We start from the raw sequence: 72,089 nt of genomic DNA, 5'->3' as shown, positions 1-72,089 counted from the left end.
ATCCTGCTTCCAAATGGCCCCGCATTCTATAGCGCAGTGTGGTCGCCGTCTTCGATCTCCTTGATGCCCTCTTTGAAGATTTAGGTGTTGTGCATGCTGGGGTTAAAAGAAGCACAAGCGAGAGTGGTCGCCATATAACCTTGGATGGGGATGAATTGTGTGCTCGGGGGAGTGTGTGTGTGTGTGTGTGTGATGACCCACAAGTGTAGGGGATCTATCGTAGTTCTTTCGATAAGTAAGAGTGTCGAACCCAACGAGGAGAAGAAGGAAATGACAAGCGGTTTTCAGTAAGGTATTCTCTGCAAGCACTGAAATTATCGGTAAAAAATAGTTTTGTGATAAGGTAATTCGTAACGGGTAACAAGTAACAAAAGTAAATAAGGTGCAGCAAGGTGGCCCAATCCTTTTTGTAGCAAAGGACAAGCCTGGACAATTTATAATAATAATAAAGGATCTCTCGAGGACACATTGGGAATTATCGTCAAGCTAGTTTTCATCATGTTCATATGATTTCCCCCTCCCGGAGGGAAGTATCCCCGGCAGAACAGCTCCGCCAGAGCCCTAGATTGATTCCGCCAAGGTACCGCTTCGTGGCGGCGGAGTTTCATCCCGTAAGCTTGCCCATGATTTTTTGAGGGTAAAAGTGATGATATAGCAGAAGATGGACGCTGGAGGCCCACCAGGGGGCACAGGAGATAGGGGCGCGCCCCCTGTCTCCTGGACAGGGTGTGGGCCCCCTGTCCTATTTCTTTCGCTCAGAAATTCTTAATAATTCCAAAAAGTTGTTTCGTGGAGTTTCAAGACTTTTGGAGCTGTGCAGAATAGGTTCCCAATGTTTGCTCCTTTTCCAGCCAGAATTCCAGCTGCCGCCATTCCCCCTCTTCATGGTAAACCTTGTAAAATAAGAGAGAATAGCCATAAGTAATGAGATATAATGTGTAATAACAGCCCATAATGCAATAAATATTGATATAAAAGCATGATGCAAAATGGACGCATCAGTGTGTGTGTGTGTGTGTGTGTGTGTGTGTCATATATTGTTAGAAAACGAACCTATGGAGAGAAATGTGTGTATGTGACGGAAAGCTACATGCTAAATAGGGTATTCACGATGAGATTGTGTGTGCGAGATAGAGAGCAATGTGCGGGCCTTGAGGTGGGCAGGGGCCGGGTGAGGGTGTCAAAATGTGTGCGTTGCTACATGTGTTACATGCGATCGTGCGAGGGACGGATGAATCGAGAGAGATGGTTGTTGTGTTACGGATGCTCCTCTCTCTCTCACACACACACACAAGTAAAATAGAAGACCGTTCTCTCATGTATACACAACGTATCGGCATCTGTCTATGTCTCACTCATGCATGATCATTTGCACATTCACACCTCTCTATGTCTCTATAACACGCACATGGTCTCCACACCGCCCTTCCGCCACAACACACATATGGACACATACACACGTTCTCTCTTAGTCACACACACAAAATCAATATTCAAAAAAACTAGGGCGCACCTAAAATATCCAAATCCAAATAAATACGAACTGGAGCTAAATTCAAATATATGGAAATATTGTAGCGTCAAGAACTTTTTCAGGAAAAAAAGTTGAGTAATATCCGTTGTTTTCACACACACAAAAAGGTTCGGTGGATGTCCTTCGAGCGCGACACGGTGACACACCATTCGATCGACCGTGCGGCCACGGTTCATGTGCTTGCACATGATTCCGTATCGTGGCTGTGGTAACTAATATAAGCGCTGCCTCAGTCTAATGTTTACGTGTACTAGTACGGTTTTCTTTTAAGTTTGACCAACCTTATATAAAACCAAACTAAGCTCCCATACGCGCACTCATCAATATGCCGCCGCGCCGTTGCGCATGCCGGCGCCTGCCTGCTCCGGCCAACAATTTCTCGCCCATCACCGCTGTCGGTGTCAAAACCGGCGGATCTCGGGTAGGGGGTCCCGATCTGTGCGTCTTAGGCTGATGGTAATAGGAAGCAAGGGACACAATGTTTACCCAGGTTCGGGCCCTCTCGATGGAGGTAAAACCCTACTTCCTGCTTGATTAATATTGAAGATATGAGTAGTACAAGAGTAGATCTACCACGAGATCGTGGGGGCTAAACCCTAAGAGCTAGCCTATGATGGTATGATTGTAATTGTGATCGGCCTTCTAAGGGCCATCCTCTCCGGTTTATATAGACACGGAGAGGGATAGGGTTTACATGGAGTCGGTTACAAGGAAGGGAATATAATATCCGAATCGCCAAGCTTGTCTTCCACGCAAAGGAGAGTCCCATCCTGACACGTGCCGGAGTCTTGTGTCTTGTATCTTCACGCTTCAATAGTCCGGACGGTGTATATAGTCCGGCTCTCCGGATACCCTCTAATCCAAGACTCCCTCAGTAGCCCCTTAACCAGGCTTCAATGACGATGAGTCCGGCGTGCAGTCTTGTCTTCGACATTGCAAGGCGGGTTCCTTCTCCGAATACTCCAATATACCCATCACGACGAACAGTGTTCGACATGTCAACAATGTTGTACTCCTCGACTTCAGTGCCTCAATAATGACCATTTCCACGTGTCGAGCGAATGCGAGGAGTCGAGGCATTTTAGCATTTGCCACCCTCGGTCCTTCGGGCTAACCATCTATTAGAAGATACGGGGATTCCCAGATCCAAACCTCACTCTCCCTCCTCGAGTAAGCATCCAACAGAGCGCCCCGAAAAAACCATTCCAACATGGCCGGTCATTGCAGCTCTTCTGCTCGCTCCCCTTGCCCTGAGTCGGGGGACTGGGGAGAGTGTTTAGTTTCTCATAGCCGTTTGATAAAGTTACAAACCCAAGGGCTTCTCCCGCCGGCGTTCATGGTCCCTGTCCGAGCCGGAGTGGCCACCTATAATGGCGGAGAACAAGCGGAGAGATCCCCTAATCCATCTCCAGAGGAGTGAATATGCCTCATTCCGCATCTGTTAAGGGGTGTCGGGTTTCCTATTCATCCATTCCTTCGTGGGCTCCTGGAGTTCTACGGCCTCCAGTTGCACAACTTTACCCCAGCCTCCGTACTACATATAGCAGGGTATGTCGCCCTTTGTGAGCTATTTCTAGGCTGCGAGGCTCATTTCGGTTTGTGGAAGAAGTTGTTCTGCCTTGTCCCCCGCAACCAGGGAGAGTCCCTCTGTCAAGTGGGCGGGGCCAAAGTATGGCGTATCGCTGAGACCGGATACCTATCCGGCACAACCAAGAAGGCACCAGATAACTAGGCTTCAGAGTGGTTTTATATTGACGACGCTCCCCTTCCGGATCCTGTTCAGACAGGACTCCCCAAGTTCAGTAACACCCCGCCGAGGGCACGTCTAAGATGGTGCCCCCGAGGCCCCCAAGAAGAGGATACCAGGGAAATACATTTCCTGATGAGTAGGATAAAGTTGCTGGCCAAATCTGGACTGACGATAGTCGAGGTCATGGCAATATGCATAATGCGGGGAGTGCAGCCGCTTCAATATCGGGGCAATCCCATGTGGCATTTCAATGGAGCAGACGATGCCACCCGTTGTGGCCGTAATGGTCCGGACTCCGCCACTGCTCTGGCAAGGATACTGTCCGATCTATACAAAGGAGAAGAGGAAGACTTCCGTCATATCAAACCGCGGGACAGATTCTCCATGTACAATCCCCCAAACTGGGTAAGTCGTCATTTATTTTCTCGCTTCACTTATTATGGCGTTCTTTGCTAAAGTTACGTGCCTCAATATTTCCGAGCAGGAACTGAGGAGGGCCGTAGAAGGGATCTCCAGCCCTTCCCCGCAGCCAGAGGAGCCCGAAAGGGCCCTGGATCCAGGACTCAAAGAAGACCTGGATGCGGCCGTGGAGCTTGTCGACGAGATATTTTATCGGGCGAGCCGTGACAGCGCCTCAGTAGCTATTACTGCTGATTATCCTGGACTGCTACCTTCGTCGCGTGTAAGCCAAGCCGGAGACTCAATCCTCCAAAGAGGACTCTTCCCTGATGTCACGCCTTATCCCTGAAGCGTCGTGTTTTTGCAGAAGCGACGTTCGGAGCGCAGGGCCGAGCCCCTAGGGACCCGTCAGCCATAGGCGCCCGGATTGGGTAGGCTCAAGAGGAAGGCGGTTAGGGCCGACACGCCTCTACAGAGGTAAGGAAACAACCTGTCATGTAATTATTGTTATTTGAAGTATAACAACACCCTTTACATCCTGACAGGAAGAGGAGTATCCAGACTGTATCCGAGGATCTGCCAACCACGCCTCCACCAGTCGGGCTCCAGAACCAACTTTGAGGGAGGAGGCGGACGTAGGGCCGATGCTGCATAGTCCTCCGACAGAGGATGCCGATATGCTCTCTGCCACGAATTCCGAAGTAGAGAGCGCCATGAATCACCGGCGTCGACGGGCCGTACTTCGCAACAACATCTTCTCCGAAGAGGCATTTAATGCTTTCAATTCAGGAGACACATACATCCGAGCTGCTCAAAGCGGGCTCGCCTAGGCGACGGTCTAGTATACCAAAGATATACGGGTAAGAAAGTTTGATGAGCATGTATAGCAGTAGCCCCTGAGAGTTGAAACAGTTGGCACAAAAGTTTTAAGTATCAATTTATGCACAGGTTCTTGTAGATAAGAACGAGCAATTGTCTCGGGAGCTAGAGGAGTGCAAGACCCAACTGAGGGCCACAGTTGCCAAGCTAGAGGAATCCCAGAAGGCCTCATATGGTAACATTTATCTCGATTGTACGAAAATGTACCAGTTAGCAACTGGCTGGTATGACAAATTTAACAGAAAATTCTGCAGATAACCCCGGAGTAAATCCGGAGGGCGGGAGGGATGACGAGTCGCATCTCCAGAGGCAACTAAAGGCCGGCAAGCGCATTCTTACGCAAGTTAAGCAGGAGAAGAATACTCTCCAAGATTCCAATGTTCGGCTGGACGTGGAATTGAAAGACGTCCGTGCGAACAAAAGGCTTCCGTGAAGGAGAACAAAAGGCTTCGCCGCGGCATTTATGGTAAGTGCCCATACGAACTGTAGCATAGTTCGGCGGGGAAGTATATTGAAAGAGTTTTGCTTGTGGGAATGCTGACGGGTCGCCATGAGGAGGAGATGCCTGCATCTGCAGGAAATTTACTGCAAGACCTCTCACAGCTGCACGAGCGAGCTCGGCAGGCGATGCAGGGCATAGTGTAGGCCTTGTGGCCGTCAAGCCTCCTGCCGAATGGCATGGCAGAGCTTGTGGACATGCTTCAAGGAGCACGGCGGCGCTTCCGACTGTGGAAGATGTCAGCCTGCCGGCAGGGTGCAAGGGAGGCATGGGCTATGGTGAAGACGCGCTACACCAAGCTGGACCCGAACCATATGGCCAAAGTCGGACCGGCAGGGCCAGATGGGAAAGAAATTCCCGTGAGTCTGGTATATGACCAGGTGGCGTTAGACGTGAAGTATTCTCAATAGGATTGTAAGCTAGATAGCCTGTTGGATGGTATAGAGGAGGAATATAGTCAGTCCAAGTGACTGTGTAAGTTAATGGACATAAGTAGCCCCTAGCCGGATTAAAATCATTTGTCATGGCGGACCTTTTCGCTTCAGCCCCCGGATCCTACAGTCCGGGGTGTGTCCGAATACCCGCTCGGTTATACAAAACCAGAGTATGCGTGGAAACCAGGCGTAGGGGTCATAAGTGCTTGAACAGACAAGTACCCAACTAGTTATGTTATATTACATGGATAGTAAGAAACATCTTCCAGGGAGAATAGTTCTGTTAAGGGTTCCTTTCCCTGGGTAAGCATGCGTCAAGGCACATGTCCGGACTGCCAACCATAGCGCAGGATACAAAACTTCTGGGGATTAATGTTATGATAAGCAAAGACATCTTTTGTTCACCGACCGAATATTCTCCCAGTCTGAGGTACACATCGGAGGTACACATCCGGCTGAACCAGCAGTAACAATCGCAGAGGTGCTCCCCTTATGCCCTAGCCGAATTAATGGGAACATAGGGCATAAACACAGGAGCCAGGCAACCCAGCTTGGCCACATCTTAAGTCATATCGGTGCATATAATGGTGAAGAAAAGGCACACATGGAAAGCACATGTGTGATGGGCAAAAAGCCTTTTAGAGTAAGTTATGATTAGCTTCCGTATAGGAAGCCCCCAGGTATTTCTTACACACGTAGTGCGGCCGGAATAATCCGGGAGTCCGCATTGTCTTAAATACTTTGTGTGAAGAGAAAAAGATCGAGAAAGGAAATGGGAGGGAGCATAATTAAAAAAGGAGGAGGTAAGGAGATGAACACTGAGTTCGGCGCTAGGCGTAGAATCTCCGGAGTCTGGCCGCGTTCCATGGGTTTGGCTCGAGTCTGTTATCGGACGCATTACGTAGGCGGTATGCTCCTTCCGTGAGAACTTTGTCGATGATTAAGGGACCCTCCCACTTGGGTTTGAGCTTGTCCTTCTTCTTCTCCGGTAAGCATAGAACGAGCTCGCCAATATTATAAGTTTTGGCCCGCACTTCTCTGCTTTGGTATCGTCGAGCCTGTTGTTGATAGAATGCGAAACAGGCCTTCGCGACATCGCGCTCCTCCTCCAAGGCGTCCAAGTTATCCTGCCGATCTAACTCGGCTTCCTTCTCTTCGTACATGCGTACGCGTGGCGAATCATGTATTATGTCGCAGGGTAGTACTGCTTCCGCACCATACACCATAAAAAATGGTGTATATCCGGTGGTGCGATTCGGCGTGGTCCGCAGCCCCCAGAGCACGGAGTCGAGCTCCTCGACCCAATGAGTGTCCGACTCTGTCAAGGATCGCACTAGTCTGGGTTTAATGCCGCTCATGATGAGACCGTTTGCCCGTTCGACCTGGCCATTTGTTTGAGGATGGTAGACGGAAGCATAGTCGAGCTTAATGCCCATTTTGCCGCACCAAGCTTTCACTTCATCGGCTATGAAATTTGAGCCATTATCGGTGATGATGCTGTGGGGGACACCGTATCGGTGTATGACCCCGGATATAAAGTCTATTACTGGTCCGAATTCGGCCGTTTTCACTGGTTTGGCTTCTATCCATTTGGTGAACTTGTCTACCATGACCAATAAGTATTTTTTCTTATGGCTTCCCCCTTTAAGGGGTCCAACCATATCCAGCCCCCAGACCGTGAAGGGCCAAGTTATGGGGATTGTTTGGAGGGCGGTAGGGGGCATATGACTCTGATTGGCAAAGAGCTGGCAACCGACGCAGTGTTGGACAAGGTCCTGTGCGTCTGCTCGGGCTGTCGGCCAATAGAAACCTGGACGGAAGGCCTTGCTGACTAGTGCTCGAGCCGCGGTGTGGTGCCTGCCCAGTCCGGCATGGATTTCAGCCAAGAGCTGCCGCCCTTCCTCTTCGGAGATGCACCTTTGGAGCACTTCGGTCGCACTTTTCTTATAGAGTTCCCCTTCATGGACTTTGTAAGCTTTAGAACGCCGGACGATGCAGTGTGCTTCGGGAGCTCCTACCTATTTAGGTAGGCTAAGAAAGGCTCAGTCCACAGGGCGATGACAACCATTATTTCGTGGGCTGACGATGTTATTTCGGTGGTAGAGCCTCCGATTATATCTGATAGTTCGGAATCTGGGGATGTATTCGGATCCGTGCTGGTATTGCTAGACTCCCCTTCCCATACCACGGATGGCTTAAAGAGCCTTTCCAGGAATATGTTAGGCGGGATAGGGTCGCGTTTAGCGCCGATGCGGGCAAGGACATCTGCCACTTGATTGTTTTCTCGAGCCACATGGTGAAATTCGAGCCCCTCGAACCGAGCTGACATTTTAGGGATGACATTACGATAGGCCGCCATTTTCGATCCTTGGCATCAAAGTCTCCGTTTATTTGTGATATTGCGAGGTTTGAATCCCCACGCACCTCTAGGTGTTGAATGCCCATAGAGACTACCATCCGGAGACCGTGCAACAGAGCCTCATATTTGGCTGCATTGTTGGAGTCTGTGTATAATATTTGGAGGACGTATTGGACCGTGTCTCCGGTGGGAGACGTCAGGACTACACCTGCACCCAATCCGGCCAGCATTTTAGAGCCGTCGAAGTGCATGATCCAGTTAGAGTACGCGTCGTACTCTTTAGGGAGTTCACCTTCCATCCATTCGGCGACAAAGTCAGCTAATACTTGCGAGTTGATAGCCCGCCGAGGCTTGTATATTATGTCGAACGGAAGGAGCTTGATGGCCCATTTAGCGATCCGACCCATGGCATCGCGGTTATTTATTATATCGTTTAGTGGTACTTCGGAGGCCACCGTAATCGAACACTCTTGAAAGTAGTGTCGTAGCTTTCGGGATACCATGAAGACTGCGTATGCTATTTTTTGATAGTGTGGGTATCGGGATTTGCATGGGGTGAGGACCATGTATACGTAATAAACCGGCTTCTGTAGCGGGAATTTGTATCCGTCAACCTCTCGTTCGACGATGAGTACTGCGCTTACAACTTGATGTGTTGCAGCTATGTACAGTAGCATAGGTTCGCCAATATTTGGCGCTGTTAGGACTGGATTATTGGCCAATAAGGTCTTTATTTCAGTGAGTCCGGCCGCGGCTGCATCTGTCCACACGAAGTGTTCAGTGCGCCGAAGAAGGCGGTAAAGAGGCAATGCCTTTTCTCCTAACCTGGAGATAAAGCGGCTCAAAGCAGCCACGCATCCAGCTAGTTTCTGGATGTGTTTGAGGTCTGTTGGTATAGCCAACTGCGACAAACTCGGATTTTTGCCGGATTAGCTTCAATTCCTCTATTGGAAACGACGAAGCCCAGCAGTTTTCCAGAGGGGACGCCGAAAACGCATTTCTCTGGGTTCAGCTTGATGTCGTACGTTCGGAGGTTGTCGAACGTAAGCCTCAAGTCATCTATTAGGGTTTCGATGTGTCTTGTTTTTATGACTACGTCATCCACTTATGCCTCCACTGTTTTGTCAATTTGCTTTTCCAGGCATGTTTGAATCACGCGTTGGTAGGTTGCGCCGACATTCTTAAGCCCGAACGGCATAGTGTTGAAGCAGAAAGGGTCGTATGGCATTATGAAAGCTGTTGCAGCTTGGTCGGACTCTGCCATCTTTATTTGATGGTATCCAGAGTATGCTTCGAGGAAACACAGCGAGTCGTGTCCTGTTGTGGCGTCGATGATTTGATCGATGCGAGGGAGGGGAAAGGGATCCTTGGGGCAAGCCTTGTTAAGGTCTTTGAAGTCGACGCACAAGCGCCAGGATTTGTCCTTCTTTGGTACCATTACCAAGTTCGCCAGCCAATCCGGATGTTTGATATCTCTGATGAATCCGGCCTCAAGTAGCTTGGCTAGCTCCTCCCCCATGGCTTGCCGTTTGGGCTCTAAAAATCGCCTTAGGGTTTGTTTGACAGGTTTGTATCCCTTTAGTATGTTAAGGCTGTGTTCGGCCAATTCGCGCGGGATGCCCGGCATGTCCGATGGGTGTCAGGCGAAAATGTCCTAATTCTCGCGTAATAAGTCTCACAGTGCGGCGTCCATAGCGGGGCTCAACTATGTCCCGATGAAAGCTGTCTTCGTGGGGTCCGTTGGGTGGACTTGGAATTTGACTATCTCATCTGCGGGTTTAAATGAGGTGGACTTGGGTCGTTTGTCGAGTATCACGTTGTCCCTGTCCATGGTGGCGCGCATCATTGTTAATTCTTCTACTGCTAGGGCTTCGGACAGTGCTTCCAAGGCTAGTGCTGCGGTTTTGTTTTCGGCGCGGAGTGCGACATCCGGATCACTAGCTAGAGTGATGATTCCATTTGGTCCGGGCATTTTAAGCTTCATGTACCCGTAATGGGGTATAGCTTGAAAGCTTGCAAACGCGTCCCGCCCAGGAAGGGCGTGGTATCCGCTGCTGAAAGGAGCCACTTGGAATGTGATTTCTTCGGACCTGTAATTCTCCGGGGTGCTGAATACCACATCGAGTGTGATTTTTCCCGCACACCATGCCTGCCGACTGGGGATAATTCCCCTGAAGGTTGTGCCGCTTTGTTCAATGTGGCTTTTATCAATTTCCATCTTCTCGAGTGTTTCTTCGTAGATCAGGTTTAATCCGCTTCCGCCGTCCATGAGTACTTTAGTGAGCCGAAGGCCGTCCACTATTAGGCTAAGGACCAAAGCAGCCGGTGCCCGGATGGTCTAGAATTGGGGTTCATCACTAGCATTGAAAGTTATAGCAGTGTCATTCCACGGATTTATTTTTGCCACATGGCAGATTTCAGTAGAGCTCCGATGAGCTCGCTTGCACCTATTGTTTGAGGCGAAGGTCTGTTAGTACCGTATTGTGTTCCTTGGCGGGATGTTGTTCTGCTTTATGGCTCTCGAGGAGATCCTCGCCACTCTTAGCTACCTGTCGGAGTATCCATCATGCCCTAAGGCTATGGGTTGGTGTTGCATCCAGTGTACTGTGGAGCTTACATGGCCCATTGAGCCATTCTTCCAATACGGTTCCACGCCCTGGAGCGGGCTTTAGTTTCTTGGGAATTGAATTGGTCGACTTACGAGAGTTCGACCGTTTAGTTCGGACAAAGGTTCTAGTGAGGGCCGTACTATCCCAAAATTCTGTTTGGGTCTTCCAGGCGCTTTCCATCGCACAGTACTTCTGTACTATGGTTGCTAAGTCCGCAAAGTGCACTATGTCATGGCGACTTATATCATTAAGGAGTCCTTTGTTCGTGCAGTTTTTGCAAAAAAGCGGCACTGCGTCCTCCTTGTGGCAGCCCTCGACCTTGTTAAGCACAAGGAGGAATCTGGCCCAGTAACGGTGTACCGTCTCTAGGGGCTCTTGCCTGATGCGGGAGAGACGGTTTAAGTCCGAGCGAGTGTCATTGGCTGAATCCGGATTTTGATCCGATCTAACACTCGGGGGCACGGAAGGTTCCAAGCCCGACAGTTCGGGATCCGAAGTATCACCCGATCTCTTCGGCCCGATGCCCGATTCTAAGTCCGGGACCCGGGTCATGCCTTCCTTTGAGTAGGTGTTCGGCTTACTGAGTTCGGTGATCCAGACATAATTCGTCCGCAAAGTTGAGGGGCGACCCGTGTGTGGTTCCTCCACTACCGCTATCCGACGGGGATCTAATGTCCCTTTGATCGGGTTTAAGCCCAATTCGGTCATAGTCCGTAGTGACTCCCAAAGAGGCGATGCGTTCCAAGAGCTCATTAAGGGAGGAGAGCTCGATCGGATCCATCTTTTTGGCAAGCTCCGAATTGATGCGGAGTTTATGCGTGACGACCCGAGAGGCCATCGTTGGCGCGACAGCCTATGGGGCGGCCATAATGAAGCCGCCAAGTCAGAGAGTTTGGCGTACATCCAGCGCTCCCCCAGAGGTGATGTCGTCCTTGACAACAAGACAATCCATCGAGCCTTTACAACAACGACACAGAGGAACTCTCAATGAAAGCACCAATGTCGGTGTCTGTCGGATTTCGGGTTCCGGCAGACCCTTGAGGTTCGAACACTGGGGTGCGCGCGGAAGTTTTGCCTTCTACCTACTTGTTCCTCGCCGAATCGCTAGGATCTAAACTGCGAGAAGAACAACACAAGAGACACAGGATTTATACTGGTTCAGGCCACTATTGTGGTGTAATACCCTACTCCAGTGTGTGGTGGATTGCCTCTTGGGCTGGTGATGAACAATACAAGGAAGAACAGGCTCGCGAGGGGCTGTTCTTGTGGTCTCTCTCTTCTTGCCGGCCAGATGGATCGATCCTCCTCCCTTATCTTGTGGGTGGCTAGTCCTATTTATAGGCGAAGGCCCTGGGCCTCTTCCCAAATATTGAGCGGGAAGGGCGCCAACAATTGGCCAATTTGAAGGGGAACATCTAGTACACTCATCCTGACTAAAGTTGGTCCTCGCTTGTCAAAGGCTCTGGTGGTGACGCCGACTTGGGCTCCACGGTGACCTCCATCCTGCCGTTGGACTGGTCTTGGTCTTGTTGCACCGAAATGGATGCCTTTGCTTGATGCTCTCGCCTGCGCTTGCTCCCCTTGCACCAAAGACGAAAGAAGGATATTGCGCGGGCTGGCGCCCGGCTGGCGCCCTTGGTTGTCATTGCGTCATGAACTCTCCGCCTCCTCGTGAGCCAGCCTGACGAGGTCGTGCTTGAGGAAGCTCCTTGTCGTCCGCCCCGCGAGGCTTGGCCCCTCGCGAGGGTCTTGAGCTTGTGCTGGTGAAGATGGGCCGTGCTGTCCCCCCCTTTGAGCCACGCCGCAGGCCGCAGGCAGGCAAGTCTGGGGACCCCTGTTCCCAGAACACCGACAGTAGCCCCCGGGCGCAAGGCGCGCCCGGACTTGGCCGAGCAGAGAGACGAAAGGGCAAGTGCGAAGCGTCGCGGGCCCTAACAGCCTGTGGCCTAGGGCGCCGCGTGGCAGTTGATTGGACGTGGGCGTCTCTGCTCCCCCATGATGCCTCGGCAACCGCGTGAACTGACAAGTCCCTACATGCAAAAATCGGTCATGATTACCTGTGATCATGGAGGCCGACGGTTGGCCTCCTCATATTATAAGTACTGGATGGCGCGAGCCATTCCAGTCCATCTTCCTCTGCTACTCCTCCTCCTCTTTATCTTCGCCATTGCCCCGCCTTGCCGGAATGGCTCCGATCCGCCGGTTCTCCGTAGAGGAGAAGGGAAAGGCCCCCCGAGAGGGTCCTGACCCGCTCCCGCCGAAGAAGCGGTTGGTCCTCTGCCGCCGAGATGAGGATGTGTGGCAGGATGTGTCGAGGCCTTGGTGCGAGCGACCGCCGCCAGGGTTCCCGCTGCCCCTGTACGCCCACCTTGAAGGCCCTGCAGGAGCTGACGCCGAGCGCCATGGACGACGCCGCCGTCAGCGCCGGCGGGTCACAGCGGTGCGCGTTGTCCCTCCTCCTGGAATCCACGCCGAGGGCTCCTCCCGAGAGTTTGTGCTCCACGCCGTCATGCCTCCTCGATCTTGGATTCGCCTTCCTCCTTCCTTCGCCTTCGAGATCCCGTCGAGGGGGCCTTTCAGGCTCTGGCTGCAGCACGCCGACTGCCAGGCCCCGCGACCGATGCGGATGTCGAGGTTGTCACTCCAGGTAAGGTCGTCATGACCCATGGCTGGGGCGAGATCGCCCGGGTTTGTGGGACGAGGGGCGCCCTCGTGATCCACTTGGAGTTCGATGGCACTTCCATGATGCTCTTCAAGGTCTTCGACAAAGATGGGCGCCGGCTGGAGTGCTGCCCCAGAGGCAGCGGCCGGAGCTCCGGAGCGACGAGGACCAGGCCTGCCGCTCGCCCTTCCAGAAGCTCCTCCGGTGGCTGCGCGACTCCAGAGACGAGCGACGACAGCTACGAGCCCCCGAGCCTGCGCCGCTCTCGGAGCAGGACGGGCTCGCTAGGCTGCCGCCGCCTCTGATCTGGATGAGGCTGGCGCCGGGCCTCACGCGGCCCACTGTTGATGATGGCATTTGTCGTTGGTTCCTGTAGTTAGGACTCCTTAGGATATGCGTCTTTTGTCCCTGCGAGGAGCCAAGAACACACCCCGTGGGGGCTTGTAAGGTGCATGTAGTTCCTTTTGTTCATATGATCATTATCGTGAAGCAGTGCGAGATGTCGATTCCATCTTAGCTTAGTTTCTTCCTTTCGGACTTCACGAGGGCTTGGTGCTCTGCGCCGACAGGTCCCGATCCCAAGGCGGCTTCAGCCGTCGCTGGTATGCCAGGTCACGATGCCGTGGTAAAGGCCAGGAGGTGAGCGGCCCGGGGTCCAGTAAGAGCCCATGAGTCGTGATGCTCAGGAGGTCCCCTTTAGCGCTCAAGCAGCCATCGTTCGGTAAGAAAGGAACGCGATGTTGCTAGCACGAGATCGCATTGGATGTGGTGACGGCGCAGTGATAGCTAGTGTTTCCGGAGGGTGACTTATCTCGGGAGTCAGGAACTGCTTCCTGGTGCGGCGATGGGTCCGTGCATTGTCCGGCGAGGGATTGCCTGGTGAGGGCCCTGCGCGCCTCTTCCTTGGAGGGATCCTGCAGGTCCACCACAAAAAGAGCGAGGGTCCGCTATGACAAGTGGTGGTCTGCCGTTAGTTGCTTTGGAGGGGCGACGAGGCGCTAAAGGCCTAATGAGGTGTGTGAGGGCGCCCGCGAGCCAGCGTGGGACTCGCGGGGCCCTACCCCAAGGAGGGTTGCGCCTGGCTCTGGGCCTTATCTTGGAGTGTGTTCCTGCAAATTTGGCTAGATGCCGATGCTCTACGTCCTCGGGTCCCGGCTCTAGGGCTGGTCTCAGCCGTCGCTGGTATGCCGGGGTGCGATGCCGTGGGCAGACCAGAGGGTGAGGGCCGAAGAGCCGGTAGGAGCCCTGAGTCGCGATGCTCAGGCACCCCCCCCCTTTAACGCGCAAGCTGGGTTAGATGTCGAAACTCTACGTCCTCGGGTCCCGGCTCTCGGGCTGGTCTCAGCCGTCGCTGGTATGCCGGGGCGCGATGCCGTGGGCAGACTAAAGGGTGAGGGCCGGAGAGCTGGTAGGATCCCTGAGTAGCGATGCTCAGGCACCCCCCCTTTAACGTGCAAGCTTGCGACATCCAGGAACAAAAAAGGCACCATGAACAGGCACCAAACAACAAGCATGACGGGTCGAAAACATGGCCCTAAGATAAATGCAAGAGGGGTACATGCCACTGGGTCTGACCCGAACGGCTTGGTGATAATGCAGCCCGAGGGGCGCCCCCAGCAGAGCGAGCTAAGAACATGAAATAAAAGAGATACATGCCATAGGGACGGACCCACGTGGCCTGGGAATAATGTAGCCCTGAGGGCGCTCCCAGCTGGAAATGAAACTAGAAAGATGTCACCTGATGATGCTGAAGACGAAGGGGTGTTGATGCAGCAGACTCAGTGGGCTGCGGAGGCAGATCCTCACGAGCCCCCAGGCCCTGGGGCCTCGGGAGGCTCCGGAGGCGCTGGTGGATCCTCGCGGACCGTCTCCATCTCCACCAGGGCTGCGGACCTCCTGACCTCTTCAGCCTCCAAGATGGCCCTCATGATGTGCTGGTACGCTGCAGCCGCCCTCGGCAAGCCGTAAGGCATGCGAACGTAGCTGTGGGGCGGGCCCCCACAGCGTCCCACTCGCAAAGGCCAGAGGCGCTGCTGAGACGCGGCTTGGTTGAGCCCTGGTATGTCGATGCAGACGCGCAGCCCACCATCCTCGCCTGGATGGGGGGCCACAGTGGGTAAGCGGCGGCTGCCTCTCATGACCCTTGACCCCCGTAGTTCCTGAATAGCCTTGCTGACGAACTCTTGAGGGTTTGTCCCTCCTTGCCTTGCTCCTTCTTGATGGAAACGTGCTTCGAAGCACGCCTCCACATGGTGCCCAAGCGCCTCCCTTGTGACCTTGGTGAGGTTGACGGCCCTCCAGGGGAGAGCCCCCGAGCCCTGCCTGAGGAGGGCACTGGGCGCGCTTCCCTATGCAATGGAAGGAGGTTCCCCCTGAGCAGGCGCGGGCCCAGAGGGACCTGCCTCCTGAGGGGCCGGCCCGGTCGATGTCTTCTTCTTGGGGGCGGCCTCGGGAAGCCTCCTGCTTCCGCGATCCGGATCTTCCAGTGATGCGGCCTGAAAGGCTCTCTCCAGGGAGCAGACAACGTCTCTCTCTTCACAGGGCACCGTGATGACTCCGCCACTTCCTGGCATCTTGAGGATGTTGTAGCCGTGGTGGGTTACGACCATGAACTTGGCCAGCGCTGGGTATCCGAGGATGGCGTTGTACGGCAGGCGAATGTGGGCGACGTCGAAGTCGATGAGCTCGGTGCGGTAGTTGTCGCGTGCCTCGAAGGTGACAGGGAGGTGGACCTGCCCAATCGGGACCGTGGAGCCGTCGGTGACTTCGGAGAAAGGCTTGGTGGGCTGAAGCTGACTGTAGGGTACTTGGAGATTGTTGAATGTTTCCACGGACAGTACGTTGAGTCCTGCCCCACCATCGATGAGGGTCTTGGTGATAAGCACGTTGCTGATGATTGGGGAACAAAGCATCGGGAGGACTCCGGCTGTGGCCGCGCACTTGAGCTGATCCGCTGAACTGAACGTGATGGTGCACGCCGACCACCTAAGGGGGCGCGTGGCCTCGAGCTTGGGGAGGACTGCAGTTACTTCGCGGGCGAACTACTTGAAGATGCACTGAGAGGCTGGGGCTTGAGCTCCGCCTAGGATGCAGGCGATCGCACGTGGTTCCTAGAAGCCCCCAGCCCCTTCGTCCTGATGACGGTCCTCATTTCTCCTTGGCTGCAGCGATAGCGGAGGGAGTCCTGCGTTACCTTGTGGGCGATCCTCGCGAGGCTGATCGCTCCAGCCTCCCTCGCGAGGCGGGTCCTGCCAGCGATCGTCGCGAGGTTGGTCGCGCCACCCTTGACGTGTGCTGCGGTCTTCCCAGCGTCCTGCGTTCCTTCCTCCACCTCGTCCTTAGCCCCGGTTGTTGCGGTCGGGGTGTTGGCCAGTCCGTCCTTCACGCACGGCCCTGAGCTCTTGGCATTCATTGGTGTTATGGGTGTGGAGGTCATGGTACACGCAGTACCGACTGCCCTTGGAGGATTCGGGCTGATCTCTGCCCCGCTTGGTGTCTGGTTCTGCCGCGAGTACGGCAGCCCCCTTGCGCTTCACATCTTTGGTCTTGGGCTTGTTCTCTTCAGGGTCAGCGGCAGGCAATTCGAGGAGGGAGAGACGCCCTTCCTCAGCCCTAGCGCACTTGGTCGCTAGGTTGAACAACTCCAAGGAAGTGCACAGATCTTCATGCATTGCAAGCTCCTCCTTCATTTTGACATCACGCACGCCGTCAGAGAAGGCTGAGATGATGGCCTCCTCGGTCACCTTGGGAATCTTGAGGCACGCGTTGTTGAAGTGCTGGATGTACTTCTGCAGGGTTTCCCCTAGTTGCTGCTTGATGCGGCGCATGTCGCTCACGGCGGGTGGCTGGTCGCGAGTACCCTCGAAGTTGGCGATGAAGCGGGTGCGCATCTCGTCCCAGGAGGAGATCGTGCCTGGGGCCAGGTTCAGAAGCCAGGTGCGGGCCCCGTCCTTGAGAGCCATGGGGAACCAGTTCGCCATGACCTTCTCGTCTCCGTTGGCGGCCTCGATGCCCAGCTCGTAGAGCTGGAGGAACTCTGCAGGGTCTGCCGTGCCGTCGTAGCAAGGAGGCAGGTCTAGCTTGAACTTGCCAGGCCACACGATGGTGCGTAGCTCGGTGGTGAAGGCGCGGCAGCCCGCCGTGGCCACAGGAGGCCTTGGAGGACGAAGGGCTCGGTCTTGAGGGTCCCCGTGCGCCGCAGCTAGGTGCAGCGCGGGGTCTTGACGTGCTGGAGCAGGAGCGTGGTCGGGACGAGCCGGAGCAGGGAGCGCACGGGCAGCATCTCGAGGGCGAGGGACCTCTTGGCAGCTCTGCTCCTGCCGCGCTGGTTCCTGACGGGGAGGGTTCCGCCCAGGTGCCGCGCGCCTTGGAGCCAGGGCGCCTTCTTGAGGGAGAGGCGACTGAGGTGCCCCAGGAGCTTCATTGACCGCGCATGGCGGGGCGTGGTGCAGCAAGAAAGATGGCGCGGGCGAGCCCCCAGCGGCGCGGACGAGTTCGGCGACTCGGTCGAGCCACTCTTCGTAGACGTCGTCGACTGGGCGATAGCGCAGGAGCTCGTTTGCCGTGATGAGCGCAGCTCGAGCCTCCATGGCCACGCGGGGTGCGCAGGATGAAGGACCAGCGGGGGTGATCGAGGGCGTAGCGGTGCGGCCGTCTCGCCTCATGGACGGGTGCTGGGACGATGCTTGCTGCTCGTTCCCCGCCATGCCGGTGGTGGCGTTGACGGCAGGCGACGGGGAACGACGATGGCGCCCGCTGACGGGAGCCGTCTGGGCGATGTGGGAAGCGAGGGTGGCTCGGCGCTCGGCGCGATCCCGGCATGCGTCAGACATGGTCGCGACGGTCGGAGAAGAACAGGGCGACGGAAGACGAAGTCCGGGGCACCCCTACCTGGCGCGCCAAATGTCGGATTTTGGGTTCCGGCAGACCCTTGAGGTTCGAACACTGGGGTGCGTGCGGAAGTTTCGCCTTCTACCTACCTGTTCCTCACTGAATCGCTAGGATCTAAACTGCGAGAAGAACAACACAAGAGACACAGGATTTATACTGGTTCAGGCCACCATTGTGGTGTAATACCCTACTCCAGTGTGTGGTGGATTGCCTCTTGGGCTGGTGATGAACAATACAAGGAAGAACAGGCTCGCGAGGGGCTGTTCTTGTGGTCTCTCTCTTCTTGCCAGCCAGATGGATCGATCCTCCTCCCTTATCTTGTGGGTGGCTAGTCCTATTTATAGGCGAAGGCCCTGGGCCTCTTCCCAAATATTGAATGAGAAGGGCGCCAACAATTGGCCAATTTGAAGGGGAACATCTAGTACACTCATCCTGACTAATGTTGGTCCTCGCCTGTCAAAGGCTCTGGTGGTGACGCCGACTTGGGCACCATGGTGACCTCCATCCTGCCGTTGGACTGGTCTTGGTCTTGTTGCACCGAAATGGATGCCTTCGCTTGATGCTCTCGCCTGCGCTTGCTTCCCTTGCATCAAAGAGGAAAGAAGGACACTGCGCGGGCTGGCGCCCTTGGTCGTCATGGCTTGCGTCATGGGCACCTCCCGAGGTACCCCGCCTTGAACTCTCCGCCTCCTCGTGAGCCAGCCTGAGGAGGCCGTGCCTGAGGAAGCTCCTTGTGTCCGCCCCGCGAGGCTTGGCCCCTCGCGAGGGTCTTGAGCTTGTGCTAGTGAAGATGGGCCGTGCTGGCCCCCCCCCTTAGGGCCACGCCGCAGGCCGCAGGCAGGCAAGTCTGGGGACCCCCATTCCCAGAATGCCGACAGTGTCAAAACCGGCGGATCTCGGGTAGGGGGTCCCGATCTGTGCGTCTTAGGTTGATGGTAACATGAAGCAAGGGACACAATGTTTACCCAGGTTCGGGCCCTCTCGATGGAGGTAAAACCCTACTTCCTGCTTGATTAATATTGAAGATATGAGTAGTACAAGAGTAGATCAACCACGAGATCGTAGAGGCTAAACCCTAAGAGCTAGCCTATGATGGTATGATTGTAATTGTGATCGGCCTTCTAAGGGCCATCCTCTCCGGTTTATATAGACACCGGAGAGGCCTAGGGTTTACAAGGAGTCAGTTACAAGGAAGGGAATATAATATCCGAATCCCCAAGCTTGTCTTCCACGCAAAGGAGAGTCCCATCCGGACACGGGCCGGAGTCTTGTGTCTTGTATCTTCACGCTTCAATAGTCCGGATGATGTATATAGTCCGGCTCTCCGGATACCCCCTAATCCAGGACTCCCTCAACCGCCATGTCACTGCCATCCCTGTGCCATGAAGCCGAAGGCTCGCCCGCTCACGTCATCTACAGTCCCTCCTCATGATGCCGCCGCGCTACCAAGCACACGCGAGCAGCTGGTGGAGCCGCATACACATGCAATGTACGAAGAGGAGGACGAGCACGTGCTCCAGCATGCCAGCGAGGAGGAACTAGTGTGTCATTGCCGTCTCCACCCGCGCGGAGGAGGCGCACATGGTGGTTGTCGCGGCGGAAGCCGGCCGCGCCCGCACTGAGCCCGCAAACCGGGTGCGAACGCAGAATCTACCTTCGAGACCTTGAATGCCATGTGGATCCTACAATCTGAAGGAGCAATTTGGGTCAGTCGACTTGTGTGAGCCGTTGGATGCAACATGGATGGCTAGTAGGGCTTCTTCAACCTCCGAAATTGATGCACGTTTCATCTTCTCAGCCCGGCACATGCCTAACCGCCTGCCGCCACCGCCTCGCCCTCCCCTGAACTGCCTGCCACTGCCATGGTCCCCCACCCCCGCCATCCGTTTAACCCTAGGCACGATCCATTTTTCGGCGTGCTGCATTCCACACCCAACACTCATAAGATAGATCATGGGCACCTTGCCACCCTAATATAGCTACTGGGGTAGCTTCTCTGCCGTCTTCTTCCTTCGCTCTGTCGAACTTCTTTCACAAATCGACTGACCCAAATTATACTACTAGTACGAACGTATTAAGTACAGTAGGAACACAAAGATACAAGCAATAGTACCAACTATAAGAAGAACAGTAGTAAGACATAGTACTAGTACTACTGTAAGTACTAAAGAGTTCAAATAACGAGAAAGAACATAAAGTTCAAATAGCGAGAAATAACATAAACGTAGTTCTGCTCGGGGTTCAGCACAACACACCCCTAAAAATAAACTAAGCAACTAGTCCGCTTGACACTGCAGTAAAACCAGCATGAGCGACGACACTGCCACCTTACGGAGTCCGAGTCCACGTCCTCGACTTTGTCCTCGTCCCTCTTCCTCTTCCTCTTCGCCGACACTTCTTTGCTTGATCCGAATACTGGGCTCTGCTTCTTCATCCAACCCTTGTAGATATTTAAACAAAGGTAGGCATCCATTGCTGCGTACAGGATGTGATCTTCATCTAATGTCTTCGACTTCCATGCATGATGAAACTCGTGGTGAGGTTTCTTCAGTTTAGCGTACGAAGGATGAATCATGGCTGCTGCCAGGGTCAGCATTGAAGGCTGAGAGGAGGACACCAGGCTTGCCTTCTAGAGATCAAAGGGCTGGCCTACAACGAGGCCTATCCGACCCAGGAGATCCTTGTCGTTCCTAAAGTCTATAGTAACGAATTTCGCTCTTTCATCCTTGAGGAAGTCCTTAAAATTCTGGCTCTCAATGTCGGCATGGCATATGTGGTAGACCAAGCACACGTTATGTATGCAAACCTGGATCACGGTGGGCTTCTTCTTCTCTGCCTCCTTTAGAATCTTCTCTCTTTCCAGGACTGTGGTGTACTCAACATCTAGCCCAGCAACCCACTCATCCTTTGAACTGTTGAACATGCGTAGGAAGAGAGCAAGGCATGCTTTCACCATCACGGATCCATGTGTCTAGATGACGATGAACTCATCACCGATGATGGCTCTAACCTGGTACTCATCTGCAACCATAGATATTTGGGAGGCCATGAATTTTGGAGGAGGGTTAGGAGAAGTTGAACTGATGTAATGTGAAAGGACGGTATGACTGGGAGCGAACTGTTATAAGGTACTGTACTTGTAGAATATGGGGACGAGTAGGGCATGCAAACAGCGTGGGGTTGTTGGCTTGCCCGATGGATAAATGGCTGCAAGCCCCCAAAGAGTTCTCGAGTACTATGTGGGACCCACTAGATGTCATGTCTACTAGACCCATATCGTAGGCCTGACGGTATAACTTCTGCCTGTTCGCATGTCATGCCGACGCGTGGATGTAACTTCACTTAATTCCGTCAACCATCATGCCTCCCACGACCTCTGCCTCCCTCGCACGGTCGCACCCTTTGAGACTTCAACCGGCTATAAATGAGCAATTTTTTTGCCTACTCCGCATGCATAATACTCCCTTTGGTCCTTTTTACTCCCGTCAACCGTTTGCAAAGTGTTTGACCAAATTTATACTAGAAATATCAATATCTACAATACTGATTATAATGAGTATAAGAACTTCATTTTATAATGATTATAAAAATATTGATTTGACATTGTGAATGTTGATACATTTTTCTATAAGTTTGGTCAAAGTAGAGGTACATTGACTTCACACAAAACTTAAATGCACAATGCAGACTAGTTCCTCTGTCCAGGTGCGTGCCATGTCCTATCTTGTCATCACAACAAGGTTAGCTATTAGAGTACTACTACCTCCCTTCTAGTTTAAAGGGCTGGATTCAAAAATTTCACCTACTCTTAGCAAGATAAAGGCGGTGGAATAGTTTTTGTAGTCTGCAAAATTACTCAACTAATGTTGTCGTTCTTCACAAAAAATGTGTTTACCAATGCATTATCGCATTGCATGCATGCATGAACACTAGTTACCATAACCCCCTTCTCTTCTTTAATTCTTTGCCACATCAGCATGTTTGCTATTCCCGTGTGCATGATAACAGCTAAGATACCACCATTATGGCCAGCCTTAATCATCGCATGCAATAATTTAGTGCACCTTGAAATATGAACATGTGTGGGGCGTGTATGTTTTTAATGACTTGAGACTATACCTAGCCCGGCATGCAAGATGAGTTATTATGCACCATTCCACATTCCTGCAGGAAGCCCATTCGTCTCCAAATCTTTTCCTCTCCATGTGTGGAAACAATATGCCTGCCAGACTCTCCTTCTCCCTCCGGTGGTCCCACCACTCCACCCCGTGCCGAAAAACATCTGCATGCATGACTCTCCTCCCCCCGCGCTCGTCCAATCCGTTGTGGCTAGCAATATTTCCACCCCTTCCCTCCCCCGTAATTTACTCCAACAAATATGTCCACGTAGTTGTTATGTTAATCATGCAACATATCTTACAGGACGATGCTTCAGTTACTTAACTGCAGGTGCATTGGGTCACTGACATATGGGCCCAACAGGGGTCTGGCCCACAAGTCAGTGACGCAACTGGACCTGCAGTTAAGTCAGTGCAGCTCAGTCCATATCTTACGTAGGTGTGCCATTGCTCGCTATAAATACTGCGCCTCCCACGGCATTCGCAAGAACGCTCACGTTCATTGCTATCTCCTCCCCCTCCCTCTCACGTCGACCACCATGGCATCTCCCCTCCCAAGCCCTAGGCGCCCCTCATTGCACCGCGCGGACGGTCACGCGTCGTTGTTCCGTTCCTCGCGCCACTAGTAGAGGAGGATGCGTCGGTGTTCCACTCCTCGCCGCGACGTGTCGAGGTGGACACGTCGGTGTTTCCAATCTCGCCAGCATGCACGTCGGAGGACGCGTCGGCTCCCCTCTATGAGGAGAACGCCGCGCCGCCCATCGAGCCCTCCCAGCCTTAAGGAGCTTTGGAAAGAAATGGATGTCACCTTATGGGAGGCTTTTCCTCCGGCAGAGCACGCCAAAATAGAGGCGAAGAAGAAAGCCGAGGAAGAGAAGTGCGCCGCGGGGCAAGCTGCCTGGCAGGTCTATGTCGCGTCCGAGAGAGTCAGGCAATTGGCTCTTTGGCCGAAGGCTCGTGCAAGGGTCGTGAGGGTGGCGGAGGACGCCCATGCCAAAGCCTTGAGTGTAGTCGGGCCCAAGCGCCTCATCTACGCTTGGCGGTACGTGGACCGGGTACACGCTTCCAACGAGGAGGAGTACCTGTTGGCGCTAGATCACCACACCAGTGAGACCGCGCTCGCCCGCCGGCAAGCCGCCAATCAGCACCTCACAAGTTGCGAGGCTGAGGAAGAGGCGTTGTGTCGGAGCGCTAGGAAACGGCCGTGCAGCAGGGCGCTGTGGCTTTTAGTAGGAGTATAATTTAGTTTTATAAGGTGATCTCATTAGTTTTGGGACGCAAATGATAAATCCCTAACGTTCGGGAATTATTAGTGTCCTTAATTAAGTATGTAAGAGGGAAAGTTTGGAAACCTTGTGTATCCGTACGCATTTTGTAAGTACGTGCATATATCACAAACTTTACTGTATACTATCGCACTACACGTCTTTCTCTATATATGCTTGCAGACTGTGCTACTCCCTCCGTCCAGGTGAATAAGTCATCTTTGGTTGTGCATCATGACCAAGAAGGAGGGAAGACTTTATACACCTAGATGGAGGGAGTACTACTATTACTTATATATGTGCAAATGCACGTTTTAACATTACAATGCGGTTTTTGTAAAAGTAGAAAAACATGACTAGTCAAGCTTGTGAAGCGATTCAATGCAAAATGCAAAAATGCTCGTTTGATTGTTTAACTTTAGCTTCCTTCTCTGTGGTTATTTCTCTATCGTACTTTGTACGGAGTATCTCACTGGGCGGAAAGGCATGCAAATTCCCAAACCGCTTCCTACACCCTGTATCAATTTTTTTGCCTAACAAGTTGTGTCGTGCAATTGGATTCCAACTTGAGTACTACTACTAGTAGGAGTACCAGGGGCCAATTCATTTAGGCTTCTAGATTAGTAATCCCATTACTACTAGCTTTGTCCTGGTTTGTTGGTCCCCATTGTAACCTGTGTCAAATTTTGATCATAAATTTAACTAATGAAATGTTTGTGCATGTCACATGCACAAACATTTTATCAGTTAAAACTTTGGTCAAAATTTACCACAAATTACAATGGTGACGAATAAACCAAGACAAAGGTACTAGTAGTAGTTTAGAAGCCCAAATAAATGAGTGAGGCACCTTAATGTTACTCTCCACTATGACTAGTCTTATGGGAAAGCTGGGGAAGAGATGGCTTATTTTTTTAAACCGCCAAAAGAACTGGCCCTAGGAGTAGTAGCTAGGGATACTAGGAGTAGTAGCTAGGGATCGAGTGAGCGAGATGAACCAGAGAAAGTAAATGCAGAGAGATGAAATGCAAAAAAGACGGAGGGATGTGATGGTTGCTTGTCCGTTTATTTTACCAGGCCACTTATTACTGGCAGTGGTTGGGTTTTGTAATATGACGGCTTTACTGCTGCGCCACGAGCGGGGTGAGACTCCGGTGCAGCGCCTCCCTCTACACTTGTACTACATCGGTCGTGGTTTATTAGTCACCATTGAATTTGACTGAAGATTTAACATACAAAATGTTAGTGCATGTCAACAAAAACTATATCGTTGGATTTGTATTTGAACATAGTTTTCAATGATATAATATTATGTGACATGCATCAGCATTTATCGTACTCTATATAATGTTAGTTCAATTTTTGGTCGTACTAATCTATTGTAAGGTGCTCGTGCGTTGCATGGAAGAGTGAAATGCATTATCGGGGAGTTGTTTATTTTCACAAAGGATGTGGGGGTCATCTCATGTGTAACTGGTATCGATAGGTTTCTTCGAATATTATTTCATCTCTAGAGCTCACAAACATCCGGGTGAAATAGATAAAAAGGTATCTTTTGCAAACAAAAGCGTTCAACCTGCATCCAAAACTTGTGAAGAAATAACACTTATTTTGCTTTGCAAGAAATGATCTTTAAAAATTAGTTTTTGAGTATCGGTTGTTATACATGTTGGCTACAGATGACATGTCACTTTCTTATAGTCAATAGTTGGCTATACTATTAAGTATTAACCATGCCCTTATCAACCTAGATGGAGGGATTAAATCAGGATGACTTGGAAGGGGGCAAAGGAGATGTAAGAAATGGTTCATCGTAAATCTTTCACCAGTACTGTAGTAAAAATTCATACATGGAAGATTCTAGACTAAACCATAAATGGATCACTTTTATTCATGCGCGATACTCCAATAGAGCAAGATCATGCATGGAAGTCTCCACATGCTTAGACAGCGGATTACATTGAGCGAAGACTAATGATCAACATTTAACTTGGTCATGCATATGTCCAGGTGAACCTCCTTGGAGTCCCCGTGCACCGCGTTGGGGGGTAAATCATACCATGCGTCTTCCATGTCCACATCGGCGGGAAGGTCCCAGCTCTGCAGAGTCGTAGTAAGTTTGATGTAGCCGGTGTCGCTGCCCATGTACCTCTGAGGGGTAGTAGCAGTGAGCATGCACCTGTACATCGGCCTCAAGTCAGTGTCAGCATCAGCGGCGTCGCCCTTGACGCACACTACAGAGACGGGGCGACGGCTTGCGCGGGCCTTGCCGGTGCCCACGATCAAGAGGATGACGCTGCCGCCCTCTTTCGAGACTAGCAGGCGGCGGTGATGCTCCAGCGACTCTGGCACGATGAACGGGTAGCATGTCTCGTACTTGATGTTCTTCGCCAAGGGCCTGTAGTGACCGCCGCACGCATCCGTGAGGTGATGCACGATGTCCGCCGGCGAGCCTCAAACGACATTGGGCACTCATAGCTATAGACGAAGGCCTCCTTGGAGGCATCGACCAGGCCGTCCATGAAACGAGAGTGGTTGTAGGGGATGTTGCGCCAGTTGAATATATGAGCAAGTTACTATGAGATTTAATCCAAATAAGCACAAAATAAATCATGATGGCTATAACAGAGATTAAACTAATCATGTGGACTAGCATAGTAGATGAACGGATAGAATCTAGGAGACAGAGTAGAAACATGAATTCTACCATGATTTGAACAGGAAGGACAGAAATGCATATGGTGCAACGGGAGCAGCGTTGTTGGCGTTGAGGTTGTCGCCCATGTCGTTGACGAAGAGGTTGTCGAGGTCAGGGAAGAAGTCGTCGTCGGTGAAGTCGTGGATCCCAGCAGTCACGAGAGTGTGCTCCCCAAATTTCAACAGCGCCCGCCGAATGGAGCGCATGAGGGAATGGCTGTAGGGGACGTTGCGGCCGCCTAATGGAGCGCACGAGTAGCACATGAAGCAGTAGATGGTGCTCCTTCCTAAGTCTCTATCTCTACGCTTATCTCTATCTCTACTACTCTTCTTTGTTATTTATAACAAATCGAATAGTACTGTGTCGTCCGCTGCACGCTCGGCTGAGCACGCCTCCTCGTCTCCATCATCACCAACTGAGTCTTTTATAGGAGTAGGAGTAGAGAAAAAACCGAGTTGGTGACGATGGTGTTCCATGCAATGCACGAGCATCTTGCTAATTTTTTTGCATATAATTCCAAACACCACGTAGACACGGTCTTTGACCATTTTACAACTATGTTGGTATCATTGTTAGTGGTCAGCCGGTGCAAGTTATAGCCCCGGGTGTTTTAACCTTTTTTAGTAATGATATCTGGCGATTGTTCGCCATGAGCTCAATCCTGGCAAATCCCACGTAACCGTCTGATTTCCATCTGACGGTGGCCTATTTTTAAGCCATAGTATTTGACAAAACCGCCACCCTTACACACATACTGTAACTGTGTCGCGGGCGTTTGCAACTGCCATGTCTCCCAGTGAATGTTTGCTCGGGACTGGAGTTAGCACCGATGGTGGTTCGTAGTCGTTCCATGCTCGGGCATTGAAGTTTGTAACTATTTTAGATTATTATATACTACTCCTCTGGTGCTAGTAGTAGAGCAGAGTCCTACTCCACTACTACTCTACTCAAGCAAGTTAGGCATAGTAGTAGGTACTTTGGGAGTATTAGTATTGTGATCACTAAAGCAAGTTGTCTGGCATCGATATGACCCTACGCTGCTGGTATGTGTCTCGTAAGTAAAGCGGTGTGCTGTAGTCATCATCACCTATCCACTTCCCGAAGCACATATTCTCTTCTCCATCTTTGTCCGCACATAATCTCGTCCAATCTTCCATGCCCGCTAAGGCGCCTCCCCCCTTGTCCGAAACCCAAGCACTAACAATGGCAGAATGGAGCAGCGTCCGCCGAAAGAGTGGCTGGAATTTGCTCCCCACAGAGGTAATCAAGCTCATTGTTTCGCGTGTGGACAAACTCAATATCGTGTCGCTCACTGCGTGCTCGTCGGGGTTGTACTGTTTACTCAAATCCCTCAAGCCGGAGCTTTTTAAGCCAGCTCCTTGCTTGCTGATGCCGCTTGATCTTCAGAAACGGTGTATCACACAGCATAATGATCGTAGGGTGGCGAGCATCAACCCCCTTGACTGCGATCCGATCCCCATCACCCTCAACTACATTAATGGTATGTACTGGGTCGGCATGAACACGTCTTGGATGGTGCTCGTCAATGATCGCAGCAGCTGGATTCTTTTGGAGGTCTACACCCGGCGATTGATCCCCCTTCCTTCAATTAACACTTCACTGCTTTGGCACCGCAGCCCAGAATACTCGGAATCTTACCGTAGCTAACACGATACCAAGTTTGATTTGCTCAAGGTTGTAATCTGCCAAGTGCCCACAAGATCTGCGAATTATAAAGACTTCAGGCTAATTGCGTTCTTCAACCACAGTCTCGCCTATCTGACTGGTCACTGCGGTAAGTGGATAAATCTGCACGTCCATCGCATGATCATACACCTCCATGGTTCTCTAATGCCATAACACAAGGGCTTCATCTACGCTGTCGACTCCTTCTATTGCTGGACGTATTGCTGGCCTACTCCAGTCATCGCTACAAACGGCTGTTACAGCAGTATGTTACTTTCCTATGATATCATGATGGCTTATATTACTGTCAACATTTACTTAAAAAATATTCATTAAGAGCCCTTTTTTATTGGACTCCAACTTGATATGATGTTGTAGGCCGCCTGGTGTCCCTACCCTTCCTAATCCCAGAACCTTGCAAAGAAAAGCGGCATGGCAGTTGCAGGTGCTTCCTGGCTCGATCAGACGACAGCGAACGATTGATGATCGTTCGCATGTATCGGACGTGTTGTTTCGCGGAATACAATCATAGTCACTGCAAGGTCTTTGAGCAGGATCCCAGCTTCTCTGGGCCTTCAGGAATTTTTGACTAGAGGCTGGTAAGTAGCCTTGGTACATGCTCTCTATTTGTCGGACTGAATTATCTGATTAACCACGAGATAACCGATGGCAAGGATCCTGATGGCAGCACTGTTTCGTTCATCAGGCAAAAATGTGTGTACACAACGTACCATGCGTCTCTGCATGCACCATACCCTGATATGTGCCGCCACGCTCTGCAGCCCGAAGTAGGAGAGAGGGTCACAAGTATCAGACTTCGATCTGCTAGCTGGAGTTTCCCCCATCAGTCACCCATCTAGTTCAAGCCGTCAGCCCATCTCCACAGCTTAATAAATAGTAACGTCTAACTGATCCAGTTAGTTAGATGTGTACACTTGGTGTAGTAGGATCTTCATTTAGTTTGATGCACACACTTGTTCTTTTTGGTAGCCCTTTTGTAATGATGGCTGATGTTTGGTTTGGAAGAGAGAGTTGCGTCTTTACTCTTCTGGCCTGCTTACTGCTTCTGTTGCACCCCCAGCCCTGGTTGCTGCTGCTGGTGTTTTCAATGTATAATCAGTAGTATGTTTCGTTTGTTGGTTGAATAAATGTGTTATTAGAATGACAAACACAATGTTTTGGAAGTCGTTGCACGGTCCGATCCTTTAGTGCCCCATACTGTACGTAGTGCATACTATTTTTCGTGTGGAACACATTTTCCACTTGTTGATAACATGCAGTCCATTAATGAAGACCCAATAGAGGAGCCCATAATTAACTGGAAGGGAGGCTCTCACATGAATCCGACCCAGGTACATGCTCATGGTCCCCTAAACAAAAATAAGTAAATAAATAAATAGTTCATTAATGAAGGCCCAATAGAGGACCCCATAATTAACTGGAAGGGAGGCTCTCACATGATAACATGCACCAATTCTTTAAATTCACGATTTAACAGGAGGATATTATTTCCTACAATAGTGTCGTTACATTCAGTCGATATTATTCTTAGGCAAAGATAGCGACCAGTCTTATTTCTCCCAGCATTTTCCTCCTGCAACCAGCAGACCCATGCAAATCGTAGTCAATGTCGTAAATAGTTCCGGTCCATTTTTATTTTTCAATAAGAATTTCCAACCGAGCCCAGCACATTGTGGCAACACTTTATCCTCCGCCTTGGTGAGCTCGCCGCGGCGCCGCCGTCCGGCCCTGTCAACATAGTTTTTTTTTCGAAATGGTCCCTGTCAACATAGTGAATTGGGAGAGGACTGTAGTTGTGAGTTTGATAGTACGGACCCACCAGGTCCACTCCCGAACACAAGCAAGTGCCTCTTTTACTACTCAGATGCACCCCTCATTTTTTTACTCTAATCCATCGTGGTGATATCTAGGACCCACATCATTTTCAACTTATAGTCAATTAACGACAAAATTGCACAACTTTTTTTAGTAGTAATTCAGAGGAGCAGGCTATAAACTGGGTTGTGCGGCCTTTGTGGCCCATCTAACAACATGGCCAGCCCAGCAGTTTTTTCTTTGGGAAAATAGGTTGCCTAGTATTTCTTTTTGAAGAATACCCAAGCTAGGCCTATTTGTTTTCTCCGACTTACTAGGCTTTAAATCTTTCAAGACGAGGAGGGATGCATTCCGGCCTAGCCAAAGAGTGTGGTCAGTGTCTGTTAAAAGTAATATCAAAGGGGTTGAAAATCCAAAAACAAATTATAGCAAATGGGATATTAGTTTCTTTTTTTGTTTTTTTCTTCACTGATATTTTATACTCCCTCCGTCCCAAAATTCTTGTCTTAGATTAGTCTAGATACGGATGTATCTAATACCAAAACTGACTCGATACATCCGTATTTAGACAAATCTAAGACAAGAATTTTGGGACGAAGGGAGTATTTCATTGGATTTAACATGACATAGTACTAACTTATTTTTAAATTTGTTTTAGTATGGCTACTAATTTTTGGATTAAGAATATTTTATTCCCTAGCAAAAATTTGCGATTCAAAATTTCGCACATATTTAGTTAAAATTTTTAACCCTGGTACTGACCAGAAAATTGGCAGCAATTCTAAAAATGGAAAATGGGTTGCAATAAATTCCATATGAATTAGAAATGAGTAAAAAATATAAAAATAGTAGCAAATGGATGTACACGCCACATATTTCGAGGCTGACTTGTTTACGCAAGGCTTTGTCAGTCAACACACGATTCTAGCAGTAGTGACTATTGGATGTCCATCCAACGGCCGACGTGCTTCTTCAATCTCTGATTTTCCTGCTCCAGCCGCCTAAACTAGTGCCAGTGGGACTGCCCGCTCCCTCCTCTTGTGGCCCGCTGTGATGCCGCGCATGCTTCATCGGCCCACCCTACTCCCTTCGCTGGCCTGGCCGCACGCAATCAACTGCCTCCTTATTACGCAAAAAAAATGATTCCTCGCACTGACATCTGGGGCGCACCGGTTGGGAGGCTGGCCTGTGGGCCTACTAAGTTGACGCGTACACAGGGCTTGTCAACTTAGTCAACAAACGATTCCAGCAGCAGTAACCGTTGGATTTGAATTGAATGGTCCTGCTGCTGATTCTTGCACCAGCCGCCCAAACCAGCATCGGCGAGACTGCCTGCTCCTGGCTCCAGTGGCCGGCTGTGCTGCCATTGAGGCCTCACCGCCCCCTACTAGTCCCACCGCTAGCCAGGCCCTGCAGCGACGGCAACCTCACACCACAGCCGAACCAGTGAACCCTCAAACTCCTCTCCGCGTGGGCATCCACTGTCGCGTCTTCCCTCGCTCCGCGTCGTCCCCTTCCTAGGCCTCACCGTCGTCCACCGCCCTGGTGCTCTTGGCGCGGCATGGTCAACATGGTCAAGGTATGACTTCCATCGAACATGGACTATACGTGGAGAGGCTGACAGCTGGGTCCACGACCGCACACAAGGAAATGCCTCCTTATTACGCGCAAAATAATGATTCCTCCAGCTGACATCTGGGACCCACCGGAAGGGCCTCTGTATTTCGCGAAAAAACGTTCCCCCGCTGACAGGTCAGACCCACTAGCTATATCTTCGCACGTAGGGAAGTGCCTCCTTATTACGCACAAAAAAATGAATACTCCCCCTGCTAGCTGGGACCCAGCATAGTGGGATGCTGACTTGTGGGCCTACTAAGTTGACAGGGACGGAGGGCTTTGTCAACTTAGTCAATATGAACGATTCTAGATCCAGTGACCGTATGATGTCCATCCAACGGCTGTAGTGCTTCTTCAACCTCTGGTCTTCTTGCTCCAGCCGCCCAAAGCAGCATCGATCGTGCCGCCTGCTCCTGCCTCCCGTGGCCGGCTGTGTTGCCGCGGAGGCCTCACCACCCCCTACTACTCCCACCGTTGGCCAGGCCATCCCTCCACTCACCCACATCCCCTGTTATTCTGCGGTAATGAAAGCCTCACACTGAAGTCGAACCAGTGAACCATTGTACTCCTCTCTGCGTGGGCATCCACTGTCGCGTCTTCCCCCGCTCTGCATTGTCCCCTTCCTAGGCCTCGCCGTCGTCCACCGCCCTCGTGCTCTCGGCGCGGCGTGGTCAACATGGTCAACAAACGACTTCCATCGGAAGAGCACTGTACGTGGAGAGGCTGAGAGCTGGGTCCACGACCGTAGCAAGGACGTGCCTCCTTATTACGCGGAAAATAATGATTCCTCCATCTGACAGGCCACCATATTTCGCAAAAGAAACATTTCCCTCTGACTGTTGGGACCTACCAGCTACATATTTGCATGCAAGGAAGTGCGTCCATATTACAGGTAAAAAAATGATTCGCCCCATGACTGCTGGGACCCACCAGCTACATCTTCGCACACAAGGAGGTGCCTGACAGTTGGGACCCACCCGGTCGAAGCATACATAGTGTTGTCATTCTGGTCGCGAATGTGTACGTACATACTGGTCGATGTAGACGCGCACATGTCATAGTAGAGGCGCGCATGTAGCATGTACACGTACGTACAACGGCCAGGGTACAAGAAAGTAAATACGACCACGTACGTACATACGGGCAGGGTCTCGAATGCCTACTCAAGCATACGTACGGCCAGGGCTCGTGTACATGGCTTGGTCAGAACGGAGAAACTGCATCATTGTCGTGTTCATGGGGAGGCAACGGAATGCGTTGTGTTCATCGGGAGGCAACGGAACACGTGGGAGCCAACCGGCTTGGACGGAACAACCGATGGAAACGAGGCCTGGCATACCGCAGAATGGAGGAAACGGCCTTGTGCGACCGGCCACGTTTGAAACAGGATCCTGTTCATTGGGACGGGTTTGGCGTACCACAAAATGGAGGAAACATACTTTTGTTGGACCTCCTACCGTCGAAACGGGGTCCTGTTGACCGGGAGGGGTGTGGCATACTGCAAAACGGAGGAAACGGACTTGTGTTGGAGCGCTACGGTCGAAACGGGGGTCCTGTTCATCAGGAGGGGTGTGGCGTACCGCAAAACGGGACTCCACGGGATACTGTTCATCTCCACCGTCGACCTCCTCCAGCCTCCACGGGCTACTGTCCATCCACCGTTGACCTCCTCCAGCCTCCACCTGCGACTGTTCATCCACGGGCTCCTGTTCATACAGCCTTCACCGCGCGCTACTCCACCGGCTACTGTTCAACCAACCCTCTCCACGGGGTCCTGTTCAACCACCCTTCCACGGGCTACTATTCATCCAGCCCTCCACCGACTACTGGTCAACCAGCCCTCCACAGGGTCGTCCTGTTCATCCAGCCCTCCACGGGGTCCTGTTCATCCAGCCCCAACCGGCTCGATCTGGGTCTTGTTCATCCAGAGGCAACACCACGGGGTCCTGTTCATCCACCCCCACCATGAACTATTCATCCAAACCCCCCCAACAACGCTCACTGTTCATCAACGGAAGGAGGCAGCAGGGTTCGATCGGCTTCAGTTAGCAGCAGTAGCGAAGGAATCGCTCGATCGCTCGGGTTCAGTAACACGTAGCCCGTAGTGCAATCGCATGGGTTCAGTTAGGCGACGCCTCGCTCGGGTTCAGTTAGAGCCCAACGTCGTGCACCAACGCACATATGTGTACGAGAGAAACGTGCATCACTCGGCCCCCGACCACCCACCGTAACAGGGAACTCCCTAAAATTTTCCTCGCCCTCGCTTCTACCACCGTTTTTTCCATCATGGACGGCCCAAAGAATGTCATGCAGCTGCGTCTTCGGCCTGCCCAGGACGAAAGCTAAGTTTCTGTCATGATTTTTGTTATAGAAGTAGGAGCCCACCACATCTATGATGATACCGGGTTTTGTCACAATTATCGTCACAGAAGTGTCATAAGTATGATAGAAAAAAATCGTTCGACCCAAAATGTCACGGATGAGTCTTTTTTTGTAGTGTTACATCTTGTAACACATGCAAAAACCCTTTCTTTGACTAATCCATTTTGAACTTCTTCAAAACTTTATCAAGGTATGTGCTTTGTGAAAGTCCTATTAAGCGTCTTGGTCTATATCTATAGATCTTGATGCTCAATATGTAAGCAGCTTCACCGCGGTCTTTCATTAAAAAATTCTTATTCAAGTATCCTTTTATGCTATCTAGAAGTTCTATATCATCTCGAGTTAGTAATATGTCATCCACATATAATATCAGAAATGCTACAGAGCTCCCAATCACTTTCTTGTAAATACAGGCTTCATCGTAAGTCTGTATAAAACCATATGCTTTGATCACCTTATCAAAGCATATATTCCAACTCCAAGATGCTTGCACTAGTCCATAGATGGTTTGCTGGAGCTTGCACACCTTGTTAGCACCTTTAGGATCGACAAAACCTTCTGGTAGCATCATATACGACTCTTCTTAGAGATATCCATTTAAGGAATGCAGTTTTGACATCCATTTGGTATATTTCATAAAATGTGGCAATTGCTAACACGATTCGGACGGATTTAAGCATCGCTGCGTTTGAGAAAGTCTCATCATAGTCAACCCCTTGAACTTGCCAAAAACCTTTTGCCACAAGTAGAGCTTTGTAGACAGTAACATTACCATCAATGTCAGTCTTCTTCTTGAACATCCATTTATTCTCTATGGCTTACCGATCATCGGGAAAGTCCACCAAAGTCCACACTTTTTTCTCATATATGGATGCTATCTCAGATTTCATGGCCTCAAGCCATCTGTCGGAATCTGGGCTCATCATAGCTTCTTCATAGTTTGTAGGTTTGCCTTGGCCTAGTAACATGACTTCCAGGACAGGATTACCTTACCACTCTGGTGCAGATCATGCTCTGGTTGACCTACAAAATTCAGTAGTAACTTGATATGAAGTTTCATGATCATCATCTCTAGCTTCCTCTCTAGTTGATGTAGGCATCACGGGAACAATTTTATCTGATGTACTATATTCCAATTCGAGAGAAGGTTCATTTACCTCATCAAGTTCTAATTTCCTCCCACTCACTACTTTCATGAGAAACTCCTTCTCCTGAAAGGACCCATTCCCAGCAACAAAGATCTTGCCTTTGGGTCTATGATGGAAGGTGTACCCAATTGTTTTCTTAGGGTATCCTATGAAGACACACTTCTCCGATTTGGGTTCGAGCTTATCAGGCTGAAGCCTTTTGACATAAGCATCGCATCCCCAAACTTTAAGAAACAACATCTTAGGTTTATTGTCAAACCATAGTTCATACGGTGTCATCTCAACGGATTTAGATGGTGCCCTGTTTAACGTGAATGCAGATGTCTCTAATGCATAACCCCAAAATGATAGTGGTAAATCAGTAAGAGACATCATAGTTCGCACCATATATTATAAAGTGCGGTTACGATGTTCGGACACACCATTACACTGTGTGTTGCAGGTGGGGTGAGTTGCGAAACTATTCCACATTGTTTTAAATGAAGGCCAAATTCGTAACTCAAATATTCGCCTCCGTGATCAGATCGTAGAAACTTTATTTTCTTGTTATGATGATTCTCCACTTCGTTCTGAAATTCTTTGAACTTTTCAAATGTTTCAGACTTGTGTTTCATTAAGTAGATATACCCATATCTGCTCAAATCATCTGTGAAGGTCAGAAAATAACGATACCCGCCGCGTGCCTCAACACTCATTGAACTGCCTACATCAGTATGTATTATTTCCAATAAGTCATTGGCTTTGTCCCGAAGAACGTAGTTTTAGTCATCTTACCCATGAGGCATGGCTCACAAGTATCAAATGATTCATAATCAAGTGATTCCAAAAGCCCATCAGCATGGAGTTTCTTCATGTGCTTTACACCAATATGACCTAAATGGAGTTCCACAAGTATGTTGCACTCTCATTATCAACTTTGTATCTTTTGGCATCAATATTCTGAATATGTGTATCACTAAAATCGAGATTTTATAAACCATTTACATTGGGTGTATGACCACAGAAGGTTTTATTCATGTAAACAGACCAACAATTATTCTCTGACTTAAATGAATAGCTGTATCACAATAATCATGATCCAATCATATTCATGCTCAACGCAAACACCAAATAACATTTATCTAGGTCCAACATTAATCCCGAAGGTAGAGGGAGTGTGTGATGGTGACCTTATCAACCTTGGAATCACTTCCAACACACATCGTCACCTCTCCCTTAACTAGTCTCTGTTCATTTTGCAATTCCTGTTTCGAGTTACTACTCTTTAGTCACTGAACCGGTATCAAATACCCAGGGGTTACTATGAACACTAGTAAAATATGCAATAATAACATGTATATCAAATATACCTTTGTCCACTTTGCCATCCTTCTTATCTACCAAATATTTGGGGCAGTTTCGCTTCTAGTGACCATTCCCTTTGCAGTAGAAGCACTCAGTTTCAGGATTAGGTCTAGCTTTGGGTTTCTTCCTGGGAGTGACAACTTGCTTGCCATTCTTCTTGCTGGGAGCTCGGGAATCATTTTTGTAATCCCTTGCATATTATAGTTCATCATGAAGTTCTAGTAGCTTGGTGATAGTGAATAGAGAACTCTATCAATCACTCTCTTACATGGAAGATTAACTCCACTTAATTGAAGCAATTGTAGTACCCAGACATTCTGAGCACATGCTCACTAGCTGAGCTATTCTCCTCCATCTTTTAGGCAAAGTACTTGTCAGAGGTATCATACCTCTCGACATGGGCATGAGCCTGAAATACAAATTTCAGCTCTTGGAACATCTCACATGCTCCATGGCGTTCAAAACGTTTTTGAAGTCCCGGTTCTAAGACATAAAGCATGGTGCACTAAACTATCAAGTAATCATCATATCGAGCTTGCCAAACGTTCATAACGTCTGCATCTGCTTCTCCAATAGGTTTGTCACCTAGTGATGCATGAAGGACGTAATTCTTCTGTGCAGTAGTGATGATAATCCTCAGATCATGGACCTAGTCTGCATCATTGCTACTATCATCTTCAAACTTTAGTTTTCTCTGGGAACATATCAAAAAACATAGGGGAGCTACAACACGAGCTATTGATCTACAACATAATTTGCAAATACTATGAGGACTAAGTTCATGATAAATTAAGTTCAATTAATCAAATTACTTAAGAATTCCCACTTAGATAGATATCCCTCAAGTCATATAAATGATACGTGATCGAAATGAACTAACCCATGTCCGATCATCACGTGAGATGGGGTAGTCATCAATGGTGAACATCTCTATGTTGATCATATCTACTATATGATTCACGTCCGACCTTTCGGTCTCCAGTGTTCCGAGGCCATGTCTATACATGCTAGGCTCGTCAAGTTTAACCCGACTATTCTTCATGTGCAAAACTGTCTTGCACCCGTTGTTATGTGAACATAGAGACTATCACACCCAATCATCATGTGGTGTCTCAACATGATGAACTGTCACAATGGTGCATAATTAGGGAGAACATTTATACCTTGAAATTTTAGTTAAGGAATCATCTTATAATGCTACCCTTGTACTAAGCAAAATAAGATGCATAAAAGATAAACATCACATGAAATCAAAATATGTGACATGATATGGCCATCATCATCTTGTGCTTTTGATCTCTATCTCCAAAGCATCATCATGATCTCCATCATCACCGGCTCGACACCTTGATCTCCATCGTTGCGACGTGGTCGTCTCACCAACTATTGCTTCTACAACTATCGCTAACACATAGTGATAACGTAATTACATGGCCTTTGCATTTCATACAATAAAGAGACAACCATAAGGCTCCTACCGGTTGTTGATAACTTTTACAAAACATGATCATCTCATACAATAACGTATATCACATCATGTCTTGACCATATCACATCACAACATGCCCTGCAAAAGCAAGTTAGACGTCCTCTACTTTGTTGTTGCAAGTTTTACATGGCTGCTACGGGCTTCTAGCAAGAATCGTTCTTAGCTACGCATCAAAACAATAACGGTGATTTATCAAGTTTGTTGTTTTAACCTTCAACAAGGACCGACCGCAGTCAAATTCAATTTAACTAAAGTAGGAGAAACAGACACCCGCCAGCCAACTTTATGCAAAACTAGTTGCTTGTCTATCGGTGGAACCAGTCTCATGAACAAGGTTGGTCCGGGCCGCTTCATCCAACAATACCGCCGAATAAAAATAGGACATTGGTGGTAAGCAGTATGACGATCACCGCCTATCGGTGTCAAAACCAGCGGATCTCGGGTAGGGGGTCTCGAACTATGCGTCTAGGGCTAATGGTAACAGGAGACTGGGGACACGATGTTTTACCCAGGTTCGGGCCCTCTCGATGGAGGTAATACCCTACTACCTACTTGATTGATCTTGATGATGAGTATTACACGAGTTGATCTACCATGAGATCGTAGAGGCTAAACCGTAGAAGCTAGCCTATGGTGTGATTGTTGTTCTTGTCCTACGTACTAAACCCTCCAGTTTATATAGACACCGGAGGGGGCTAGGGTTACACAGAGTCGGTTACAGAGAAGGAGATCTATCATCCGAATCGCCAAGCTTGCCTTCCTCGCAAAGGAGAGTCCCATCCGGACATGGGACGAAGTCTTCAATCCTGTATCTTCATAGTCCAACAGTCCGGCCAAAGTACATAGTCCGGCTGTCCGGATACCCCCTTATCCAGGACTCCCTCAGTAGCCCCCGAACCAGGCTTCCATGATGATGAGTCCGGTGCATAGATTGTCTTCAGCATTGCAAGGCGGGTTCCATCTCCGAATACTCCAAGATAAATTCCGAACACAAGGACCGTGTCCGGCTCTGCAAGACAAATTTCACATACCACTGTAGAGAGAACAATAATCCACGTATCTAATATGTTGACAACTCTTTGTAGCATGACATCACCCCACGGTCCGGCCTTTATTCGAACCGTTTTTTATAACCAGCTACTGCACACATTGCGAGGCAGTTTCTTTGGCACGTCTTGTCAAAACAGAGATCGTGTCCCCTTATTACGGGATCTTCATCAATATGGGTATGGGTAACCCAACCGAGCCATCAATCGTGGCGCTTGGAAAATTAGCAATTTCAACGGGTAAGTGGGGAGGCGCACATTTTTCACCGCCTTTATAAAGGGATAAGGATCTCCCGTTTTCACGCACGCCTTCTTCCTCCTTTGCTCATCCATTCTTGCACTCTCGAGCCCTAGCGCCCAAGTTCTCACCTTCTCCGTAGGGCCATTCGCAGCATGTCCGGAGCGGGAGGCAAGTGGATGGCCTCCTCCGTCTCAGAGGAGGATATCACCAAGCTTCGGGCAGCCGGATACCTGGCCGAAAACATTGCGCACAGGCTTCCGGCGGACGGACAAATCACCCCCACCCCAAAGTCTCGGGAGAGAGTAGTATTCCTCCCTCAATTCATCCGTGGACTAGGATTTCCAATCCACCCATTCGTCCGCGGGCTCATGTATTACTATGGGCTAGATTTCCATGATCTAGTCCCAAATTTCTTCCTCAACATCTCGGCCTTCATCGTCGTGTGCGAGGCCTTCCTCCGCATCAGGCCCCACTTCGGCCTGTGGCTGAAAATCTTATGCGTGAAGCCGAAGATCTTTAGCGGCCAGCAGGCGGAGTGCGGAGGCGCCATGGTGGGCAGAATGCCCAACGTTACATGGCTTGACGGCTCCTTTGTGGAGACTGTGTAAGGGTGGCAATCAGGGTGGTTCTATATCACCGAGCCATGCAACGCTAATTGGGTGGCGGCCCCCAAATTCCGATCCGGAATCCCCACGCGGCTCACCTCTTGGGAAAATAAGGGCCTGGCCTGGGGCGAACCCGTGGAGCTAACCGGACTCGAGACTTGCATGCAAAGTATGAGGGACAAGAAGATCAAGCTTGTCAACGTGGTCCAGGTCATGCTCGTCCGCCGGATCCTCCTGTGTCAAAGACGGGCATTCTATATATGGGAATTCGATCTGGCCGAACACCAGATGCTGCATGAGCTCTTCGACACGACGCATAAGGACGTCTGGAAGGTGCTATTCAAGACCGGCGAAGTTCCTCCTTCCACTTCCGAGGACCGCGGACTCAGCGCAAAGCGCCTTGCCAATCCGGTAAGTCCTCTGAGTATCACAAGATGTATCTTCGCCAATGTGTTCGTGGGAGGACTTTAAGTCATTATACTGTCAAAATAGGATTACGTGGAGACAACGGAGCAGATCGACTGTCCGGCTCCGCTACCCGAAGATGCAGTGACCGCACTCCTGACGGAGATGCTGACTCCGGCGCCTTACAAGGTGCCGGAGAACAAGGCCGAAAAGAAGGCCACGGGGACAAGGAAGGGTCTCCGGCGCGAGGTTGCACCGGACGCCTCGCCCGAAGACGATGGGGTGCACTCCTCCCGCGAAGGGGAGGAGAAGAAGAGGAAGAAGGCCGCGCCGTCCGGGGAGGCCGAAGGATCCAAGAAGGCGGCCGCGGGGAGCAGGAAGGGTCTCCAGCGCAAGGCCGTAATAGACTCGTCGTTCAAGGACGGCGAGGCGGATTCCTCCCATGGAGATGGGGGGAAATACAAAGAAATACCTCCCCCCGTACTGGGAAGGAGAAGAAAAGGAAAGTCGCCCCACAGGGGGGGGGCTAGGACGCCGAAGAAGGGAAAGGCATCCCTTCCGGACCACTCCACCACAGCCGCCTACAGCGAGGAGGAGTGGATGACCAGGGGCAAGCCCCGGGCGAGGTCGTAAGTATCCACACTCTGTAATACCTTTCGTGCGACTTTAACTTCATAGTTTGTAATAACATCGAGTACGTGTATGCAGCCCAGTCGGGTCTAATCTCGTGGTATCCTCTTCGGATGGGTCCTTGAGTGAGTCGGAGATGGATTCACTCCCGACGGCCACCTCCCCACGACCTGCGGATGACACCGAGGTGTTGTCCCAAAGGATACCAGAGCAGGGGGCGACGATTCTGGAGACGCCCCAAGGCAAAATCCCATGGGGGGTAAGATCCTCATGGATTATGCGGATGGGAGACACAACAAGTCTGGCTCCCGCCGGTTACTGTACCAGAGCCTTCACAGGTTCCGGATTCAAGTGGGCAGCCCCTCTCTAAGGAGGGCGAGCCGGCCGTGATGATGACCTCCGCCCAGCCGGAGGCATCGGATAATTTGCTGGAAGTGCTTCGCAGCACTTCCATTGATGAAGAGCACCGTACTCTTATGAGTATGGTGATTGAGAAGGTCCGGTCCGCCAAAAGCAGATTGACCAAAGCCTGCACCAGCCTCCTAACAGGCTTTGAGGTAAGTAATGAAAAGTGTGAGAAAATATCACCCAATAGCCAGTAGCCCCTGATACTCTGTTTGGTCTTCGGAAAGAAAAGCCAAACGGAGAGTCAATTTTTAGTCCGCGGGAGTCTGATAGTACTTGCCTATGTTAATGAGCAGGCGTTGCTGCTGACCACCGCTGCACACACAGCTGAGGTCACCGGACTCAGGCAGGACCTGGGGCAGGCCAAAGAAGAGCTCGGCCTCGTGAAGAGGCGGCTCGAGGAGAACAAAGGTAAGTGATACCCCGTCCATGTGTCATGTAAGGGAGAAAAATTGATGATGCTAACAAAAAAGCATCATTATTTTTAATAGGGGCTACGACCGAAGTGGTGGCCCTGAAGAAAGTGTTGTTCGAGGCCGAAGCCAAGGCGGCCACAGAGCGCACCGAGCGTGAGAAACAAGATGCTCGGGTGGGGGAGGTACAGCAAGAGCTCCAGGAGTTCGGCAAGAAGTTCGAGTCCTTGGAGCATGATTTCAAGACGCAAGCGTCCGAGCTTGCCAAAGCCCTCGAGAGCGTGAAAGGTGCCAAGGCCGAAGCCCAAAAGGCCCTCCAAGAAATCCAGGTGGCCAAGAAGATAGCGGCGGGTAAGGCATTCATTATGCAAAGCAAGCATGTGGAGGAGACATTTCTTTTACTCACCCGCATTCGGAGCTCTCCAGGGGCATTCGCAGATCTGCCACGCAGCATATCGGATGCCGCCGAGTTCTACCGTGCCGAAGAGGGGAGCTTGACGGAGAAGCTGTTCTGGTCCCAGTATACTGGAGCCGAACACCCAATGTCTCTAAGTCACCACCTGAAGCAATTGGTCGAACTCCACAGGGCGGCCGAACTGGCCATGAAGGACCTCATAGTCCGGATGTGGCCTGGTGAGCCCCTGCCCGACAGTTACTTCAGCCTTATAAAGCGGATGGTAAGTGCCTGTCCGTGATTTGAAGTTATCAAGCAGTCCGTCTGTATTGAGGGTGCCCGCCGGGCTTTTGCCCGTGCGAAGATGCATTGGACCAAACTGGATGCTGAGAAGCTGGTGAAGGATGGGCCCCTGGAGGGTAAGGAGCATCGGTACCCCGAGAAATATTATAATGTCGTTATGAAAGGCGCCTGCCTTGTGGCCGATGAATGCACCAAGAACTTAATCTTTGAGTGAATGTACTCATGTCTTTTTTGTAATATGAGAACGAGTTTGTTTGCGCCATATAACGCTTTGTTGATTTAAAATATTACCTTCTGTGTGGCCGTTTATAAAATTCTGAAAGTAGGCCAGTCGTCGGCTTCCGCCCCCATGTAGCTAGTACTGGGGTGTTCGTGGAAAACCCAAATACTCTTTATCCAAGGTTTTGGTTCTTTAAGGAGGTGTTTGGCGCAGCGAACAAGGCAATCGGACTATGCGGCTTTAAACTCTCACTTGGCCATACAAGTCTATAATTTTAAATTTCGGCGAAGCCCCTAGTATTCGGAAGGCCGAACTGGGGCGCTATACATGCCTAAATCGAACAAGGCCGATTCCTCGCTCTAAGCGAAAAAAATCTTTAAGGATTTAGTACCTCTCGAACAGCGACCAGCTCTCGCCGCATCATGACAGTCAGTTTTCGGCTTTCTCTACTGAGGTGCTCGTCCGGAAGAACCGGAACACAATCACAATAGTTCTCCCTGCGCTACCTTAGCCGATATAATGGAACTTAAGGTACCAAAACAAGGGAGCCGGGCTAACCCAACTATCGACCCAAGACATGATTCAGAGCTAATGCATATAATGCTATAAGTTCGGGGTGTCGCACTGTTGAAAGTGTTCGGACTTCTATTGCCATGTTATGGGGCTCAATAAAAAGCCCCTGGCGAAATGATCATACCAAAGTGTACGGATGCAACATTAAATAAATATTCAAGGGAAAATATGAAGATAGTAATAAGAAGCTGACGCTGTATACTATTTCCCGTTGTTATTTGGATAATACGACAAGGCATATGTGTAGAATTAAATGCGTTAAGCAGAAACAAATAGGACTATTTGACATGTCCTATCCGAGGGCAGGCTGCATGCGGGGTATAACGATCATTGACAAAGACCACCTGGGTATTCCCTTGTGTGCAAAGCCTCTTGCCTCCTTGGTGTTCCCTCCTATGATGAGTCCGATAGTCCGATCCTTTGAAGGGGCTGCCCGAAAGTAGGGTCCTGAAAGAAAGAAAGAAGAAGGGTGTGCGGGCCTCGTGGCGGCTGAACCGCATTGTGGGTTGCATCGTCAACTCGCCTCCACCTATGCCCATGGTATTTTGAGTGCGTATTTGTGTACGTGTGGCACAAATGCCTCCTCAATGGGGCTGGGGTGGAGGCCGGATTGCTAATCGAGCTCTTGGCGTGCATGACCATCCTGTTGCGGGGTGCTCCGGACTGGCTTGACGGTGTTCGGGGTTGTCATTGCTGAATGGGTTGTCTGTCGAAGAAGGCTGCTCTGTACTTCTGCCGCAAGGGCCACAGTGTGCTCTTCCGTACGGAGGGAGCGGTCTGTGTTTCCATTGACTGTTATAACCCTGCGAGGTCCTCGCATCTTGAGCTTAAGGTATGCATAGTGCGGTACCGCATTGAATCGAGCGAACGCGGTTCATCCTAGTAGTGCATGATAGCCACTACGGAAAGGGACAATATTGAAGATTAATTCCTCGCTTCGGAAGTTATCCGGAGAATCGAAGACCACTTCCAGTGTTATTGAGCCCATACAGCGGGCCTCTACCCCTGGAATTACACCTTTAAAGGTGGTTTCGGTTGGTTTGATCCGTGAGGGATCGATGCCCATTTTGCGCACTGAGTCCTGATAAAGCAGGTTCAGGCTATTGCCACCGTCCATAAGGACTTGCGTGAGATGGAATCCATCAATGATTGGATCAAGGACCAATGCGGCTGAGCCGCCGTGACGGATGCTGGTAGGATGGTCCCTACGATCGAAGGTGATCGGACAGGATGACCATGGGTTGAACTTCGGGGCGACTGGCTCCATCGCATAGACGTCCCTAAGTGCACACTTTCATTCCCGTTTGGGAATGTGGGTGGCATAGATCATGTTTACCGTTTTCACCTGGGGGGAATCTCTTCTGCCCCCTAGTGTTCAGACGCAGGGGCTCCTCGTCATCATCGCTGTGCAGCCCCTTGTCCTTGTTTTCGGCATTCAACTTGCCGGCCTGTTTGAATACCCAGCAATCTCTGTTAGTGTGATTGGCTGGTTTGTCGGGGGTGCCGTGAATCTGGCACGGGTGGCCAAGTATGCGGTCCAGACTGGAAGATCCTAGATTGTTTCTTTTGAACGGCTTTTTCCGCTGACCGGATTTTGAGTTGATGAATCCGGCATTGACTGTCGTATCTTCGGCATTGTCGCCATTGTTCCGACGCTTATGTTTATTGCGCCATGGCTTTCCATTACTGTGGCGGACATCTGAGGTGCTGGAGTTTCTTGGCGTGGTGCTACTGCGAGCCAGCCAGCTATCCTCGCCCGCGCAAAAGCGGGTCATGAGTGTCGTGAGGGCCGCCATGGATTTCGGTTTTTCTTGGCCGAGGTGTCGGGCGAGCCACTCGTCGCGGATATTTTGCTTAAAGGCCCCCAGGGCCTCGGCGTCCAGACAGTCGACAATTTGGTTCTTTTTAGTTAGGAACCGAGTGCAGAATTTTCTGGCTGACTCTCCTGGCTGTTGGGTAATGTGACTTAAGTCATCAGCATCCGGTGGTCGCACGTAAGTGCCTTGGAAGTTGTCGAGGAATGTGTCCTCAAGATTTTCCCAACTGCCGATGGAGTTCGCCGGCAGGCTATTCAGCCAATGTCTGTCTGGCCCTTTAAGCTTAAGGGGGAGATACTTGATGGCATGTAGATCATCACCGCGAGCCATGTGAATGTGGAGAAGGAAATCTTCAATCCATACCGCGGGGTCTGTTGTGCCATCGTATGACTTGATGTTGACGGGTTTAAACCCTTCTGGGAATTCATGATCCATTACTTCATCAATGAAGCAGAGGGGGTGTGTGGCGCCTTTGTGCCGGGCTATGTCACGACGCAGTCCGACTAAGTCTGGTCGGTTATATTCGGCCCGGCCGGACCTATTATTAGTCTATCCAGCATGACAGTCATTGTTATGTGCTGTGGCGCGCCCCCGTGATCTGTAGATCGATCTTGGTGGTCCTGCGTTGTTTTCCAATATGTCTCGCAGGTCCTGCGTATTGCCCCAGGCCATAGTTAACTGGCGTGGGGGTGCGGGTTGGTGTTCGGTCTGATACGTCATTTTATCCCGGCCACGAGGTGGCCGGTCAGCCTCGTCTTGTGCTGGTAGTGCAGGCTCTACGGCCTCTTCATCTAGCTGAGGTAGCAACTTGTGCTTTGGGTAACCCTTGGTGGGGGGCTCGAGTCTGTATTCCTCGGCCGCCAGGACCTCGGTCCATCTGTCTGCGAGCAGATCTTGATCAGCTTGGAGCTGCTGCTGCTTCTTTTTCAGGCTTCTTGCAGTGGCTATAAGCCGGCGCTTAAAGTGCTCCTGCTCTATTGGATCTTCGGGTACACCGAATTCATCGTCGCTGAGGCTCACCTCGTCTTCGGAGGGAGGAATATAGTTGTCATCCTCCACGTATCCGTCCATCGCCTGTTCCTCGGGGCTGACCTGCCCGTGTTCCTGTTTGGCCTGTTCAAAGGTAGGCCAATCAGGATTGTATTCCTCTTCGGCACTGTCTGGGTTTTATTTTCCTGTGCCGGTATTGCTATGGCAGGGCTTATAGCGGCGCCGATGACGCCCATGCTTTGGTTTCTTCCCTAAGGGGTTATCTTCTGTTGCCTCATCCCCATTGTTTTCTTTGGGGGTGTCCACCATATATATATATATAAATATATATATCATACGAAGAGGTGGTTGTCCAGCGCCCTGTGGGTGGTGGATCCTGTTCTTCTCCCGCATTGTCGTCTATACCGTCGATGTCTTCGGAGTCGAAGTCGAGCACGTCGGTCAGATCATCGACAGTGGCTATTAAGTGGGTGGTGGGTGGCTAACGAATTTCTTCGTTGCCTGCTTCCTACTCGAGCCGGACATAGTTCGGCCAGGAATCTCCTGACAGAGAGAGATGCCTTAATAAATTTAGCACTTCGCCAAAGGGGGAGTGCTGAAAGATATCCGCAGCGGTGAACTCCATTACTGGAGCCCAATCGGACTCGATGGGCCCGGGCACGCGTGGTTCGGAACCCACATCCGGACACAGGTCTGGGGGTCCGGTGACGCAGATTTCCTTAACGATGGAGTCTGTGTTCGGCTCTACCGCTGAAGAGTATGCGGCCTCCATGGCGGGGTCCATCCACCCATACTCGGACAACGCAGTCTGCCCCGGATTTAGGTCTGGAGCAGCTGCACGCGCGATATCCCGAATACTTTCCGACAACAGATTTAAGTCATGCTCGTCGTGACTGTTCGACGCTCTTGATATGGGCCCGAATCCGTCGAAGATCAAGTCTCCGCGGATATCGGCAGTGTAATTCAAATTGCCGAATCTGACCTGATGGCCAGGGGCGTAGCTGTCGATCTGCTCCAGATGGCCAAGCGAGTTGGCCCATAGTGCGAAGCCACCGAACATGAAGATCTGTCCAGGGAGAAAAGTATCACCCTGGACTGTGTTGTTGAAGGTTGAGGGAGCCATCGAGCCTTAAAGCGACGACACAGAGGAACTCTCAATGAAAGCACCAATGTCGGTGTCAAAACTGGCGGATCTCGGGTAGGGGGTCCCGAACTGTGCGTCTAAGGCTAATGGTAACAGGAGACTGGGGACACGATGTTTTACCCAGGTTTGGGCCCTCTCGATGGAGGTAATACCCTACTTCCTGCTTGATTGATCTTGATGATATGAGTATTACAAGAGTTGATCTACCACAAGATCGTAGAGGCTAAACCCTAGAAGCTAGCCTATGGTATGATTGTTGTTCTTATCCTACGGACTAAACCCTCCGGTTTATATAGACACTAGAGGGGGCTAGGGTTACACAGAGTCGGTTACAGAGAAGGAGATCTATCATCCGAATCACCAAGCTTGCCTTCCACGCAAAGGAGAGTCCCATCCAGACATGGGACGAAGTCTTCAATCTTGTATCTTCATAGTCCAACAGTCCAGCCAAAGTACATAGTTCGGTTGTCCGAATACCCCCTTATCCAGGACTCCCTCACCGCCCACAACTCTTGGTGTTCTACTTGTGCATATCATCTACGCATAGACCTGGCTCTAATACCACTATTGGGGAACGTAGCATGCAATTTCAAAAAAACTTCCTATGCTTACGCAAGATTTATCTAGGAGATGCATAGCAACGAGAGGGGGAGAGTGTGTATACGTACCCCCGTAGACCAAAGGCGGAAGCATTTGACAACATTGTTGATGTAGTCGAACTTCTACTAGCTCCAACCAATCAAGTACCAAATGTACGACACCTTCGAGTTCTGCACACGTTCAACTCGATGACGTCCCTCACCCTCTTGATCCAGCAAGGTGTCGAGGAAGTGCACGAGTTCCGTCAGCACGACGGTGTGGTGACGGTGATGGTGATGTGAAACATGTTGGGGAACGTGGTAATTTCAAAAAAAATCCTACAATCACGCAAGATCTATCTAGGTGATGCATAGCAACAAGAGGGGAGAGTGTGTCCACGTACCCTCATAGACTGAAAGCGGAAGTGTTTCAATAATGCGGTTGATGTAGTCGAACGTCTTCGCGATCCAAATGATCCATGTACCGAGTGTACGGCACCTCCGTGTTCAGCACACGCTTAGCTCGATGATGTCCCTCGAACTCTTGATCCAGTTAAGGACGAGGGTGAGTTCCGTCAGCACGATGGCATGGCGACAGTGATGATGATGCTACGGGGGCAGGGCTTCGCCTAAGCTCTACGATGGTATGATCAAGGTGTGTAATTGTGGAGAGGGGCACCACACACGGTTGGGAGAGAAACTTGTGTGTTCTAGGCTGCCCCCCTGCCTCCACATATAAAGGAGCAAGGGGAGGCCGGCCGGCCCTCCCAGGCGCTCCCCAACAAGGGGAGTCCTACTAGGACTACTAGTCCTAGTAGGATTCCACCTAGAGGGAGAGAAGGGGAAGGTAGGAGAGGGAGAAGGAAAGGGGGGCCCTCCTAGTCCAATTCGGACCCAAGGGGGAGGGGCACACGGCTTGCCGTGACTGCCTCTCTCTCTCTCTCTCTCTCTCTCTCTCTCTCTCCACTAAGGCCCATGTGGCCCATTAGTTCGCCCGGGGGGTTCCGATAACCCTCCGGCACTCCGGTTTTATCCGAAACTTCTCTAGAACACTTCTGGTGTCCGAATATAGCCGTCCAATATATCATTCATTATGTCTCGACCATTTCGAGACTCCTCGTCATGTCTGTGATCCAATCCAGGACTCCGAACAAACTTTGGTCATTAAAAACACATAACTCATAATACATATCGTCATCGAACGTTAAGCGTGCGGACCCTACGGGTTCGAGAACTATGTAGACATGACCGAGATACATCTCCAGTCAATAACCAATAGCGGAACCTGGATGCTCATCTTGGCTCCTACATATTCTACAAAGATCTTTATCGGTCAACCCTCATAACAACATACGTTGTTCCCTTTGTCATCGGTATGTTACTTTCCCGAGATTCGATCGTCGGTATCATCATATCTAGTTCAGTCTCGTTACCAGCAAGTCTCTTTACTTGTTCCATAATACTTCATCCCGCAAGTAACTCATTAGTTACAATGCTTGCAAGGCTTATAGTGATGAGCATTACCGAGAGGGCCCAGAGATACCTCTCTGAAACACGGAGTGACAAATCCTAATCTTGATCTATGCCAACCCAACAAACACTTTCAGAGACACCTGTAGAGCACCTTTATAATCACCCTTTTACGTTGTGATGTTTGGTAGCACACAAAGTGTTCCTCCGGTATTCGGGAGTTGCATAATCTCATAGTCTGAGGAACATGTATAAGTCATGAAGAAAGTAGTAGCAATGAAACTGTAACGATCGTAATGCTAAGCTAACGGATGGGTCATGTCCATCACATCATTCTCCTAATGATGTGATCCCATTCATCAAATGACAACACATGTCTGTGGTTAGGAAACATAACCATCTTTGATAAACGAGCTAGTCAAGTAGAGGCATACTAGGGACAATATGTTTTGTCTATGTATGCACACATGTACTAAGTTTCCGGTTAATACAATTCTAGCATGAATAATAAACATTTATCATGAAATAAGGAAATAAATAATAACTTTATTATTGCCTCTAGGGCATATTTCCTTCAGTCTCCCACTTGCACTAGAGTCAATAATCTAGATTACATAGTAATGATTCTAACACCCATGGAGGTTTGGTGTTGATCATGTTTTGCTCGTGGAAGAGGCTTAGTCAACGGGTCTGCAACATTCAGATCCGTATGTATCTTGCAAATCTCTATGTACCCTTCCAACACCTGATGACGGATGGAATTGAAGCGTCTCTTGATGTGCTTGGTTCTCTTGTGAAATCTGGATTCCTTTGCCAAGGAAATTGCACCAGTATTGTCACAAAAGATTTTCATTGGACCTGATGCACTAGGTATTACACTTAGATCGGATGTGAACTCCTTCATTTGTTGCTTCCAAAGCAGCAATGTACTCCGCTTCACACGTAGATCCCGCCATGACGCTCTGCTTGGAACTGCACCAACTGACAGGTCCTCCATTCAATAAAAATATGTATCCGGTTTTGACTTAGAGTCATCCGGATCAGTGTCAAAGCTTGCATTGAGGTAACCATTTACGACGAGCTCTTTTTCACCTCCATAAACGAGAAACATATCCTTAGTCCTTTTCAGGTATTTCAGGATGTTCTTGACCGCTGTCCGGTGCTCCAATCCGGGATTACTTTCGTACCTCCCTCCTATGCTTCTAGCAAGGCACACATCAGGTCTGGTACACAACATTACATACGTGATAGAACATATGGCTGAAGCATAGGGAATGACTAACATTTTCTCTCTATCTTCTGCAGTGGTCGGGCATTTAGTCTGACTCAATTTCACACCTTGTAACACAGGCAAGAACCCTTTCTTTGACTGATCCATTTTGTACTTCTTCAAAACTTTATCAAGGTATGTGCTTTGTGAAAGTCCAATTAAGCGGCTTGATCTATCTCTATAGATCTTGATGCCCAATATGTAAGCAGCTTCACTGAGGTCTTTCATGGAAAAACTTTTATTTAAGTATCCTTTTATGCTATCCAGAAATTCTATATCATTTCCAATCAACAATATGTCATCAACATATAATATTAGAAATGCTACAGAGCTCCCACTCACTTTCTTATAAATACAGGCTTCTCCAAAAGTCTGTCTAAAACCATATGCTTTGCTCACACTATCAAAGCGTTTATTCCAACTCCGAGAGGCTTGCACCAGTCCATAAATGGATCGCTGGAGTTTGCACACTTTGTTAGCACCCTTTGGATTGACAAAACCTTCTGGTTGCATCATATACAACTCCTCTTCTAGAAATCCATTCAACAATGCAGTTTTGACATCCATCTACCAAATTTCATAGTCATAAAATGCGGCAATTGCTAACATGATTTGGACAGACTTAAGCATCGCTACGGGTGAGAAAGTCTCATCCTAGTCAACTCCTTGAACTTGTCGAAAACCTTTCGCAACAAGTTGAGCTTTGTAGACAGTAACATTATCGTCAGCGTTGGTCTTCTTCTTGAAGATCCATTTATTTTCTATGGCTTGCCGATCATCGGGCAAGTCCACCAAAGTCCACACTTTGTTCTCATACATGGTCCCATCTCAGATTTCATGGCCTCAAGCCATTTTGCGGAATATGGGCTCATCATCGCTTCCTCATAGTTCGTAGGTTCACCATGGTCTAGTATCATGACTTCCAGAACAAGATTACCGTACCACTCTGGTGCGGATCTTATTCTGGAAGACCTACGAGGCTCAGTAGTAACTTGATATGAAGTTTCATGATCATCATCATTAGCTTGCTCACTAATTGGTGTAGGAATCACTGGAACTGATTTATGTGATTAACTAATTTCCCATAAGGGAGAAGGTACAATTAACTCATCAAGTTCTACTTTCCTCCCACTCACTTCTTTCGAGAGAAATTCCTTCTCTAGAAAGGATCCATTTTTAGCAACAAAGATCTTGCCTTCGGATCTGTGATAGAAGGTGTACCCAACAGTTTCCTTTGGGTATCCTATGAAGATGCACTTCTCCGACTTGGGTTCGAGCTTATCAGGTTGAAGCTTTTTCACATGAGCATCGCAGCCCCAAACTTTGAGAAATGACAACTTTGGTTTGCTGCCAAACCATAGTTCATAAGGTGTCGTCTCAACGGATTTTGATGGTGCCCTATTTAAAGTGAATGCAGCCATCTCTAAAGCATAACCCCAAAATGATAGTGATAAATCAGTAAGAGACATCATAGATTGCACCATATCCAATAAAGTACGGTTACAATGTTCGGACCCACCATTTCGCTGTGGTGTTCCGGGTGGCGTCAGTTGTGAAACTATCCCATGTTGTTTCAAATGAATACCAAATTCGTAACTCAAATATTCTCCTCCACGATCAGATCGTAGAAACTTTATTTTCTTGTTACGATGATTTTCCACTTCACTCTGAAATTCTCTGAACTTTTCAAATGTTTTAGACTTATGCTTCATTAAGTACATATAACCATATCTGCTCAAATCATCTGTGAAGGTAAGAAAATAATGATACCCGCCACGAGCCTCAACACTCATTGGACCGCATACATCAGTATGTATTATTTCCAATAAGTCAGTAGCTCGTTCCATTGTTCCGGAGAACAGAGTTTTAGTCATCTTGCGGTTCGCAAGCACCAAGTGATTCATAATCAAGTAATTCCAAAAGTCCATCAACACGGAGTTTCTTCATGCGCTTTACACCAATATAACCCAAACGATAGTGCCACAAATAAGTTGCACTATCATTACCAACTTTGCATCTTTTGGCTTCAATATTATGAATATGTGTATCATCACTATCGAGATTCAACAAAAATAGACCACTCAGCAAGGGTGCATGACCATAACAGATATTACTCATATAAATAGAACAACCATTATTCTCTGATTTAAATGAATAACCGTCTTGCATCAAACATGATCCAGATATAATGTTCTTGCTCAACGTTGGCACCAAATAACAATTATTCTGGTCTAAAACTAATACCGAAGGTAGATGTAGAGGTAGCATGCCGACGGTGATCACATCGACCTTGGAACCATTTCCCATGCGCATCGTCACCTCGTCCTTAGCCAATCTTCGTTTAATCCGTAGCCCCTGTTTTGAGTTGCAAATATGAGCAACAGAACCAGTATCAAATACCCAAGTGCTACTACGAGCATTAGTAAGGTACACATCAATAACATGTATATCAAATATACCTTTCACTTTGCCATCCTTCTTATCCGCCAAATACTTGGGGCAGTTCCACTTCCAATGACCAGTCCCTTTGTAGTAGAAGCACTCAGTTTCAGGCTTAGGTCCAAACTTGGGTTTCTTCTCTTGAGCGGCAACTTTCTTGCCGTTCTTCTTGAAGTTCCCTTTCTTCCCTTTGCCCTTTTTCTTGAAACTAGTGGTGTTATTGACCATCAACACTTGCTGCTCCTTCTTGATTTCTACCTCCGTAGCCTTTAGCATCGCGAAGAGCTCGGGAATAGTCTTGTTCATCCCTTGCATATTATAGTTCATCATGAAGCCTTTATAGCTTGGTGGCAGTGATTGAAGAACTCTGTCAATGACACTATCATCAGGAAGATTAACTCCCAGCTGAGTGAAGTGGTTATGGTACCCAGACATTATGAGTATGTGTTCACTGACAGAACTATTCTCCTCCATTTTGCAGCTGTAGAACTTGTTGGAGACTTCATATCTCTCAACTCGGGCATTTTCTTGAAATATTAACTTCAACTCTTGCAACATCTCATATGCTCCATGATGTTCAAAACATCTTTGAACTCCCGATTCTAAGCCGTAAAGTATGGCACACTGAACTATCGAGTAGTCATCAGCTTTGCTCTGCCAGACGTTCTTAACGTCATCAGTAGCATCTGCAGCAGGCCTGGCACCCAGCGGTGCTTCCAGGACGTAATTCTTTTGTGCAGCAATGAGGATAATCCTCAAGTTACGGACCCAGTCTGTGTAGTTGCTGCCATCATCTTTCAACTTAGCTTTCTCTAGGAACGCATTAAAATTCAAAGGAACGGTAGCACGTGCCATTGATCTACAATAACATAGACATGCAAAATATCTATCAAGACTAAGTTCATGATAAATTAAAGTTCAATTAATCACATTACTTAAGAACTCCCACTTAGATAGACATCCCTCTAGTCATCTAAATGATCACGTGATCAAAATCAACTAAACCATGTCCGATCATCACGTGATATGGAGTAGTTTTTACTGGTGAACATCGCTATGTTGATCATATCTACTATATGATTCAGGTTCGACCTTTCGGTCTCAGTGTTCCGAGGCCATATCTGCATATGCTAGGGTTGTCAACTTTAACCCAAGTATTCTGCGTGTGCAAAACTGGCTTGCGCCTGTTGTATGTGAACGTAGAGCTTATCACACCTGATCATCACGTGGTGTCTCAGTACGACAAATTGTAGCAATGGTGCATACTCAGGGAGAACACTTATACCTTTAAATTTAGTAAGGGATCATTGTCGGCGTCAAAACCGGCAGATCTCTAGTAGGGGGTCCCGAACTATGCGTCTAAGGCTAATGGTAACAGGAGGCTGGGGACACGATGTTTACCCAGGTTCGGGCCCTCTCGATGGAGGTAATACCCTACTTCCTGCTTGATTGATCTTGATGATATGAGTATTACAAGAGTTGATCTACCACGAGATCGTAGAGGCTAAACCCTAGAAGCTAGCCTATGATTATGATTGTTCTACGGACTAAACCCTTGGTTTATATAGACATCGGAGGGGGCTAGGGTTACACAGAGTCGGTTACAGAGAAGGAGATCTACATATCCGAATAGCCAAGGTTGCCTTCTACGCAAAGGAGAGTCCCATCCAGAAACGGGACGAAGTCTTCAACCTTGTATCTTCATAGTCCAACAGTTCGGCCAAAGTATATAGTTCGGCCGTCCGGATACCCCCTAATCCAGGACTCCCTCAGTAGCCCCTGAATCAGGCTTTAATGAAGATTAGTTCGGCGCGCAGATTTGCTTTGGCATTGCAAGGCGGGTTCTTCTCCAAATTCTCTAGAGTACCTATTCTAACGAGCAGTGTCCGGCTTCCCATCAATATTGCACTCCTTGGCTTCTGTGTTGCAATAATGGCCATCTCCACGTGTCGAGCAAATGCAAGAAGTCGGGGCATTTTTACATTTGCCACCCTGACCATGTAAGTAAATCGTCTTATTTAAAGAGACGGGGATCCTCAGATCCAAATCACACCATCCTTCCCCCGTGAGCATCCACCAGAGCGTGCCCGGAAGAATCCATTCCATCATGGCCGGTCATCGTGGCTCCTCCTCTCGCTCCTGTAGCACTAAGCCAGGCGACTGGGAGAAGTGTTCTGTGCCCCATAGTAGATTGGTAGAGTTGCAGACCCAGGGGTTTCTCCCGCCAGCATACATGGTCCCCGTCCGAGCCGGACTTGCCACCTATAATGGCGGGGAGCAAGCGGAGAGCTTTCCCAATCCATCCAAGGGAGAGCGGGTATGTCTTGTCCCTTTTCTGCTGAGGGGACTCGGATTTCCAATCCATCCGTTCCTCCGCGGGCTCCTGGAGTTCTATGGCCTCTAGCTGCATCACTTTACCCCTGCCTCGATCTTACACATCACCGGCTATGTCGCCTTCTGTGAGCTGTTTCTAGGCTGCGAAGCTCATTTCAAGCTATGGAAGAGGCTATTTTGCCTCGTACCCCGTACTCAGGAGGGGTCAATATATCAAGTGGGCGGAGCCGAAATATGGCGCATCGCCAGGACCGGATACTTGTCCGGTACTCCGAAGAAAACATCCGAAGACTGGCCTTCGGAGTGGTTTTATATGGAGGACGTCCCCCTTACGGACCCTATTCGGATGGGCCTTCCTGAGTTTACCAATGCCCCATTGAAGAAACGCCTCAGCTGACGCCCACGGAGCCCCCAGGAGGAAGATAATAGAGAGGTCCTTTTTCTGATGGACAGGATAAAGACACTGGCCGGATCAGGACTAACAATTATCGAAGTTATGTCAATGTGCATAATTTGGGGGGTACAGCCACTTCAGTATCGGGGGAAACCCATGTGGCACTTCAATGGAGAACATGACGCCACCCGCTGCGGCCGTAAAGGTCCGGACTCCGCCGCCGCTCTGGCGAAAATATTGTCCGACCTGTTCAAAGGAGAAGAAGAGGAGTTCATCCGGATTAAACCAAGGGATGGATTCTCCATGTACAAACCCCCGAGCTGGGTGAGCTGCCACCTTTCATCCCAGCCTTTTCCTGCATTCCTTATCACAAATATTTACCTCGCTAATTCCTAGGAGGAACTGCGAAGAGCCATGAGGGAGGTTCACAACCCGTCTCCACAGCCTAAGGACCCCGACAGGGCCCTTGACCCCCGACTTGAAGAAGATCCGAACACATTTGTGGAGCTCATCGACAGGAACTTTTATCAGTTAAGTTGTGATGGTGCCCTGGTGGCCATCATAGCTGATTATCCTGGCCTACTCCCTGCATCGCGTGTAAGTAAAACCGTTTTCTGAATTCACAAGAAAGACACCTTTCTTGCACCTTACCCACCATATTTGAATTACATTGTACAGGGAAGGTCATCGGAACGCCGCGCCAAACCCGAGGCGACTCGTCAACAGGGAGCCCCGAAGCCAGGTTGGCTTAAAAGGAAGGCGATCAGGACCGAGACGCTATCGTAGAGGTATGATTAGAAAACCTGCTACACAATTTATCATCCTTTGAAACATAATAATGTCCATGGCTCCCCAGCAGAAAGAGTAGTCGCCGAACTACATCTGGAGAGGTTGCGGGTCATGCCTCCACTAGCTGGGCTCCGAGGCCGGACACTAGGGTGGAGGTTGCCGCGGGGGCAAAGCCAGACAGTCCTCCTATAGAAGACGCGGATAGATTATCCGTCACGAATTCCGAAGTGGAGAGCGCCATGAATCACATGCGCCGATGGGCCACATTATGCGACCCTAATTTCTCTGAAGAGGCGTTCAACGCCTTCAACTCAGGGGACGCGTACATCCAAGCTGCTCAAGATGGCCTTGCCAGAGCTACGGAGCAGTATATAAAGGATATACAGGTAAGAAAATTTGATAAGTATGTATGTCAGTAGCCCCTGAGACTTGAAATAGTTGGCACAACTGATTTAAGGATCAAGTATGTGCATAGGTTCTTACAGAGAAGAATACCCGGCTATCTAAAGAGCTGGAAGAGTGCAAAGCCCAGCTATGGGCCGCAGTTGCCGGAATGGAGGAGTCCAAGAAGGCCTCGTCTAGTAACTTTTGTTTTGATTAAAAAGAATGCACTGACATATACCAGTTTAGTATTCGGCATGCGTGCAGATCTAACAATAGATTCTACAGACAATCCCGGAGGTAATCCGGAGATCGTATCGGAGGATGACCCTCATGCTCAACGATAGCTGAAGGTTGGAGAGTGTGTGCTTACAAAAGTTATACGGGAGAAGAATGATCTCTAGGACACGAAGACCCGACTGGAAGTTGAATTGAAGGATGTCCGGGGCCAACTTGCTGATTCCGTGAAGGAGAATAAGCGGCTTCGATGCGGTATTTTTAGTAAGTGCTTGAACGAACCATTAAACAGTTCGGCGAAGAAACATACTAATAGAATTATATCTGTAGGTATGCTGACAGGTCGTCCCGGAGAGGAGATGCCCGGATCTGCAGGTGATCTTCTCCAAGAACTCTCACAACTGCACGAGCAAGTTCGGAAGGTGATGCAAGGTATTGCCCAGGCTTTGTGGACGTCCGCATCCCTGCCCGGAGGCATGGGAGAGCTCGTGGAGATGCTCAAGGAAGCACAGCGGCGCTTTCGATTATGGAAGATATCGGCCTGCCGACAAGGTGCAAGGGAATCCTGGGCCATGGTGAAGACGCGATACACAAAGGCTGACCCGAACCATATGGCCGAGGTCGGACCTGTAGGGCCAGATGAGGAAGAGATCCCCGTCAGTCTGGTATATGACCAGGTAGCTTTAGCCGCAAAGTATTCCCTACAGGATTGTAGGCTAGACAGCCAGTTGGATGGTATAGAAGAAGAGTTTAGTCAGTCTAAGTGACTTTTATACATTGAAGGACATGTTTTGTCTCTAGCCGGATTGTAAATCAGTTGTCTTGGCCGACCTTTTTGCTTCAACTTCTGGACCCGATAGTCCGCAGTGTATCCGAATACCCGCGTAGTTATGTAAAAACCGGGGTATGCATGGAAACTAGGCGTATGGGTCATAAGTGCTTGAACAGACAAGTACCCAACTAGTTATGTTATTTTACATGGATAGTAAGAAACATCTTCCAGGGAGAATAGTTCCCTTAAGGGTTCCTTTCCCTGGGTGTGCATGCATTAATGTGCATGTACGAACTACGAAAAATGTCGCAGGATATAAACATCTAGGGGGCATGTTTTGTAATAAGTAAAAGACATCTTTTGTTCACCAACCGAATATTCCCTTAAGAACGCTAGCTTTCGGCTTCACCCAGTCGGAGGTACACATCCAGCTGACCCGGCAGTAACAATCAAGGAGGTGCTCCCCTTATGCCCTAGCCAAATTAACGGGAATGCAGGGCGTAAACACAAGAGCCAGACAACCCAGCTTGGCCAAAACTTAAGTCATATCGATGCATATAGTGGTGAAAAAAAGGCACATATGGAGAAATGACGCATATGTGGTGGGCATGAAGCCCAGAAGACAATTATGTTAGGCTTCTGTATAAGAAGCCCCCAGGTATATTGAGCACGCATAGTGCGGCAGGAGTGTGCGGTCAAAGCATACTTGAAGCTTTTTAAAGCTATGTATATATAGAAGGGAGAGAAATAAGATATAAAAAAGGAAAACAGAGGTGAGGAGACAAACACAGAGTCCGACACTAGGCGTAGAATCTTCAGAGTCTGGCCGTGTTCCATGGGTTCGGCTCGAGTCGATTATCTGATGCATCACGCAGACGGTACGCTCCTCTAGTGAGAACTTTGTCATTGATGAAGGGACCCTCCCACTTGGGCTTGAGCTTGTCCTTTTTCTTCTCTAGTAGGCGTAGAACGAGTTTGCCAACGTTATATATTTTGGCCCATACTTCTCTGCTTTGATACCTCCGAGCCGGCTGCTGATAAAATGCAGAACGGGCCTTCGCAACATCCCGCTACTCCTCTAGGGCATCTAAACTGTCCTGCGGCTTCTCTCTCTTTGTACATGCACACTCTAGGTGAATCATGAATGATATCGCAGGGTAGCACTGCCTCTACGCCGTACACCATGAAAAATGGTGTGTATCCGGTGGTACGATTGGACGTGGTTCGCAGCCCCCATAGTACGGAGTCGAGCTCCTCGATCCAGTGCGAATCTGATTCCTTCAAGGATCGCACTAGTCTTGGTTTGATGCCGCTCATAATAAGACCATTTGCTCGTTCAACTTGACCGTTTGTTTGGGGGTGATAGACAGAGGCATAATCTAGCTTAATACCCATCTTGCCGTACCATGTTTTCACCTCGTCGGCTGTGAAGTTGGAGCCTTTATTAGTGATGATGCTGTGGGGGACACCGTAACGGTGTATGACTCCAGATATAAAGTCTATCACTAGTCCGGATTCGGCCATTTTGACTGGCTTGGCCTCTATCCATTTGGTGAATTTATATACCATGACCAACAAGTATTTTTTCTTATGGCTTCCTCCTTTAAGGGGTCCAACCATATCGAGCCCCCAGACCGCAAAGGGCCAAGTTATGGGGATTGTTTGGAGAGCGGTAGGTGGCATATGGCTTTCATTGGCAAAAAGCTGGCAACCGACGCAGTGTTGGATGAGGTCCTGTGCGTCCGCTCGGGCTGTCGGCCAGTAGAAACCTGTGCGGAAGGCCTTGCTTACAAGGGCCCGAGCTGCGGCGTGATGGCTGCCAAGTCCAGCATGAATTTCTGCCAACAGCTACCGTCCTTCCTCCTCGGAGATGCACCTTTGGAGCACTCCAGTTGCGCTTTTCTTGTAAAGCTATCCCTCGTGGACTTTGTAGGCTTTAGAGCGTAGTACAATGCAACGTGCCTCATTTTGATCCTTAGGGAGTTCTTGCCTATTTAGGTAGGCTAAGAAGGGTTCGGTCCACGGGGCGATTATAGCCATGATCATGTGGGTCGACGGTGCTATTCGGTGGCAGAGCCTCCGAATATGTCAGAGTGTTCGGAGTCTAGGGTTGTCTTTGGCTCCGGACTAAAATTGCCGGTCTCCCCTTCCCATACCACGGATGGCTTGAACAGCCTTTCCAGGAAAATATTAGGTGGGACGGGGTCGCGTTTAGCGCCCATGCGGGCGAGGATATCCGCCACTTAATTGTTCTCTCTTACCACGTGGTGGAATTCGAGCCCCTCGAACCGAGCTGACATTTTAAGAACGACATTGTGGTAGGCCGCCATTTTTGGGTCCTTGGCGTCAAAGTCTCCATTTATTTGAGATATTGCGAGGTTTGAGTCCCCACGCACTTCTAGGCGTTGGATGCCCATGGAGACTGCCATCCGAAGACCGTGCAACAGAGCCTCATATTCGGCTACATTGTTGGAATTTGTGAATAGTATTTGAGGTACATATTGGACTGTATCTCCTGTGGGGGATGTCAGGACGACGCCTGCCCCTAGACCAGCCAGCATCTTGGAGCCGTCAAAGTGCATGATCCAATTGGAGTACGCGCCGTACTCTTTTGGGAGTTCGGCTTCCGTCCATTCGGTGATGAAGTCAGCCAGTACCTGCGACTTAACGACTCGCCGTGGTTTATATGTTATGTCGAACGGGAGGAGCTCGATGGCCCATTTAGCAACTCGGCCCATGGCATCACGGTTATTTATTATGTCATTGAGTGGAACTTCGGAGGCCACCGTGATTGAACACTCTTGAAAGTAGTGTCGTAGTTTTCGGGATGCCATGAATACCGCATATGCTATCTTTTGATAATGTGGGTACCATGACTTGCATGGAGTGAGGACAGTGGATACATAGTATACCGGCTTTTGAAGCGGGAATTTGTGTCCGTCCATCTCTCGTTTGACGACGAGCGCTGCACTTACAACCTGATGTGTAGCAGCTATATATAACAGCATGGGTTCACCAATACTTGGTGCGGACAGGATAGGGTTGCTGGCCAAGAGGGCCTTTATTTCCTCCAGTCCGGCCGTAGCCGCATCCGTCCACTCGAAGTGATCGGTGCGTCGAAGAAGGCGATAGAGAGGTAATGCCTTTTCTCCTAATCGGGAGATAAAGCGGCTTAAGGTAGCCACGCATCCAGTTAATTTCTGGATTTGTTTGAGGTCTGTTGGGGTAGCCAACTGTGACAGCTCAGATTTTAGCCAGATTTGCTTCAATTCCTCTACTCGAAACGATGAAGCCCAAGAGCTTTCCGGCAGGTACGCCGAAGACGCATTTTTCCGGATTGAGCTTGATGTCATATGTTCGGAGATTGTCGAACGTAAGCCTCAGATTGTCTATTGAAGATTTGATGTGTCTGGTTTTGATGACCACGTCGTCTACGTATGCCTCCACTATTTTGCCGATTTGTGTTTCCAAGCATGTCTGAATCATGTGTTGACAGGTTGCAGCGGCGTTTTTGAGCCCGAAAGGCATGGTATTGAAAAAGAAGGGGCCGTATGGAGTGATGAATGCCGTTGCAGCTTGATCGGACTCCGCCATCTTGATTTGGTGGTATTCGGAGTATGCGTCGAGGAAACACAGTGAGTCGTGTCCTGTAGTAGCGTCGATTATTTGATCGATGCGGGGTAGTGGGAAGGGATCCTTTGGGCAAGCCTTATTAAGGTCCTTGAAGTCGACGCATAGGCGCCAGGACTTGTCCTTCTTAGGTACCATCACAAGGTTTGCTAGCTAGTCCGGACGTTTTATTTCTCTGATGAATCCGACCTCGAGTAACTTGGCTAGTTCTTCTCCCATGGCTTGTCGCTTGGGTTTGGAAAAGCGCCGAAGAATCTGCTTGACCGGCTTGTATCCCTTTTGTATGTTTAGGCTATGCTCGGCCAACCTGCGTGGGATACCTGGCATGTCTGAAGGATGCCAGGCGAAGATGTCCCAATTCTCGCGCAAGAACTCTCGTAGTGCGGCATCTATTGTGGGGTTCAGCTGTGTCCCAATTGATGTTGTTTTTGTAGGGTCCATTGGGTGGACCTGGAATTTGACTATTTCGTCCGCTGGTTTGAAAGAGGTGGATTTGGGTCGTTTGTCGAGTATCACATCGTCCCTGTCCACTGTGGAGCGCAGCACAGTTAGTTCCTCAGCTGCGAGGGCTTCGGATAATGCCTCGAGGGCTAGTGCGGCAGTTTTGTTTTCCGTGCAGAGTGCTACGTCCGGATCACTAGCTAGAGTGATGATTCCATTGGGCCCGGGCATCTTGACCTTCATGTACCCGTAATGGGGTATAGCTTGAAAGCTCGTGAATGCATCCCGCCCTAAAAGGGTGTGGTATCCGCTACTGAACGGGGCCACTTGGAATATGATCTCTTCGGACCTATAATTCTCTGGCGTGCCGAATACCACATCAAGTGTGATTTTTCCCGCACATCGTGCCTCTCGAGTACGGATGATTCCCCTGAAGGTCGTGCTGCTTTGCTCAATGCGGCTCTTGTCTATTTCCATCTTGTTAAGAGTCTCCTCGTAAATGAGGTTTAATCCGTTGCCGTCGTCCATGAGCACTTTAGTAAGCCGGAACCCGTCCACAATTGGACTAAGGACTAATGTGGTTGGTGCCCGAACTGTTCAGAATTTAGGTTCGTCACTAGCATTGAAAGTTATAGCCGTGTCGTTCCATGGATTTGTTGCTGCAATGTGGCAGACTTCGGCAAGGCTATTGAGTGCTCTCTTATGCCTATTGTTTGAGGCAAAAGTCTCAAAGACTGTCAGTACTGTATTGTTATCCTCCGTGGGATGGAGCTCTGCGGCATTATTAATGAGGAGGTCCTCGCTGCTCTTGACCACCTACCGGAGTACCCATCATGCTCTAAGGCTGTGTGTTGTTATAGTATCCGGTGTACTATGAATTTTGCATGGCGCATTGAGCCATCCCTCCAGTATGGTTCCCCACCCAGTGAGGGGCTTTGGCTTGTTTGTGATTGGATTGGGTGGCTTACGGGAGCGCACCCTTTTAGTTCAGACGAGGGGTTTAGTGAGAGCTGGAGGATCCCAGAATTTTGTTTGGGTTTTCCAGGCGCTTTCCATCACGCAGCACTTCTGTACTAGGGTCGCCAAGTCAGCAAAGTGTACTATATCACGGCGACTTATGGTGTTGAGAATTCCCTTGTCCGTGCAATTTGTGCAGAAGAATGAGATCGTGTCTTCCTCGCGATAGTCCTTAACCTTATTTATTACAAGGAGGAATCAGGCCCAGAAGTGATGTACTGTCTCTTGGGGCTCTTGTCTAATGTGGGAAAGATTGCTTGCATCTAGGTGGGTGGGTCGATTTAAGTCCAAACCCTGACCCGATTTGAAACCCAGGGGCGGAGGAGTTTTCAAGCGTGGCAGCTCAGACCCCAGGATGCTGCCCAATTTTCCTGGCCAGCTGCCCGATTCTAAGTTCGGATCATGGGCCATGTCCTCCTGTAGACGGGTATCCGGCTGAGAGAGCTCGGGAATTCGGACATAGTTCGTCCCCAGGATAGAGGAAGAATCGCTAATTTGTTCCTCCACCACCGCTATCTCATGGGTGACCGGTGGAGAGTTAATCTCCCTTTGGTCAGGTTTAAGCCCAATCCAATCATAGTCCATAGCGACTCCAAGAGTAGCGATGCGATCCAAGAGCTCGTTCAGGGAGGAGAGCTCTATTGGATCCATCTGCTCGGCGAATTCCGAGCTGGCACGGAGGCTATTCTTGATGACCTGAGAAGTCATCATGAGCGTGGAGGCCGATCGGGCGGTCATGACGAAGCCGCCTAGCCGGAGGGTCTGGCCTATAGTCAGGGATCCTCCAGAGGTGATGTTGTCCTTGACAACACGGCGAGCCATCAAATCTTATCGCGACAGCATAGTGGAACTCTCAATGAAAGCACCAATGTCGGTGTCAAAACCAGCGGATCTCGGGTAGGGGGTCCCGAACTGTGCGTCTAAGGCTAATGGTAATAGGAGGTTGGGGAGACGATGTTTACCCAGGTTCGGGCCCTCTCGATGGAGGTAATACCCTACTTCCTGCTTGATTGATCTTGATGATATGAGTATTACAAGAGTTGATCTACCACGAGATTGTAGAGGCTAAACCCTAGAAGCTAGCCTATGATTATGATTGTTCTATGGACTAAACCCTCGGTTTATATAGACATCGGAGGGGGCTAGGGATACACAGAGTCGGTTACGGAGAAGGAGATCTACATATCCGAATAGCCAAGCTTGCCTTCCATGCAAAGGAGAGTCCCATCCGGACACGGGATGAAGTCTTCAATCTTGTATCTTTATAGTCCAATAGTCCGGCCAAAGTATATAGTCCGGCTGTCCGGATACCCCCTAATCCAGGACTCCCTCAATCATCTTATAATGCTACTACCGTACTAAGCAAAATAAGATGCATAAAAGATAAACATCACATGCAATCAAAATATGTGACATGATATGGCCATCGTCATCTTTTGCTCATGATCTCCATCAGCGAAGCATCGTCATGACCTCCATTGTCACTGGCGCAACACCATGATCTCCATCGTAGCATGGTTGTCGTCTCACCAACTATTGTTACTACGACTATCGCTACCTCTTAGTGATAAAGTAAAACAATTACATCACTATTGCATTGCATACAATAAAGCGACAACCATATGTCTCCGACCAATTGCCAATAACTTTGTTACAAAACATGAGCATCTCATACAACAATTTATATCACATCATGCCTTGACCATATCACATCACAGCAAGCCCTGCAAAAACAAGTTAGACGTCCTCTACTTTGTTGTTTCAACTTTTACGTGGCTTCTACAGGCTTCTAGCAAGAACCGTTCTTACCTACGCATCAAAACCACAATGATTTTTTGTCAAGTGTGTTGTTTTAACCTTCAACAAGGACCGACCATAGTCTAACTCGATTCACCTAAAGTTGGAGAAATAGACACCCGCCAGCCACCTTTGTGCAAAAGCACGTCGGTAGAACCAGTCTCATGAACGCGGTCATGTAATGTCGGTCTGGGCCGCTTCATCCAACAATACCGCCAAATCAAAGTAGGGGAGAGTGTGTCTATCATCGCCCACAACTCTTTGTGTTCTACTCATGCATATAACACCTACGCGTAGACCTGGCTCTGATACTACTGTTGGGGAACGTGGTAATTTCAAAAAAAAATCATGCAATCATGCAAGACCTATCTAGGTGATGCATAGCAACGATAGGGGAGAGTGTGTCCACATACCCTCGTAGACCGAAAGTGGAAGCGTTTCAATAATGCGGTTGATGTAGTCGAACGTCTTCGTGATCCAACCGATCCAAGTACCGAACGTACGACATGTAACATCCCAAATTTTCAATTTGGAATGTTATACATATAGGTCATCGTTGCATATCATATATTAACGCATTTTTGGTTGATCCTAGAAATTCTAAGCAACTCAAGGACCCACGGAGAGAGTTGGGGATTTCGTTATTTTCATATTTGAGTTTTATCAAATTTTGAAAAGAGGATCATTTGGTTTTAATTATTTTTCTCTTCGAATATTTCTAATATGAAAATAAAAGAGAGGGGATAAAATGAATTCTCCAAAATAAAGAAATATTGGAGGAAAAATATTAATATCAAATAAGAATTTTATTTGGAGTTTTATCGCTATTTTATTTGAATTAGGAAAAAATGCCTTTTTCAAAATTGCATTAGAGGCCCAAATAAATGTTCACTTTGTCCGCAATATTATTAGAGGACCGTGAAAATTTATTTCAAGATTTTTGGACTTTGTTTAGTATTTCTTTTATTAGTTTTTCTGCGTCAGGATTTTTTTTTAAAAAATGAACCGAACTAACGGGTCATGTCCGAACTAGACACTGCGCCCGGCCGACCCTTTAAAAGCCGGGGCCCGACCCCCACCGACATCCCACCCCACCACCCAAACCCTAGCCTACAGCCATCGCCCGTCGCCGCCGCCACCTCGTCGCCCCTCTGCCGCCGACCCCGCCCGCCTCACCGGAGCCGCCCGCCGCCGCCGAGGTAGCCGTCGGCACGGTCCGGTTTTCTCAGGAAAATCGATCATTTTTTCGAAACCCTAGATCTATTTTTTCAGATCGGTTCAGTTTTTTCTCGGTTTAGTTAAATAGCGGGCGTTCGTCCGTATGTTCGTTTTAAGAAACGTTGTTCGTCCGTTAGCCGCAGACAGCGAACCTTCGTTCGTTAACCTGTTCGTCTCGTTGTATTTTCCAGGGTTTTTCCGCGATTATTTTCGGTCGAGATTTTTGCCCTGTTTTTTGTTTTAGTTTATCTTTTTCGCTTGTTTATCAGAATCAAGTGAAACAACTGCCTAGATCTTCGTCTCGAAGCCCTCTTTCTGTTTAACCAACTTGAACAAGATTTTGGTACTGTAAAACTTGACTTTAGTCCAGATTAGTAAACAGATCTTGTTTCTTTCATAGTTTGAGTTTTGTTGCTCCGTTTGATTTGATTCTTTTTGCAAACCGGAGTTCTTCAGTTGAACTTTATGGTTAGATCTTCTTATTTGAGTTTTACCCATGCTTCTAGTTGAGTGCTTATGTATGTTATTGTTTGTTTGCGATAGAATTGCCAGAGTGCGAAGTGTGCTACTACGAGTCCCTAGGTTTTGCAGATCATCAGCAAGGCAAGTAACACTTTGATCATACCTCTTTATTACCAAGTTTTTATGCATTAGCTACAACCCTCAAACATTGCATGGTTAGGATCTGAGTAACATGTGGGTTTGGGAAGTAGATGATGAGGTAGAACCTATTGCCCTTTTATTATCAAACCTTTGGGAGTTACTTCTATGTTATGCTCAGGATTGCTATGCTATGCTCGTAGACGTGGATTGGGTGAGTGTATCCATGACAGATGTGAGTATTGTTAATTAATGGTTAACTTAAGGTGGCTACTTGAATACACATCTGGGTGGATTGGTTGAGGCACCCTAGAGTACCAAGTGGTTGTCAGGGCACCTGGAGAATCCAGTGCTGTCCTAGGATATCCTGGAGTACCCGTGTGATCATCCTATGGTTCGCCACCCAGGCTCAAAGGGATCATAAGATTATTCATGCTAGAAACTTCCGTGTGCAGCCACAAGCCAATATGGGCTCTGACATAGTTGAGTAAGTTGTGTGAGCTCTTGAAGAGGTAGACTAGCAGATGTAGTGGGTTGTAGGTGGTATTGTCTACCCAGAGTAGGGAGTTAATGCTTCAGAAAGACTATGTCTTGATCCTCCGGTCATGGATGTGTTCGAGTCTTGTGGGGAAAAGTGCGCAAACCTTTGCAGAGTGTACAAACTAATCATGGTTAGTCGTTTGCCCGGTTATGGACATCTTGAGTATCTGGTTCTTGGATTATCATGTTGATCTCATCACCCTAAATTAACTTGTTGGGTTTAATGATGATGCCTAATTGCGATTGAGTTGGAGGAACCTTCTCAATGTTTAACAACCACCATGATAGTTAAACAGAATTTACTCCTTTGTTGTAGGGAAAAATTGGCTTTATGCAAAACTGTAACCATAGAGCTTTCCACCAGCCATATATGCATGCAGTGATAGCATTTATTCTGTTCATTACTCTATGTGTTGCATTCCATGTGCTGACCCGTTTCGGGCTGCAACATTTCATGTTGCAGACTTTTCAGACGATGAGTAAGGTGCCATAGGTCGTTGTTGTTCACTCAGCTATGCCGTTGGAGTTGATGGACTCACTTTATCTTCCAAGCCTTCCGCTGTTATCTTATTTAGATGGCCTTAAGCCATATTATTGTAATAAGTTCTCTTTCGAGACATTCGATGTAATAAGTGTGTGATTGAAACTCTGTTATAATTCCTCAAGTACTGTGCATGTCAGCATTACCGATCCAGGGATGACACTTATGCACAGAGACTAGACTGTTTGAGGTCTGGTCGCTACACGACACCTCCGCGTTCAGCAGACATTCAGCTCGATGACGTTCCTCGTACTCTCGATCCAGTTGAGGAAGAGGGTGAGTTCTGTCAGCACGACGGCGTGGCGACGGTGATGATGATGCTACCGGTGCAGGGCTTCTCCTAAGCTCTACGATGGTATGATCAAGGTATGTAACTACAGAGGGGGGCATCGCACGCGGTTGTAAGAGAAACTTGTGTGTTCTAGGGTGCCCCCCTACCCCCGTATATAAAGGAGCAAGGGGAGGCCGGCCGGCCCTCCTAGGAGCTCCCCAACAAGGGGAGTCCTACTAGGACTACTAGTCCTAGTAGGATTCCACCAAGAGGGAGAGAGGGGGAAGGAAGGAGAGGGAGAAGGAAAGCAGGGTGCCGCCCCCCTCCTAGTCCAATTCGGACCCAAGGGGGAGGGGGCGCGTGGCCTGCCTTGGTCTCTCTCTCTCTCTCTCTCTCTCTCCTTAAAGGCCCATGTGGCCCATTAGTTCCCCCGGGGTGTTCCGATAACCCTACGGCACTCTGGCTTTATCCGAAACTTCTTCGGAACACTTCTGGTGTCCGAATATAGTCGTCCAATATATAAATCATTATGTCTTGACCATTTCATCCGAACAAACTTCGGTCATCAAAAACACATAACTCATAATACATATCGTCATCGAACGTTAAGCGTGCGAACCCTACGAGTTTGAGAACTATGTAGACATGACCGAGACACATCTCTGGTCAATAACCAATAGTGGAACTTGGATGCTCATATTGGCTCCTACATATTCTATGAAGATCTTTATTGGTCAAACTGCATAACAACATATGTTGTTCCCTTTGTCATCGGTATGTTACTTGCCCGAGATTCGTTCGTCGGTATCATCATACCTAGTTCAATCTCGTTACCAGCAAGTCTCTTTACTGTTTCCGTAATACTTCATCCCGCAACTAACTCATTACTTACAATGCTTGCAAGTCTTATAGTGATGAGCATTACCGAGAGGGCCCAGAGATACCTCTCCGAAACACGGAGTGACAAATCATAATCTTCATCTATGCCAACCCAACAAACACCTTCGGAGACACCTGTAGAGCACCTTTATAATCACCCTTTTACATTGTGATGTTTGGTAGCACACAAAGTGTTCCTCCGGTATTCGGGAGTTGCAGAATCTCATAGTCTGAGGAACATGTATAAGTCATGAAGAAAGTAGTAGCAATGAAACTGTAACGATCATAATGCTAAGCTAACGGATGGGTCATGTCCATCACATCATTCTCCTAATGATGTGATCCCGTTCATCAAATGACAACACATGTCTATTGTTAGGAAACATAACCATCTTTGATAAACAAGCTAGTCAAGTAGAGGCATACTAGGGACAATATGTTTTGTCTATGTATTCACACATGTACTAAGTTTCCGGTTAATATAATTTTATCATGAATAATAAACATTTATCATGAAATAAGGAAATAAATAGTAACTTTATTATTGCCTCTAGGGCATATTTCCTTCAAACCATGCATGGCTTTGCCAAAGCACCGTGAGAATATGACCGGGGGTGTAATCTGTGGAGGGGGGCACACACGGCTAACAGTTGATCTTGTGTGTTGTAGGTGCCTTTATATAGGTTGGAGGGAAGGAGAGGCAGCCAAGGGGGCACCCCAAGTAGGAGGAATCCTACTTGGGGTCCTCTCCTAATTTGGCCAACCCCCCCTCTCCTATTCCTATTCGGAGTAGGAAGGGATGAGGGGGAAGGGGGAATCCTATTCCATTTTTCCTTTTCCTCTTGGTAGTGACCCGACCCAAATGGATCAAGTCTCTGTGCTCAAGTGTCATCCCTGGATCGGTATGCTGACACACACAGTAATCAAGGATCTATAACAGAGTGCAACCACATGTAAAAGTAATGAAAATACTATTACCTCAATCCATATTGCGGAAGTAACATCAAAGTTGTGGAGTCCCCAACAACACCAACGGTAGACATCATAACCCTAACGTATCACTTACTTGTAGTAAGATTCCTGCAACATGAGACATTGCAGCCATGTAGGTCAGTACATTAAATGTACTGGCAAATTCACACCACAGAGTAATGATGAACAACAGTTATCACTACATGCATATTTGGCTGGTGGTGCCTCTAAGTTTAATTTTGCATAAAGCTGATTTTTTCCCTACAACAAAGGAATAAATTTTATTTACTACTCCCAAGTTGACCAATATTTGAGAAGGTTCCTCCAACTCAAACCCCAATTAAGAATCATCATTAAACCCAATTCAATTAAATTAAGAGTGATGAGATCAACAATAATATCCAATTCCGGATACTCAAGATGTCCATAACCGGGGACACGGCTAATCATGATTAGTTTGTACACTCTGCAGAGGTTGCGCACTTTTCCCCATAAGACTCGATCACCTCCCTTGAAGTCCTCGCATTGCCTGGTGTTTGAGAACGGGATGACCGAGACACAGTCTTTCAGAAGCATTTACTCTCTACTCCGGGCGGACTTGTACACCTACAATCCCCCTACATCTGCTAGTCCACCTCTCCAAGAGCTCACACAACTTACTCAACTATGACAGAGCCCATAATGGCTTGTGGCTGCACACGGAAGTTTCTAGGCATGAAATATCATATGATCCCTTTGAGTCTGGGTGGCATTCCATAGGATGATCATACGGGTACCCCGGGATCTCCTAGGACAACACTGGATTCCCTAGGTGCCCAGGTAAGCCACTGATATATCCCTTGGGTACTCCAACCATTCCAGCCAGATGTGTGTTAAAGTAGCCACCTTAAGTTTCGCTTAGTTATTATCTCTCACAACTTGCATGATTCTCACATACCAATCCACGTCTACGAGCATGGCTAAGCGATAAGAGCATCACATAAATTCCCAGGGTGAATCAAAGGTAATAAGTTCCTACCTCATCACTACATAGCAATGCCCCAATTCCCAATCCTACTCATGCAATCTTTGAGGGTGAAACTAATGCATAGTAAAAATTGGGTATTGAAAAAAATATGATCAAAGTGTGAGCTTGACTTGTATTGTTGATGAAGATACTTCGCACTCACAATTCCTGATAGTTCTACTCGTCACACTCCGTTCAATCTATCGTGAGCAAGAAATTACATACATAAGCACTCAAGCAAAAGATGCAAAGGGAAATCAAGGAAAGATCCAAATAAAACTCGAAAACAAGCAAATAACGAATCTAAACAGAAAACAAATTTTAACATTATATTTATGTGGATTTGATCTTAACAGTAGGTACATGTGATTAGCTACGATTTGCAAAAAGAATCAACTCAAACGGAGTTACGAAACTCAAGAAACAGACGAAACAAGATCAAATACTAATATGAACTAAACTCATATTTTAAATTGTCAAAAACATGTTCAAGTTAGTTTACTGGACGGAGGGGGTGGTTACGATGATTTAGGCGTTGGTTTCATCGAAAATGGATGTACGGATAAAAATATATGATCAAAAGAAGTTTGAGTATGAATCTAAACAAATTTCAAAATTTGAAAGTTGCAAAAAGTTTATTTGATAGATTCACTAGATAGGTGGAATCAAGTCGAAAATATTGGCGTTGGTTTCGTCTAATTTGGGTGAACGGGTAAAAAGTTATGGCTATTTGAAAAAATCAGGGCCAAACTTTTTTACGGAAGAAAAAGAGTTATGGCTAAAAGAATTCTAGTCTTAAAATGTAAATGCAGAGACTAATTTATAAATCTAATTCTTTTACCGTACACTTGTCTAAAAATAATAAGCTATGGAAGTATAAAAAAAATCAAAGAAAGGTACCTTTAAAATATGAAAAATATGACTTCGAAGAGGAGACAACTTCTAGAAGTCCCGCCGGAGAGAAGAGATATATTTTTCAGCTAGTCAAACCAAAATATTGATTTAACCCATAGTGGATGATTTTTGGAGGCTCTACGTGTCTATATTTATAAGTGGAAAAGAGGTTTATACGTCAAAGGATAGGCAATGTGGGACTAAACGTAGACGAAAAGATAGAAAAAGAGAAAAACCGCACGGGTTCGGCCGGCCGCCGCACGCGCGCTGCAAATTTTCTTTTAAGAAAAAGAAATATTTCTGAAAATAATATTTTTTCAAGCATAACCGAAAAATAAATAAAAAAGGTTACGGGCCTATCTGTTGACTATGTTGCGTACCTGGGCGTCGGATAGTTATGGGCCGCACATAGAGTTTCTTTTCTAAAATAAAAACAGAAAAGGAAAAACTGAATAACAAAAAATAAAAGTAAAATTACACATAGGCATATCATATATCAAAATTTTCAGAAAACGATTCCTAAAACATGAACATATTTTTAGGGGCAAATAAATTCCACAAAAATTCAAATAAACTGAACAGTGCTATGGTTGCAATACAACCCAATAAAAATCATTTCTAAAATACCAAAATGATTTCAAATTTATCTTTCTCCAATTTTCTAATGTAGGGAATCATTTTACGCTATTTTCCATATATTAAATATTTTGGAGCAAAATAATTTGAATACAGCCCAAATAACTCCAAATTGAAAATAATTTCAAAGGGACTTTAAATTTGATTCTTTTAAACTTCCAACTAATATTTCATATGATTTGAAGAAGTCATTTTATCT

This window comes from Triticum aestivum, chromosome 1B, assembly GCF_018294505.1.
Source record: "Triticum aestivum cultivar Chinese Spring chromosome 1B, IWGSC CS RefSeq v2.1, whole genome shotgun sequence".
Classification (NCBI taxonomy): Eukaryota; Viridiplantae; Streptophyta; class Magnoliopsida; order Poales; family Poaceae; genus Triticum; species Triticum aestivum.
The sequence above is the reverse complement of the archived record's forward strand: the minus strand, read 5'-3'. Positions refer to the sequence as shown.